This window comes from Podarcis muralis, chromosome 3, assembly GCF_964188315.1.
Source record: "Podarcis muralis chromosome 3, rPodMur119.hap1.1, whole genome shotgun sequence".
NCBI lineage: Eukaryota > Metazoa > Chordata > Lepidosauria > Squamata > Lacertidae > Podarcis > Podarcis muralis.
In genome coordinates, this window is record NC_135657.1 from 52789802 (window position 1) to 52859487 (window position 69686).

At 41.8% G+C, this 69686-nt stretch overlaps 6 protein-coding genes and 2 non-coding genes across 12 annotated transcripts in view; 5 read left to right on the top strand and 3 right to left on the bottom strand.

The window, feature by feature from the left end:
- PNLDC1 (PARN like ribonuclease domain containing exonuclease 1) overlaps positions 1-1207 on the bottom strand; it is a 47708-nt gene extending 46501 nt beyond the window's left edge. For both annotated transcript variants that reach the window (XR_003705941.2, XM_028723824.2), the window contains exon 1: positions 800-1207. Coding sequence is in view for 1 of the 2 variants with exons in the window: in XM_028723824.2 (XP_028579657.2) it covers positions 800-875 (76 nt within the window). In the remaining variant the exon portion in view is untranslated. The remainder of the gene's footprint in view (positions 1-799) is intronic.
- A 2617-nt stretch (positions 1208-3824) lies between these two features.
- MRPL18 (mitochondrial ribosomal protein L18) lies at positions 3825-6686 on the bottom strand. The gene is made up of 4 exons (XM_028708516.2): positions 6486-6686; positions 5752-5938; positions 5076-5310; positions 3825-4037 (listed from the first exon to the last, which is right to left on the bottom strand). The coding sequence occupies exons 1-4, from the start codon at positions 6553-6555 to the stop codon at positions 3966-3968; spliced, it is 564 nt and encodes a 187-aa protein (XP_028564349.2). The 5' UTR covers positions 6556-6686; the 3' UTR covers positions 3825-3965.
- Positions 6687-8071: 1385 nt separating this feature from the next.
- On the top strand, positions 8072-20156 carry TCP1 (t-complex 1). The gene is made up of 12 exons (XM_028723818.2): positions 8072-8228; positions 10082-10167; positions 11402-11530; positions 14341-14438; positions 15373-15483; positions 15771-15952; positions 16468-16594; positions 18019-18194; positions 18393-18516; positions 18842-19034; positions 19332-19495; positions 19820-20156. The coding sequence occupies exons 1-12, from the start codon at positions 8159-8161 to the stop codon at positions 20034-20036; spliced, it is 1677 nt and encodes a 558-aa protein (XP_028579651.1). The 5' UTR covers positions 8072-8158; the 3' UTR covers positions 20037-20156.
- On the top strand, positions 9491-9626 carry LOC114595095 (small nucleolar RNA SNORA29). The gene has a single exon (XR_003706161.2). It is a non-coding gene; the product is annotated as a small nucleolar RNA SNORA29 (small nucleolar RNA).
- On the top strand, positions 12817-12952 carry LOC114595096 (small nucleolar RNA SNORA29). Its single transcript, XR_003706162.2, has one exon. It is a non-coding gene; the product is annotated as a small nucleolar RNA SNORA29 (small nucleolar RNA).
- Positions 20157-20574: 418 nt separating the features above from the next.
- ACAT2 (acetyl-CoA acetyltransferase 2) lies at positions 20575-31936 on the bottom strand. Its single transcript, XM_028723819.2, has 9 exons — positions 31779-31936; positions 29140-29274; positions 27199-27380; positions 26350-26467; positions 25867-26010; positions 24752-24874; positions 22823-22977; positions 21626-21736; positions 20575-20806 (listed from the first exon to the last, which is right to left on the bottom strand). The coding sequence occupies exons 1-9, from the start codon at positions 31831-31833 to the stop codon at positions 20639-20641; spliced, it is 1191 nt and encodes a 396-aa protein (XP_028579652.2). The 5' UTR covers positions 31834-31936; the 3' UTR covers positions 20575-20638.
- Positions 31937-38767: 6831 nt separating this feature from the next.
- WTAP (WT1 associated protein) lies at positions 38768-58068 on the top strand. 4 transcript variants are annotated; one of them, XM_077925856.1, is made up of 9 exons: positions 38954-39094; positions 39278-39486; positions 43594-43631; positions 43716-43771; positions 44360-44418; positions 47098-47225; positions 49515-49693; positions 54885-55039; positions 56875-58068. In XM_077925856.1, the coding sequence occupies exons 3-9, from the start codon at positions 43602-43604 to the stop codon at positions 57462-57464; spliced, it is 1197 nt and encodes a 398-aa protein (XP_077781982.1). In that variant the 5' UTR covers positions 38954-39094; positions 39278-39486; positions 43594-43601; the 3' UTR covers positions 57465-58068. The 4 variants fall into 4 exon arrangements, with proteins under 4 accessions (XP_077781983.1, XP_077781980.1, XP_077781982.1 ...); XM_077925854.1 differs by lacking the exon at positions 39278-39486 and having other exon boundaries at positions 38803-39094; XM_077925855.1 differs by lacking the exon at positions 38954-39094 and having other exon boundaries at positions 39172-39486.
- A 4474-nt stretch (positions 58069-62542) lies between these two features.
- The window catches only part of SOD2 (superoxide dismutase 2), a 10582-nt gene continuing 3438 nt past the window's right edge, over positions 62543-69686 (top strand). Inside the window, exons 1-2 of the mRNA XM_028723816.2 lie at positions 62543-62709; positions 65169-65371. Coding sequence (XP_028579649.2) covers positions 62669-62709; positions 65169-65371 — 244 coding nt within the window. The 5' untranslated portion in view covers positions 62543-62668. The remainder of the gene's footprint in view (positions 62710-65168; positions 65372-69686) is intronic.

Here is a 69686-nt window from a genome sequence, read left to right on the forward strand (position 1 = left end):
GGGGCTTGGCTGCGCTCTCTCTCTCTCTCGCTCTCTCTCGGGCTCTCTCTCTCTCTCTCTCTCTCTCTCTCTCTCTGGCTCTCTCATAGGCGCCGACTCCATGGGGCTAGGCGCAGCACGCTCTCCCCTATTCGCTCACGAGGAGGCGGCGCCACTTTATTTGCATATTCATGAGCTTATTTATTATTCATGAGCTTTCCCGGGCCCCCCCAATATTTTTTATAAGTCCGCGTCCCTGATCAGAGCGGTCCACCTCCCTTGGGATCTAGGAGCGGGCTTGCTTATTTACAGTACAGTATTTGTTTTTAAAGCCACCTATCCTCTCAACTCTCCATCAGGAACAGTTGAGAGCTCAGCCCAGCCACTCCTGCTACTCTGAAGCAGCCGGCAGCGTTGAAGACATTTGCAAACACTGACCTTGGTTTCCCCTTCCCCAATGAATTCTGGGGACTTAACATGGCACAAGCCGTGAGCATTCTGCTGAGGGATCCACTGGCTCTCCCTCCAGAACTAAAATTCCCAGTATGCTTGCAACGATTGCCGTTATATTAGTTTTAAAATACTAATCTTGGAGAGGGTGAGCGGGTTCCCAATGAGTTCAGTGGGGTTTGCTTCCATGCAAGCACGTCGAGGCTTGGACTGAGGCAGATCTACCCAGGGGACCCTTCCCTTCTCCTCCTCGCCGTTACCGCAGCTCGATCAACTAAGCCCAAGGCCAGCCGAGGGCCATTGGGAGATGCCCCCCCCCCCCCCCGCCTTCGCAGGGATAGCTTCCCCCCACCCCCAGCATCTCCCTCACCGACAAAGTCGCAGCCGAGGATGAGCTCCTGCAGCTTCGGCAACTTCTCCTCAAACTCCCCGGCTCCCACATCCATCCCGCTTCCAGGCACACGTGCGAATCGAGGCTATTCCCGCCCCACAAGAAGAGCCGGGAGAAGCCACGCCTACCGCCTTGAAGCAAAATGGAGCGACGCGAATTGCCGAGGCTAATTGGATGCGAGTCTTGGCTTCTGCCTCCCTTGAGCTTTTAAAGGCGGTCGACTCATGGGCTGCCCCCTCCCCAGATCCACAGAAACTATGCCCCTAGCAGATCCCCACCCCCGAAGGGTGTTTTTACCCATGATTTCCCCCAAAAGGCTCAACTACTACTACTACTACTACTACTACTACTACTACTACTACTACTATTATTATTATTATTATTATTATTATTATTATTATTATTATTATTATTATTATTCCCAACCACTCTGGGCGGCTTACAGCACATATAAAAGCATAGTAAGACGTCAAACATTAAAAACCTCCCTAAACTGCTGCCTTCAGATATCTTCTAAAAGTTGAGTAGTTCTTTATCTCGTCAACACCTGATAATCTTAGGCTAAGATAATTATGCCTATTTCATTGTTTTCCAACATGTGGTATCAAATATTTCCATGCAGTAGGGCTATATAGGCAAAATGTGCTGGTGTTGTGACTATTTTCTGTTTTTTATAGTTGTCCATGCAACAATTTACTTCACAATAGCAGACGCCATCTGCAGTGAGAAAATTAGCTATGCTATATTTTAAACGGACACCCGCAGGAAATAATAATAGCCTTCCTCAGCCTGATGCCCGCCTGCTATTTTTTTTATAATAAGAATAATGATTAATAATAATAATAATAATTTATTTATACCCTGCCCATCTGGCAGGGTTTCCCCAGCCACTCTGGGCAGCTTCCAACAAAATATTAAAAATACAATAAAGCATCAGACATTAAAAACTTCCCTAAACAGGGCTGCCTTCAGATGTCTTCTAAAAGTCAGATCGTTGTTTATTTTCTTGACATTTGATAGGAGGGCGTTTCACAGGGAGAGTGCCACAACCGAGAAGACCCTGTAACTTCACTTCTTGTAGTGAGGGAACCACCAGAAGACCCTCAGAGGAGGACCTCTGTGTCCAGGCTGAACGATGGGGGTGGAGACGTTTCTTCAGAGTTAATAACGGATCTCCTTAAAAAAGCTGTCCATGGGGCACTTCACCCATCATTTCCCACAAAACCCCTTTCTCCTTGAACACCCACTTTCTTCCCAACTAGGGCTGCAGTGACTTTTAACACCGACATAGTCATCTGGAAAAACAAGCAACTGAAACTTTTCCTCATACCTCTTGATATAGGAAATGGCATCTGGCCTGTGTCACAAAGTGGCTAAATGTACAGGAGTCATCCTTCGAGGAAATGGACAGCAGTGATACTGTATTAAAAAGTGAAGGGTTTGGGGGGCCCTTTTAAAGTTTATTTAAATGTTTATAAATAAAATGTGAAAGTATTTAAGGCCTGATCCTAAATGTAATTAGGACTGTTTAAAAATTGGGCCTTACCCCTATGTAAACAGAATTGCCAATAAAACAGGATATCCTGTGTATGTGGTACTCAGAAATAAACCATAGCACATGTAAACTTTCAAATACTCACTTTTAAAGATTAAATTGCAATGTAACCATTAATCTCCAGACTCAAAACTTTGGTTTGGATAATACACCTCACCAATATACCGTGATAAAGGTTGCCTGATGTATTGGTTAACTGACACAGTTGTTCAGAATCTGGGATAACAGATAAACAGTGAGAACTTTAATTAAATACAACATTTCTGACTATGGGTTTGGTGACAGAATTAGATGTTAAATCAACCGTTCTAGTTTGATTTTCTGACCTTAACAAACTGAGGAGCAGAATAAATTAGGCTAATAGGTAATTCAAAGATCAAGGCTCATTAGTGCAAATGGCATGTTTAAATGCAAATGAGATCAACCATAAACCTATTGTTAGCCTAACATTTCAGCTGTAAGGGTGACCATGGGGCCTACTTGATTGTGGTATAGAAGCTATTGTCACAGTAGGGCAGGCATGTCCAAAGTCCGTTTGGGGGGCCTAATCTAGCCGCTGTGACAGTATATGTGCTGGGGTTAAATCCTAAAAAAAGCTCAACAACTTTGGACGGCCCTCATGCATGTTCACTTCATCAAACCCGGCCCTATTTGAAAAAAGTTTGACAGAAACCAGTACAAATGAATAGGGCAAATATGAACCGCTGCTGTCACAGGCCCTCATTGTATATTTAAACTGTAGTCGCAGAGACGAATTGTACCCATGAGATTTTCTTGACAAAGCGGGTATGAAGCTTATCACAGCAAACACATAACTAGTTTAGGTAAAGGACCCCTGAACGGTTGAGTCCAGTCAAACTAGACTATGAGGTGCAGAGCTTATCTTGCTTCAGGCCGAGAAAGCCGGCATTTGTCTACACACAACTTTTTGCATCATTTGGCCAGCATGATTAACCACTTCCGGCACAACAACACACTGTGACGAGTGCCAGAATGCACGGAAACACCGTTTACCTTCCCACCACAGTGGTACCTATTTATCTACTTGCACTACTTGAACACAACTACGTATTCCTGTGCTGAAACAGTCCAGATTGGCCAGGCTGTTCATCTTGCTGAATAGTTTTGTGGCAAGAATAGCTGCAGAATACTAAACTGTACATGCAGTAGTAGCAAACAATAACTTTTTTCACTGTTACCACAGGCTAATTAATTTCTGTTTTGTTTAATCTCTCTCTGATCCTTTTTATATGGGGGTAGTTTTGATAGAAAAGCAGCAAGAGTGCCCTAATCAAGCTTCAGTTTCATAGATCAGGACCAATGACCAAGAAGCTGTAAAAGGCAGCAGGAATACACTGCTCTGAAATTATTTCTAAGAGGTTTCAGCTGCAGCCCAATTTGTATAAAACTATTTTTTAAAAAAATAATCACCAACAATTGCCACCAACATCATTTTATTAGATCTTTATTTAACATAAAATGTTTTAATAGCATTCTAACATAGGAAGGAAATGTGTTTGTTTCCTTTAAAAATACAGAATTGCAGGTTTTTCTAAAGTATTTCTCAGCATCTTCTTATAAATTTTCAACTTATTCATAAATTCTTTGCAGTTCTTTCAGTACAACACCGCCCTCTGCCATAGCATTTTGGAATCTCTGGACCTTTTTTTAAAAAAAAGAGAAAACAATTAAATCACAACCTTTAGTATATAATTTGTGTTATTATATTCAACATACAGAATGTTGCAATTCTTAGATCCCACTGGATATATCAAAGTGACCAACCAGGTGCCTCTGAGGGTATCATGGCCAATACCTGTTGAAAGCATTGACTTCCCCATTCTGCTCTGAAAGCCACCCAAGCCAGTGGCTATTACTACATCCTGTGGTGGCAAATGCCATAGGTTCAGTATTCACTGTGTGAAGTACTTCCTCCTCACTGTCCTGAATCTCCCAACATTTATTGGATGGCCCCAAGTTCTAATACAATGAGAGATGGAAAAGACCCTGTCTTAACTGCTTTCTCCACCCCATGCAAAATCATGTATCCCCTTACTTTTCTTTAACCTCCCCCCTCCGCACAACCCCCCCCCCCACAAAGCTGTAACCTTTCATCATAGGGGAGCTGTCATTTTCCTATCCTTTGCCAGCTCTATAATATCCTTTTTTGAGGTGGAGCAACAAGAGCTTTACACAGTATTGTAACTGCCGTTGCACCACAGATCTGAAGAACAGAATTATGACTTTGCTGTTTTGTTTTCTTTCCTAAGGATCCCTGGTACGAATTTTTCATGCCTTTTTCACATCTGCCACATACCGAGTTGACATTTTCATTGAGCTATCGCCTATGACGCCAAGATCTGCTTCATGGTCAACCACCCCCAGTTCACACCCTATTAGCCTATACGTGAAATTAAGATCTTTCTGGCACACATTCTTCCTTCCCATTGATTACCCCAATCCTTCAAGAGATTCTCTCATGAACAATGCTAATTTCTCATTTTAGTGTTAGTGACATTTAGCAACACTATACAGACATGTTTCACATTGTGAAACAGTACACCAAGGGAGATTGCTTGTCATCAGTTGAACCACTTAGCACTCCATTGCTAGAAATTAATTGCTCTGTGAACAAGGCTTAAAACGTAAGAGGAGTTTCTAGGTTAACAGAAGCCTAAAACTCCAAAGTAATCTACTTACCGCCTCACCACTTCTTTCCCATGGAGTTGTAGCTCTAATGTCCACAAAGTTGATTCCTGCTTCAAGACAGCGTTGCGCTAGCACACGCCCCACATTCTCACAGGCTGTGACATCTGAAGTACTATAAAGGTGCTTCTTTATGGCCCACTCTCTAGTGGAGGCAGAGACCACAATGCGACCACTGCAGTGCACAACATAGGCCTCCACATGATGCTGTGTTCGCTCAAGTCGTAACCTGAATTGCAAGGCACAAAAAACAGCATTTCATTATTTTACTTCAACAAATATTCTGATATAGTATCAATGACAAGTTTCCCAAGAATTCTATTTATAGTAGAGAACCTTATGCTTTATACCTGGAACTCCCCCCTGCCAACTTCGACACAATACCACCTCTTCCTCTCTCCAAGTCTCAAATCAAAACTCAAAAACTGCAACAAAGCATATATGAAGCAAGGCTTAGATCCTCTGCTCACAGGGATGACTGTGAAGAGGGCTGAGATTCAGAACATTGAGCATGAGCCTGAAAACACGATAACACAATTGCTCTCGGCAGGTTAGAAGAAACGTATCAGGAGACAAAAGACAAGCTTTGAACAAGAAAATATTGTTTCTTAGCAAAATATTCTTCAGATGTTTGTAGAATTCTCCTATGCTTTACATTTTTATAACCTACCTATTCCAATACTCTTGTTTTGGCCAGGTGGTTTTCCAGCCTCGCTCTTTCCGTGCTAGAGATAACTGTTCCAAGTTACGTGGATTACGGTTAACAAAGTCAGGGGCAACAATCTCATTTTCTCTTGTATTCTCTTCATCTTTGGCAGAAGGTCTGGAACTGGGAATAGAAGAACTACATCTGATACCTGCAGATGAATAAAGAAAAACTAAAGTTTAACACAACCCAGTGCACAGAAATATTTCCAGCGTACAAGGTCAACAAAACCTTTGCATTATGTGACCTCAGCAAAGGTATTTGTAAAACCGGGCAGAAGCTTACTGCACAGTAGCTCCTACTTTGAAAGAAAAGGGGGAGAAGGAAAGCCATGCACTTTGTTAAGGAACAAGTACTACAACAAGTACATATTAAGTTTCTACTAACGGGAAGTTGGGCTTCGATCCTCAGAGTAAGATGTGCTTGAGTTTTCCCCGGAACACCCCAGGTGTTCTAAAAGTTAGCAGATTCTCAGTGAGATTTACTCCTGAGAATATATGCTTAGGATCGGATAATCGAACACAAACCTAGTAAGTACTGTATACGATTGAAAGAAATTTCAACCGAAGTCAGCAGAGTTAGCTTTCCAGAAAATATATGAAAGACCAGACTAGAAAAGGCTCCCGTTCACTTAAATGGGCTCCTTCCCCAGGATCCATCTGAATTCTATATTAACACTCAAATCCAAATCTCAGCACCTTGAGCAGCTGCCGGGAATGCCCTAGCCACGATCCTCAGCTGCAAAGGCCGCCACCTCCTCAGTGCCATCACGCCGGGAGAAGAACACGCTATAGGGCACAGGGCAGCACCATTTTTACAAAGGGAAGCTCGGAGCTTCAGCTCTACCCCTTATCTCTATATGCAAACCATAGGAGAGAAAATCCATTTCCGCCCCGGAGGTGGGGGCAAGGCACTGCCACAAGTTTGTAACCCTACTTCTGATTGGTCAATTCCAGGAAATCCACGCGCTTTCCTCCATAGAAAGGTCCTATAAACGAACGGCGCTTTGAGTTAATGGCTTGATGTTGGGTCCACAGACCCATAGCTTTCCGAGAGTGTAGATGGGACCGTAGTTTTCGAAATGAGAGACTTGATATATTCAGATACTTCCTTCTCCCGGATTGGAACTGAGATCCGCCAGCAAAAATAAAATATTCCCTATATCTATTGTTGGACATGCAACTGCGCAGCGCTTCCAGCATGTAAAAGGAATGCAAGGCATCTGCAATCAACTGACGCAGAATTTGGGTTGGAAGAGGAGTTTGCAGGGCAGTTTATGCAGTTTTACCACTGCTACACACCAGCGGCGTTTTGCACGGAGGATTTGGAAGGGAATCTAAATCAGTCTCGTAAACTCATCTCTAACCTGCGATATTTCAATCTTAGTTCCCACAAGCTACAAGAATGGACTATACTGGCATTGGACTTTGCATGCCTTAAATGCTTAGAAACGGAGCGAGGAATACACGAAATAAGATCTGTAAAAGAGTAGGAACGTCTTTTGGAGACTTGGGTTCCGTATAGGAGCCACAGAAAACCTCCCCTCCTCCCTTTCACAGCTAAAACCGGCTTTTCCACCGAAAACCCAGAATTCGCCTCTTCAATGGGATTTCCCTCTACATTTTCTTTTATCTTTTCCGTAGAGTCGATCGAGGCTCACAGAGAACAGTGCGCTCATATCCGGCGCAGCCTTTATTACGTAGGAGGAGCGGTCCGGCGCTTTTTCTTACGTCTTCGATTTTGACACCAACCCCCTGTAGCTTGATTTTGTCAATACAAAGTGCGCTTGCGCACTACGGCTCTGATTTTTCTGTCGTTTGTGAAAGGATGCCGCGGGGGGGGGGGGGGCGCTTGCCGGAATGAATTCATCAGATTAATTTCTGAACTGTACAATAATAAATATATAATAATAATTCATTGGAATATCACTAGCTTCCCCCAACATGACAAGCTGCGGGGAGTCTCAGGCAAAAGTAGCTTCAAAATGGTTGGGAAAGGAGCTGATGAGACTTTTCCAAAGGCGCTTAGTCAACCTGGGGAATTCTCCTAAAGCGAGCCTCCCCGGATCCCGACCACTTTCTAGAATCTTCTAGAACACATATAACCGCCTCACTTGTTGCTACGCAACAGGAAGGAAAGGCTCGTTTCCGGCGCAAGGTCCAATCACCATCCAAAACTCAAAAGACAGGACCCGAGCAAACTTGTGCCCCGCGTTTTGATTGGTTCATCTCTTACGCCCTTCCGGCGAAGATGACGCTAGGAGCCTCCCAACGGCCGCCGCCTTGAGGGGCGGGCTTACCCAGGAAGCCTTGCGCCGCGAGGTCTGCAGTGCTGCACGCGCGTTGCCGCCTCGCTCTCTTTGTTCGTCAAGATGGCGTTCGACGGGCCTTTGGCGGTTTTCGGAGAGCGGGGCACCGGCGAGCATGTCCGCACGCAGAACGGTAAAAAAGAAAAACGAAAGAAGGAATTGTCATTAATTTCCTCGGGGCCTTCCGAAACCCTCTCAGGAGGCTAACGGTGTCTTCGCCTCCGCTAGGGCTGCTGGGGCGGGCGCGCGTGTGAGGCGGAACCGGCTTCCCTGCGCTTAACGGGCGCGCAGAGAACGGGCGGCCTTTGGCCAAGGCGGCGAACATTGAGCTGCCCCACGGGCATCCCTTTCCTGAGCCTCTAGCGAGGGGGAGAGATCTGTCGGGAGGATCAAACTGAGAGCCACTTGGTCAAGTCCTTTTTCCTGTCGCCTCGGGTCTCGCGTTCGTGAAATCATTCGCTTTTTCCATGTGCGATGGAGCCGCTCCTTTTCCGTCAGCCTCCGCGAGAATTGGCGGCTCAGTGACAGGGGGGGGGGCGCAGTTTGCTTCCTTATATGGCAGGGCTCGCTTTCGAAGCTTGTCTCTTTGGTTAACCACATTGCTAAGCCCGATTTGGATGCATTGAGGATTTATGAGAAACCATGCCATGATATCGGCAGCCCACTCCTATTCTGGGTAGGAAATGTAACCGATTGAAAAAATAGATTTCAGGAATTTCAAAGCAGAACCACAAAAAGAATAATTATTGATGCTAATTTGTAATTGAAACATTAAATTGGGATGTAATTTTCAATTTCACATGGCTCCATGGGTTAAATGTTCTGTCAGAGTGTAATGCACACAAGAGAATCTTAACTTGTGATCAGTTGACCTAATTCCATTAGTTCAAATAATGTCATTTAAAATCCGTACTAGTCTTATCTTGCACAATAACATTGAAACCACATTTTCTTTTAAGAAGTGCTATAATCATAAACTGAATAGGTTATTATTTTAAAAATCACTGGTGACTATAGATTTAGGCTAGTGAATATAGATTTGTTTTAAGCTAAAAGTTACCTGTGTTTTTCTCATTTTACATGGAATCCCAAGTAATGGTAGATGATATAACAAGTAGAGGGGAACTTAAAAATCCTGATCAGCATTGTTTTTCCCCTTCCCCATTGAGATCTTGCATAGATATGTTTATGTTGGCATTTGGTTTATCTGTGGTGAGAGGTTGCATTTTAATTTTTCATACAAGTTCTATTGCTTTTAAAAACATGTTTGAGCCTTATTGTGCATATTTATAACATTATAAACTGCATTTAATCTATTGAATTAAAATATATAGCTATTCCCCCAAGCTCAGGTACAAGTTTATTTAGAATCTGTCCTCGGAAAGGAGTTGGACCCTTCCCATTCTACTGCCACTTATTTGCATTACCAAATAAGAGGTTATGCTTATGGGATAAAGAAAAGCCTGCCATAGTCTAAAGGAGAAGAATGAACACTGTCTTCCTCCTATATTAAATGGCAGAACATAATACAGTATTGCAAAGACAGTGAATGTACTTCATTGCTTTTGGACTGGTTCAGGTGTGCACATGAGGCTGAGAACATTTAGACACACTGTGCATGGAACTGTTATAATTGATCTGTGCTTACACTAGAAAATGCCTATTACAAACTCTGCTTGTGTGGTCCATTCCTTGTGAAAAACTGGATGGATTGTGTGAACAGAGCCTACTTGTGGAGGCTCTGATTCATCTTAGAGGTTCTCTGCAAAACACTTGTTCCCCCATTCAAACTATGTACAAATAACATTGAGATACAGTATTACTATAGTTAAATACTAAACAAAATGGTAAGTTTGGTTTTCTTAACCAGAATTAACTACTTTTCTAAAAGTGTATATATGGCTGCATCTGTAACACGTAACCTATTGTTTTAAGAAAAACACTTGGTGCTATTTGAGAGGAAAATGTATCTGTTTTTCTGAACAGTTATGGCTGCTGCTTCCATTGCCAATATTGTGAAGAGTTCTCTTGGCCCAGTTGGTTTGGATAAAATGTTGGTGGATGACATTGGTGTAAGTAGACACTATTTTCTATGAGTACATTTTAAGAGAAAAGTGCACTGTGCAACCAAGATATGTCTTTCAGTAAGTCTGTAAAATTATCCTGAATTAATGTGTTTCAGTGTTCAAAATTCGCCAGGCGCATTTTGTTCCTGGCTATTGGCTACTTAAGACCAAGTAAAGATGGTTGAGCACCAGGATAATATTAATAATAAATAATATTATTATTATCTGGAGGTGCATGTCTGGGGATCATTGCATCTGGACCGTTTTCACACATTTATTACCCTATTCTGTAGAATTCTATCAGTTATATTTTATCTGCACAATCAGAATTAATTTCAGGAACCAAAGTGCTTTTTCTGTGCAGCTTGAGCAGGAGCAGTGAACAACATCATGGTTAATTGTTGTAGCTTGTCTTCACTTCCCCCACCCCACTGCCCTGCTCTCAGTTGTGAAGAATATTCTTACGTTATGAATGGTCATTACTGTACTCAAATAATTTCCATAACTTGTTGGTCACAAGGGTTTGGCTTAAAACAGAATTGGGTAAATATACATGTTAATTCAGTTATCCATTCTCAGCAGCCTTGTAAAATATGGGCAAAATGTCCCTTTAATGGGCACTTAATTAAGACTTGTGGGACTTTGGCTCATCGTAGTAAGAGTAAAAAGCAACCAGTCTCCATCCTCACTTTGAAGCTGAAAGGGGTGGGTGGTGATTTTCCCAACAGCTTTATAGTTATCCCTGTCCTCTTCTCAGCTCCAACACTGAAAGGAAAGCTGGAGGTTATTTGGTAGCTGTATGACCAGAGTGTGCAGGACCAAACCAGTAAGCTCACCACCTGTTCCTTCTCTGAAGCAGAAAAATGAGGTGTGGTCTTGCTTGGTTGCTGCTTGGTAAAACCTGCAGCAAAAAACAGACTGCTTAGTGCTGATACTGTATGTTGAGGGTCAGCCAAAGGTGACGTGCTCCCAGCCCGTCCTTACCTCAGGAAAACCGGATTTGGGGGGGGGGGGGCTTCCTTGGCTGATGTTGGGCAGAGGAACTTGGCGGCCACATTTTCTGACAGCTAGAAATGTTAGTCCAAAACTAGGGACCCCTGAGCAAGTCCCTAGCGACCCTTAAGCAGTTCTTTATGATTATTTGCATGTTTCCTATTACTGTATATTTCATAATTATGTTTAATGTTAAGTAACAATCATTTATTTATTTATTTATTCATTTGTGTGTCTGGAATATTAGGATGTGACCATTACTAATGATGGTGCAACTATTCTGAAATTGCTGGAGGTAGAGCATCCTGCGGCAAAAGTTCTGTGTGAACTGGCAGAGCTACAAGACAAAGAAGTTGGAGATGGGACCACCTCTGTGGTATGTGTATGTTTGTAGATTCATGTGCACTGGAAAAAGGCTGGGAGCACAATACTGTTCTGTGCTGTCCCACTCAGGTCTGCTTTGAAATCTAAGCATATATATGATTTATTTTAGATACATAATAAATTAACCTGCTGTATTGATGTTTTAAAAATACTGCAACCGCTTACTGTTAGGCTTGCTATGTCTATTTATTCCTTAGCCTATTTTATAAAAGCCCGTTTCACATAAAGGATTATTCATTTATTGTTGAAACGAAGTATGCTCAATCAACCTGTCAAGCCGAAATACCATAATTAACACAGACTTGATAAACAGTTTAAAAATTACATACTTCAGCTTAATGTGTTTGAATTAGAACTATAATAATTTATTATTTATACCCTGCCCATCTGGCTGGGTTTCCCCAGCCACTCTAGGCGGCTCCCAACAGAAAATGAAAAACATGCTAAAACAGGAGTAGGCAACATAAGGCCTGGGGGCCGGATGCGGCCCAATCGCCTTCTCAATCCGGTCCACGGATGGTCCGGGAATCAGTGTGTTTTTACATGAGTATAATCTGTGCTTTTATTTAAAATGCATCTCTGGGTTATTTGTGGGGCATAGGAATTCGTTCATTTTTTATTTTTCAAAATATAGTCCAGCCCACCACATGGTCTGAGGGATGGTGAACCAGCCCGAGGCTGGAAAAGGTTACTGACCCCTGTGCTAAAACATCAAACATTAAAAACTTCCCTAAACAGGGTTGCCTTGAGATGTCTTCTAAAAGTCAGATAGTTGTTTATTGCCTTGACATCTGATGGGAGGGCGTTCCACAGGGCAGGTGCCACTACTGAGAAGGCCCTCTGCCTGCTTCCCTGTAATTTCACTTTTTGCAGGGAGGGAACTACCAGAAGGCCCTTGGAGCTGGACGTCAGTGTCCGGGCTGAACGATGGGGGTGGAGACGCTCCTATAAAAGATCTTGGGCTGTATCTAATGTTGCACTAGCAAGGTTCCACTGGTACAGCAGCACTTAGGTTTCCTTTCTTCCTCCCCTCTTGCGCCTCTGGAATCTACTCTGGAAGGTCCTCCAATCCTCTAGAGTTGATTTTGAGGACACACGGCAGGCTAAAGGGATACGAGAGGAAGAGGAAGACCAGTTGTGCACACAGACATCCCTAGTGCCAAAGGAGCTGCAGCATTAGATATGGCCCTTTCTCCCATAAATTATCTTTAAACAGGTTGTGCTCTTGAACCCACTTACAAGGCTACTTGTGTTTACTGTTACAACTGGAGGGAAAGTCTTCCCATTTGACTACCACTTATTTGCATTGCAAAATAAGTGGCTATGCTTATGGGATAAATAAATGACTGCCAAAGGTCTGAAGGAGAATATTGACAATGTATTCATCCTATATGAAATGGCAGTACATACTCTTAATTAATTATTTTGGGCATGCTTATAGTTTGGATTCAAATAAAATACACCTGTTACACTTTACTGTCAGAAGTATTATTCTTTCTTGCAAGTTCATGTAAGGGAGTGGTACAATTAAAAGATGGAGTAGCTTGAGGCAGAAGAATAAAGTTTTTGGGGCTGCATTGGCTATTCTGAATGACAGACTGGCATCAGTACAGCATAGGGATGAGCATACTCTCTTCTGTACTCTGAAAGATGTTTATTCGTTTTTTCTTCATCCTCGTGCACACAGTTATTTACACAAAGAACTCAGTAACTTCTCACATTGACATGAGAACAAACCTTAGTTTTTATCTGCCTGCTTTGGCAGTAGCCAGAAGTAACCACCTACGAGGAAAGAAAATGGGGCCATCATTTCCCCATCTCCCAGCAAGCAAAAGTAGCAACTTCCTTTTTGGAAGATTTGCCTGGAAAAGCACTGCAGTTGTTAAAGTCTGCCCCAGCAACAGAACCAACAAATACAATTCATAGAATCATAGAGTTGGAATAGACCACAAGGGCCATCGAGTCCAACCCCCTGCCAAGCAGGAAACAATTCTTAGACCATATTTGGATTCCATTTCTGTAGCCAGGCCAGTCTCTTTAAATGCCTTTGGGACAACCCATGTTCCACTTCTAACTTCATTATTACTGATAGGGTATTAGAACTGTGTCAGAATCAGAGAGGAAGCAAATGAATAATGATGCTGTTGTGCATTAAGAGCCTTTTGTTTCTTCACCCAGTTTCTGGTCCTGCTTGCCACAAGACAACAGGCATATACTGAGCTATGTTTATCCTTGCATCATAATCTACAGGCTTTTTCTTCTTCTTCTCTACCATGTCACTTCTACCTAGCCAGGGCTGGTTGGGGGTCAGGTTTTTGGACACATACATGTGGTTCTTAAGGAGCAGACATCTGTTAAGATATGTCTCCCTTACACAGACACTAGCTATTCTCAAGTGCTTATCTTTTGAAAAGGAAGAGGAAGACACTGCAGCCATGGACTTGGGGTGAGAACTCAGCTCCCAGGCTATGAGAGGAAGCGGGCCCCATACAGCAAAAGCTTATGCTGTTTGTAATGGTAGACAGGATAAGCTAGGGCAACTGTGCCAGGCCAGCGCCAAATCCTCTTAAGCTATGGAATCTTGGAAAAAGTAGAAAGGATGTGAAATTTAATTTAATGGTCCCTCCAGGGCCAGCAAGAAGTGTGACCTGCAAATGATACCTTCTATCTGCTATAAGAGAATGAACTTATCACATTAAGACCATCATTCTTTTTTCATTAAGCTTATGCTTTGACTATGCTGTAATTTTTTCACAGAATAGCTTGCATATTGTTAAATCATGTCTCTGTTATTTCTAACAGGTGATCATTGCTGCAGAACTTTTGAAAAATGCAGATGAGTTGGTTAAACAGAAAATTCATCCCACTTCTGTCATTAGCGGATATCGTCTCGCTTGCAAGTAAGAAAACTGTTCAGTGGTGAAATCTACTGCTGAGCAATTTCAACCTTCCCTGTTAAAGTTTTATTGAATCTTAAGATTTTTAGTTTAGGGCAGCGTGTTATTGTGCCTCAGTGACAGCACATTTAACGGTCCCAGCCATCACAAGAAAGGTGGATGGCAAGTAGGGAAAAGAGCACTGGTGTTATGCTACATGTGGAATGTCCTTCGTAGGGAGGCTCCGCTGGCTCTCACTTTGCTATCCTTTTGACGCCAGGCAAAGACTTATGTAGGGTTTTTAACATACTGACAGGCCATATATGCAATTTATGCTGAAGGTAAGGAGAGATACATTGGCAGAACAGCTGCCATAGGCTTTATGTGTCAGCATTTGCTAACCTGATGCTTTCCAGATGTATTGGACTAAGTCCCATCTGTGTGTGTGTGCGCGCCCGCGCATGTGCTGTCTAGGTGTACCCAGGGCTGATTCAAATGTCCTCTTCATTTCACAAGCCTGCAGGACCACATTTTTGTCTTTAACCACTGTCGGAGCAGCAAGTATGGTAGAGGTTGTTGCACCTGCAGAAGGAGATTTGAGATGATCAGCCTCCTCCTGCAGGTGTAGGAGATCCATTCTGTCCATGACCCTCGCACACCCTCTAAGCCACCATAGGATGGCAGTCTTAAGTTGCTGTGATTAAACTCATCGATCCAGGTTGTGTTTTATTCTTTGCTGGGGTCAGCTTGGTTGTTTTATATATTGCATAGTATTTTAAAACTTTCATAAGCTATCCTTGGAATGATGGCTGGCCATTGAAGGAAATAACTCATTTTCAGCCTTTATTCCATTTTCAAAGAGATGAAATTACTGTTAATTTCTGTAAGTAGTCAAAGCATTGAGAGCATTAAAATTAAATCATAACTACCTTGTAAAAGTTGTGCTTTTATTCAACAGGGAGGCAGTTCGATACATCAATGAGAACCTTGTTATTAACTCAGATGAGCTGGGCAGGGACTGCCTTATTAATGCAGCTAAAACATCAATGTCCTCCAAAATCATTGGAATGTATCCTTTCAGTTCGTGGAAGCAAAGTATTGAGTGCTACCTTGAAGAGAAAAATAGCAATTTTTCTTATATATGTAGTGGGGGGGGTATAAATGCATGGTCTAATCCTGATATCATTGGCATTCCTTTAAGAATGTCTTTCCAGAGAACTTGCATCTGTATAATGACATTAGTCTTAGCTACTATGAAACCCTCTTGGATATTTATAATGTCTTTTTAATGTGAGATGTGCAGTAAATTTAATAGATGCTCAACTGCTCCTATTCTCCTTAACAGTTCTCTTATAGTGACAGTGACTTCTTTGCCAACATGGTAGTGGATGCTGCACTTGCAGTAAAATACACAGATTCAAAAGGGCAAGCACACTATCCCATCAACTCCATTAACGTTTTGAAGGCACATGGTCGCAGTCAGAAAGAGAGCATTCTTGTAAATGGCTATGCGTTGAACTGTGTTGTGGGCTCCCAAAGTAAGGTCACATTCTTATCAACAAAGCAATAGAGTTTTGTGTTAGTAGCAAAGACACACATGCACTTTCTTTTTCTGAGGAATCCTAAAGTATTAGTAGATGGCATAAAATATAGTTAACACTTCTGTTTAACATGAAAGTATGATACTAAATAAACTGTAGGAGACATTTGGTCCTCTTCTGTCTCGGGCTGCAATTCTGCACCCTCATACCTGGTAGTAAGCCCTCTGAATTTAGTGGGACTTAATTTTTAGTAGATGTCTAAAGATTTGTGGTATAAAAGTGTATCAACCAATAATGCATGATTTGAATGGATGGACACTGATTTAGCCTAGAGGGTTTATGAACAGAGTGGGGTTCAGGAAAATGAGTCTTTGGTGAATAACTTTGCTGCAAGAATTACTAATAGCACATTTTAAAGAATATTCCTAACTTGATTTTTAAAAATAATTTTGAAATATTGTATTTTAATAAACAACGTAGGATGTGTGATATGTTTTTTCTCCTTTTTAAAGGTATGCCCAAGAGAATAGTAAATGCAAAGATTGCATGTCTTGACTTCAGCTTACAGAAGACTAAAATGAAGCTTGGTGTTCAGGTCGTAGTCACAGATCCTGAAAAACTGGACCAGATTAGGCAGAGGTATGCTGTGGGGCGATACTTGGAACTAAAATGATAGTGTTTATATATAGGTTTCAGGCTTGTCTTAGATAGTGAAACATGTTTAAAAAGAACCAGGGGCAAACATGGAATCTTAAGAATTTTGAAGCAGTGTGTTCCAAACTATCACTATTCTTGCAAAGAATCAGCTCAATTCAAGTTGATTATAAAAGCAGCAGCAGATTTCTCTTAATTAAGTGTTGGTGTGTGAATCTAAGCTCATGGCTAATTTGAAATCAATTAAATCAGTTTACCTTCCCACAAGTTTGCTTCCTTATCTACCTGAATAAGGAGCTCCATAATCTTTGTAATTGTGTGCCATAGCTGAAAACAGTAGAGCTGCCGTCTCCAACCTAGTGCCTTCAACTTTTATTATCTGACCAGTGCTCATGCACGGACATTTTAGTGCCCGTAATACCCTGGCGGGCACCTTACAAAGAAAGGCTGCAGTAGGGCTACATCTGATGTAGCTCCATCTTTTTGTGGGGTCTAGCAACCTTTGCATCATAGAATGGTAGAGTTGGAAAGGACTACAACGGTCATCTAGTCCAACCCCCTGCAATGTAGGAATATTTTTGTCCCATATGGGGCTTAAACCCATAACCCTGAGAGCATGGGACTCTTAGCTTTACTAACTCAGCTATCTCACAGGCTTATGTAAGACAGAGTTGTTCCGCCTGTCCTTTGGCTTGGAGCCAATTTGATTCCCTCCCTCCCTCTCTTTTTCTTTTCCTTCTCCTCCTGCAATGAGGCTACATTTTAATATTTTAATGTTCCATTATTTTAATGTTGTATTTCATTTTTGTTTTTAAGTTGTAATCATTCTTCTTGTTTTTATTATTGCTTGTAAGCCGCTCTGAGCCCGGCCTTGGCTGGGGAGGGCGGGGTATAAATAAAAAATTATTATTATTATTATTATTATTATTATTATTATTATTATTATTATTATTATTATTTCTATTGCTAGACAGCTGGGTTTGGATGGAAAAGTTGTATACTTTATTAATTTACCAGTCTCTGATAGTGCTGATGCATGCTCTGGTAACCTTCAAATGAGACAATTGTATAGTATGTAGAGCTGTCTTTGAAGATGGTTTGGAAACTACAGTTAATCTGAGATATATCTGCAAAGATTTTATATGGGACCGGGCATTATGATCACATGTCAATTGCACAGGCATCCAACTCATTTCAAAATGCTACTTTTGATCTTTAAAGATCTTTAGCAGAGGCCCTGTATGCGTGTCTGGAAAGCATTTTATATGAAATGGATATTAATATAATTGGGAAGATAGATCACACATTAAATCACAGCTAGTTTTATGGAGCATTTTATCTTTTCGACCACTAATTTCATATTTGAGTTTGTTTCTGTTTAACTAATGCATGCTTACTCTCTCATGCAGAGAGGCTGACATCACTAAAGAGAAAATTCATAAGATCTTGGCCACAGGCGCAAATGTCGTTTTGACTACTGGTGGAATTGATGATATGTGTCTGAAATACTTTGCGGATGCTGGTGCCATGGGAGTACGCAGAGTTCTAAAAAGAGATCTTAAACGCATTGCTAAGGCTTCTGGAGGTAACTACAGATATCTCAGCGTTAAATCTTAATACCACAGCTTGCTAGTCTTGTTAGTGAAGTTAAATATATAGAAACACGTTGCTTACTGTCGCTTGTTGGACCTTAAAAACCTAAATATGTGTGAGGTTGTTTGGCATAATGAAAGTGGCTTTTGTGAAGCATACTAAAGGCCTTGCTTGTGTTGTTTTTTATAAGCCACTCTGTGTTCAACCCTGGCAAATCTGGAAGGTGAAGAAACTTTTGAGCCATCAATGTTGGGACAAGCAGAAGAAGTGGTTCAAGAAAGAATTTGTGATGATGAATTAATCTTAATCAAGAAGTAAGAATTATTCTCTTGCATAAAATATTGGCACCAGCATATTTTGCTGCATCTTTTGAAATTTCCTGTTTGATAGTTGCCATGATGCCTTTTAAATTGTGTGAGCAGTTATATGTGTGGGATAGATTATTTTCAGTCCTCTGTAATTAGTCTGAGACCATGAAGTTTCTTGATAAACCTGGACACAATTCAGTTGTTGTTAACTACATAATGAAAAATGAGTAACTCAAAAATATAGCTAAATAGGGTTGGTTAGATTAGCTATTAATTTTTTTTGATAAGTAACTCAGGAATAAGGACCTTTCACTTTGTCTTTCTGAAACAGTACTAAGGCACGGACTACAGCCGCCATTATATTACGAGGGGCAAATGACTTCATGTGTGATGAAATGGAGCGATCCTTGCATGATGCTCTTTGTGTTGTCAAAAGAGTATTAGAGTCAAAGTCTGTGGTTCCAGGAGGTGGTGCAGTTGAAGCAGCACTTTCTATTTACCTAGAAAATTATGCAACCAGCATGGTAAGTTTCTAGTTAATAAATGTTTGGAAACACTTCTGCCTGTGAACTTTGTTTTATTGTAGCTTTGGAGTTCTTTTTTCAGTTGAGAGCAGCCATAATTCACTTAATAATTGTTGAAAGATGCATTGGGAATTTTTAAATGTAAGATTGATTTTAAAAATGGATAGGTTTATTCTGAATACCTATATGGGATCACTTCAACTAACTTTCAGCACAATAGACTATTTATTGCTAATAAGGCATTGTTCTTTTGCATTACAGTTCTGAAATGCTAATATATAATTCTTTTTTAATTAGGGATCACGTGAACAGCTTGCTATTGCAGAATTTGCAAGATCGCTTCTGGTTATTCCAAACACTTTAGCAGTCAATGCTGCTCAAGATGCTATAGATCTTGTTGCAAAACTCAGGGCATTTCACAATGAAGCTCAAGTGAATCCAGAACGCAAAAACTTGAAATGGTAAGTGTCAGTGCAATTGTTTGTCACAAGCCCAATGACATACAGCTACCATATATAGTTAATTCTAGTCTTAATATGCCAACACTCAATACAAATCTTTAAAAAATGACTTAAGCCCTGTGTAACGGCAGCTTTGCCAAGGTAGCTTTTTCTGGTGGTGTACTTCGTTCAGGTAGAAGGTTGACAAAAATGGGTAAAAGTTTGAGGAAGAGCACAGGAGCTAAATGTTGACTTGCCCTCGCTATATCAAAAATGTTACAAAATTGGGATTAAAAGTTAGCTCTTCATTTGGGAATATTAAACCAATTAACTTTGTTTTTAAAGGATTGGTCTTGATTTAATCAATGGAAAGCCACGTGACAACAAGCAGGCTGGTGTATTTGAGCCTACTGTGGTTAAAACAAAGAGTCTGAAGTTTGCAACAGAAGCTGCAATTACTATTCTTCGAATCGATGATGTTATTAAGCTGCACCCTGAAAGTAAAGGTGATAAAGGCGGATGCTATGAAGATGCAGTTCATTCTGGAGCAATTGAAGACTAAATGCATTTTTATTCCAACTGTTCCTGTAAAAGTCTTTGTAGTCTTGTATGTACAAGTGTGTTAATGAAGCTGTTGCACTTCTGCTTAATTACTTAAAATTAAAAAATGGCTGTGTCCTCATATTTGTTCTGATATTTAAGCACACAATAAAATGCAAGGTGGCTAAGAGCTTTTGAGGGCTTAAACTGAAGTCACTATACAATGCTTTTGGTTCTCTACACCAAGGAATGCTGTGCAGTCATGCCTAATGCTAAAGTAGCAGTACCCAAGGTTTTTGCTCTGTGCTGGGGTGGGGCAAGCAACAGCTTAACTTTTCCTGAAGTCAAGAGACTGATTGTGTCCACTAAGGTGCTCTCTGCGGCAGCCAGCAGAGGGATTGGCCATTTTAAGCCATATTTATCCTGTGACTATATGGATCTCAGTATATATGACTTGTTTATATACAACACAGTACTAGTAATTTAAAGTTGGTACAGCATTTGCAGTGATGGAACTGAGATAGTGACGTGGTCACAGTAATTGAAGGAAGAGGCGGCAGTTAAGACAGTTTCAGTTTTAATTGGAAGCCATGCAACAAATACAGAATTACCGAAACACTTCCCTTATCTTTCTACACACATGGCTATGCCCATCCCTCCTCCTATACACAAAGCAGCAACCCCTCGTTTTCCACCTGTTCGTTCCAGTGCATGCACAAGCGTAACAAGGATCCGACAACCAGATGCTCCAAGAGGATGGCCAAGGGCAACAGCCCCACCTTCAATGTTCACCTGCCACAAAAATTAAGTGTCCCTGTTAAATTCAAGTATACCATAGAACAAGGCAGACAAAGGGGCAAGAAGGGAGATGCCTCAATGACATTCTAATCAGCCTTCACTGGAGAGATTACTCTATTTTTTTAAAACAACCATTACAGATAAAGTCAGAAAGAGGACCAGTGAGGGTGAAGAAAGTCATTATGTGATAGTTCGGCAGCAATACTGTGTGAATTCTCTTTAAAAGCTGTGTTGATAAGCAACATTTATTCCAGAAAAAAATGGCTGTAACCCTGGGAGTTGAGGGAGGTAAACTGTCTATTTGCAGGGGGAGTGACCCCCAGTTTCTTCAAAGCAACAGCTATGGCTGGTAGCCAACCGATTTGGTGGAGCTACCAGGAGGGGGCACGGAGGTGTGACCAAGTTCTGATGCAAGGCAGGCAAAATCACTCTTCAGAGAGTGAGTGGTATGGCCTGGCAAGGTTAGTCTCAAGGACCAGATAAAGGCCTGGAGAGGGGCATCTGGGCCTGTGTTTCCCCATTCCTGCACTGGAGGAAGGAAACGGCTTCTGTAAATTCCTCCTTCCCTCTCCCGTCCCTCAACAGTTTAACACCCACCAAACCTGTGTACACTTTTCTTCCAGTAGGAGGCTCTCCACCCTCCAAATCATCCCCTTCTGCAAATGAAATGAGCCCTTCTATATTCACCAACCCCCAATATATGCAAATTTATTCTGAATGCCTTCCACCTTATCTGAGAGAGGCTGCACCTAATTATCTCTCCCTTTGTCAGATAAGGTTAGATGATTCCAGTATTGCGCTTTCAGGACGTACCTTTTCCGGGTTCAGTTTTAGCTCTTTTGTTACTGCACAACCTAGAGCAGCAAAGGCTTCATTGATTTCATACAAGTCCACTTGATCCACTGTCCAACCTGCTTTTTCCAGCTGCAGAAGGGCAAACAAGTAATTAACATCAAGGCTTCAAGCAATTAGCAGCAAAGCTGGTCTGTGTGCCTTCAGGTTTTAGAAGCGGAATATAACCAACTAGATTCCAGACATTAGGAAAATAGGGTAATGCTATGGGCAGTTGGTTATTGACTCTAAAAATACTGTTTGAAGCCTTCCCATTAACATGGAAGAAGTAAAATTTTACGCATAGGCTCATTAATTGCATGAGTCTCACAGAAACTGTGTGCCAATGTCTCAGATTTATTCATAGAAACTAAAAGAGTGCATTGCTTGGAAAACAGTAATTTAGCATCAACTGAAGATTTCCCAAAATCGAGGCTTTTTTTCCAGCCAGAAGAATGTTCCGGCACCTCTCAGGTGGGCACTACTGCCATTATAGGAGAACAAGGGAGGCGTTCATGGTGAGTTCCAGCACCTCTTTTTCTAGAAAAATGGCACTGCCCAAAACATTTTAAAAATTACCATATTTTTCTGTATATAAGACTAGGTTTTTCCCCCTAAAAAATAATGTCAAAAATTAAAGGGCGTTCTATGCAAAGATACATCTCCCCTCCCCCATTTTCTTAAATCTGAGTCCCCAAAAACAGCAGGCATCTTATAGACGGAAAAATACAGTATATCGTTTGGGAGGCAGCAGAGTGTATGTTTAATACAAGATTTGTTACTCGGGACTAACCAGCTATAGTGGTACCTCAGGTTACATACGCTTCAGGTTACAGACTCAGCTAACCCAGAAATAGTACCTCGGGTAAATAATAATAATAATAATAATAATAATAATAATATACAATTCTATTTATATCCCGGCCTCCCCAGCCGAAGCCGGGCACAGAGCGGCTAACAACAGTATAATGATAAAACATTCTAAAAATCATTTCATTAAGAACTTTGCTTCAGGATGAGAACAGAAATTGTGCTCCGGCGGTGCGGCGGCAGCGGGAGGCCCCATTAGCTAAAGTGGTGCTTCAGGTTAAGAACGGACCTCCGGAACGAATTAAGTACTTAACCCGAGGTACCACTGTATTCTGAAAATGTTCGCCCTGTTCCCAATATATTACTTACAGCTTTCTTTATGGCTGAGACAGGCGCAATCCCCATGACAGAAGGATCTACACCAGCTTGGGCCCAGGATACAATCCGTGCCAAAGGGGCAAGACCTCGTTTAAGGGCTTCAGCTTTCTTCATGAGAATTACAGCTGCAGCACCATCATTTAGACCTGGGGTGGAGTGGGGGGGGGGGAGAGGGGACACGGCTTGAGACTCAAAACATGCCATTGAAAGCGTTCTCCAGGTAGAGTAAAACCTGAAAGTAGATAGAACTAAACAGTAGAAATCTTTTGCCCTCTGCCCTTCAGCTGCCTATTAGCACAGGAGTGAATTAACTTTTTCTAGCCAGTGGGCCAAATCCTTATCCCCATGACCCTAGTGTGCCAAATTTAACAGGTAGATTTCCCCGCAAACATTACTAGAGCTCCCCCCCCCCAAATGTCACAACTGGAAAGCAATGGCAAATGAGACTTGTATACAAATATAACTTCAACTATAACTTCAAAGTGGTTGATAGGAACACTTATCTTCTTCAAAATTGTAGTTATCAGTAAGTTATCAGTATTAGGTAAAGGTAAAGGACCCCTGACAGTTAAGTCCAGTCGCGAACGACTCTGGGGTTATGGCGCTCATTTCGCTTTACAGGCCGAGGGAGCTGACGTTTGTCCGCAGACAGTTTTTCCGGGTCATGTGGTCAGCATGACTAAGACGCTTCTGGCGAAACCAGAGCAGCGCACGGAAATGCTGTTTACCTTCCCGCCGGAGCGGTACCTATTTATCTTGCACTTTGCACTTTGACGTGCTTTCAAACTGCTAGGTTGGCAGGAGCTGGGATTGAACAACGGGAGCTCACCCCATCGCAGGGATTCAAACCGCTGACCTTCCGATTGGCAAGCCCTAGGCGAACCAAATTGTTTAAGGATGGAATATTGAAAAGTGTAACCTGCCACAAAATGTTGCGGTATGGCTCAGTTCCCCTGTTCGGGATTCAAAACATTCCAGCTTATCCGTCCACCCCAGTTTTCCATTCTCACCTCCCACCAGCCCCAGTCCATCAGCATCCTGTGGCCACTGAGCACACTTATTCCTCAACTGGGAAGTTTTGAGAGTTCTCCCCTTGCAGATTTCCCCTAAAGATTTATACATTTCTTTGTACTTCCGCAAAGGTGGAGGTTCCCAGCTTGGTGCTGCTGCATTGGCTACATACACAACAGCACTTTGAGATCGGGTTAAATATATACAAGTAGGACCTGCAAGAAAATGTCACAGAATTCCAGACACTCCCATCTCATTCCTACAGGGCTTCCATTTCTCCTGTCATCAGCATTCCATGCCCACTGAGCGTGCTCAGTCCATACTGAGTTTTCCCCTTTGAGGGTTCATGAGGGACAGAAACACGCCTTTCAACTTTGAAGGACAACACAACACTTTAAAAGAGGCTTTTGGGATTCTGCATGGCAAACTGTATTTTACAAACAGTACTTTGTACTGGTCTTTAAGGCTGGATCTAGACACATCAAAGAAGCGTTCCAGTTTATAGCATTGTAAATTTAAACAGGGAAAACAGGTAGAGAAAAACGGGACTCCATGTCACCATCTGGTGGCACAATGTTCTCACATATACAATGCATATAAATTGTTTTTTCTTTACCAGTCTAGTCGAGTCCTAAGTCTCTACTGAGGAAAGGCCTAACCACCACCTCCCCCACCCCACTGCAATGCCCCAAGCTGTGGTTGGAGAAAATACATGCCCTTCCCCAAGTATTCCCAATTGTATCTGTCTGAAGTTAAAGAAAACTTGCTTGAAGCAGATGCATTTTAAGCATTATATTTAAGTGGTATCCATTATGATCCTTAATTACCCACCCTTCACCCTCGGGTCCTGGGATGGGTTACAAAATTAAAACGCACTATTAAAAATGGTTTATAACATCTTAAACAAACCTGAGGCATTTGCTGCGGTCACGGTTCCTGTTCCATCAGTTATAAAAAAAGGCTTGAGCTTTGCCATCGTTTCCAACTTGGTACCAGGGCGAGGATGCTCATCTGCTTTCACTTCAACCGGACCTGCAAGGCAGCAAGTATTTCAGAAAGAACTGTCTACGTAGAATTTAAAATGGAACCTAAGATCTCTGTACCCTATCCAAATGGAAATTCATCTCCCTGCCCCCAACCCATCCCCGATCCTGTCCTCTCCCATTCACTTCTATGGAAGCAGTCGCTCTGTGCTTGCAGAGCCAGCCCTCCACTGCAGTACAATGGGGAGACACACTCACACAACAACTCATAGCAACTCTGTGTTCCCACAGAAGAAGGCCTAGGGCTCCGGTCTACTTCCAATACGTACAAAGGTACGCAACGCAACAACAGTACTGCTTAGAGTTAACCCATGGAACATTCGGCTTCTGAGGTTCCACCTCTCTTTTTAATAATAATAATAATAATAATAATAATAATAATAATTTTTTATTTATACCCCGCCCTCCCCAGCCAGAGCTAGGCTCAGGGCAGCTAACACCAGTAAAATTACAGTAAAACATAATGGGGGGGGGGGACCCAATTTAAAATACAGGTTAAAATGCAACTTAAAATGCAGCCTCATTTTAAAAGTAGCCCATAAATCAAAACCATAAGGGGAGGGAAACATAAGGGTCAGACTGAGTCCAAACCAAAGGCCTGGTGGAACAACTCTGTCTTGGAGACCCTGCGGAAAGATGTCAAGTCTCTCACTCTTTACTTACTGTTAAATGAATTAGACTTTAAGACAAAGGTTCAGAAGGTCAGGAAACGTTGGCTCAGAACCGTTTCAAACAGGAGACCTCTGAAAAATTGCTTTGCAGCCTGACAGCAGTGAAATGGTTACCATCCATCATTTCAGCTTTACTTCTCACAGTGACAATGTAAATTACTAATCTTATGGGCCAGACTCCACCCACCTCTGAGTTAGATCATTATCCCTGATAACAGAGAAGAACTGAAGCACAGAAACAGATCCAGATCGTGATAACCAGTCATACGCCCTGTACCCAGAACAGGTGTTGCTATGAATGCATACTCACCTTTCCTAGAAGGCACAGGAACAGGAACAATCTCTTTATCAAAATAGCCAGCCTTCTGGGCATTTTCAGCCTTGTTCTGTGACTGTACAGCCAGTTGATCTTGCTCCTCTCGACTAACCTGCCACTGCTTGGCAACATTTTCAGCTGAAACCAGGAGTTGGGGAGTATATACTCATTATCAAGACGCAGCAAGAGTCACATTGCCATATGCACAGCACAGCTTTAATTGCATCAAAAGTTCAGTAATGAACTATGGGAACCTGCTGCCTCCAACGTTCAATGCTTACTCATGACACGATCAAATCTATTTTGTTGGAAAGGTATGCCTGTTGCTTAAATAAATGTTTAAAGCTATTGCTGAAGGAAATGCGAAAGCTGAAATGGTCCATCTAATAGTTAATAAATAAAAATAATATCCAATATTGAACTAGACTCTTCCCCCACCCACTTGACAATGCCATTTGGAAGAATCATACGGCTTACCAGTTATACCCATGTGGTAGTGGTAGAAGGCATCTGTCAAACCATCCAAGATCAGAGTGTCCTGCAAGGAGGCTTCCCCCATCTTCAACCCATTGCGCATATGAATGACATGAGGCGCCTGCAAGCAAATCATTTTGACACATTTAGAATTCTAAGAATGACGTTGTTTGGAGGTGGGTGGAAATCAAGTCTCTTCTGGCCAGTCCCTCGCCATGTCACAGCTATTCCGATTTCTGTAAACAAATGAGGTCTACAGAAGGGGCCGCAGTACAAGGTTTGCTTATGGAAGATGCAACCCCAGTTGAAAGAATTGCGTAGGAGGTAACAGGGTATACCTCTTCCAGAGCCCTTGGAGGACTGATGATGATCTGAGTAGGCCATACATGGGCAAATGGTCAATCCAGAGACATCCAAGGTATGCTCAGTTGGCGAAGTAGTTGACTAGAAAAGGATCCTACCTGTTCTGGATGGGGTTGGACCACTGGTGATGTCAGGACTTTAGGGCAAAGAGAGAGGAATGAGCAGGAAGGCTCCTAACACAGCAGGACTGTGATTTGAAGTGAAACGCTTGCCATCTAAAGAGGGGAGCCCCCATTAAGTCAATTAAGTCCAGAGTCTAACTTTACTTAACTGAACCATTGAATTACACACATACTCTCTGCCGCCCCATGTCTACAGCTTGGGGATGTTGTTAGACCCAGCCTTGTTTCAGTCATAATGATTCCACTATGCAAATAATGGCTATTCTGAACTAGTCCAAATCTTTCTGCCCTGAGAATTGTTCCAAACCACTAATCTGCAAAAACCAACTAAGTCTGAGGGCCCTTTTATGAACAGCAAAAGCCTCACCTTGCTCATGCTTTCCATGCCTCCAGCCACTACAATACTGGAATCTCCTATCATGATGGACTGAGCGCCTAAGCACACGGCTTTCAGGCCTGAACCACATATCATCTGGCAGCTCCAAGCAGGTATCTCATATGGAATCCCAGCAGCGACACTGGCTTGTCGGGCAGGATTCTGACCAGCACCTGCAGAAATAGAAATAATTCATCAGCATGCAGAGACAACCAGGCTCAACTGCTCTCATTCCTTCCCCCTGACCAACTTTCGGCCCTCCCCATTCCTTTCCATATGAAAAGGCAAAAAGGACACAGAAACACCATTTGGCTACAATATTCTCAAGCATCCTGTTTTGTTCTTAAGTGGATAGCTGGCTCCTGCTTGCAGAATCAGATACTGCTTTCCAAAACCTACACTTAACTCTGCATTTCAACACCTGCCTTTGGGTTGATCAAGTCACCTCTGCTCTGGATATTCTGGTGTCAAGAGTGTTTTCTGCTCTTCCCTGACACCTGATTTGGGGCTTCTGTGCCTTCAGGATAAATTACAACATTCCTATGAGCTGTGCTTCATTTAGTTTTGAACTCCCACGTTCTACTGACACAACTTCTGTGCCTTCCCTCCGTCTTCCATGTTCTTTTTCTGGGCACCTTCCAGGAGTCAAAATAAAACCTCCTTGCTTCCTGACCACTTTTCAACCCTGCACAACAGTTCTGCCAATTAGAACTCTTATGAGGGCACCCTATGTCACCTCAGCCCTCCCCCAACTGTCTACTAGAAGACGCTTAACCATGGAAGACCATCTCAGGTTAGCTTGGATGGGAGAAGACTGTAAGGGGCTCAGTAAGCGAGGGATTAGGAAGAAAGTATGTTAGGGACTGACAAGGTATCAGGGGGAGTGAATAGGATTATTGTGGACTGGAAACTCAGGAGTGGGCAAGGAACATTTTTATAAGATTCATTCGCAGAATGAGGGAGGGTAGGGAACTTCAGGCCAAAGGGCAAAATACAACCTTTCAGAGCTCTTTATCTGGCTCATGGGGTGGAGGATAGAGAGGGATGTGCGAGTGTGGAGAAAGTAGCCTACTGTACAAATTCACCTCAACTGCTCCATCAACTTTTCCCTCTGCTCTTTCCCCCTCTCCACTGACATGCGTCCCCTGGAAGGTTGCCCAGAAGGGACTGCTGCCCTCAGTCTGAAGAAAGCTCCCCACCCCTTGGTTAGCATGTAGGGATGTGCTGTGACAGGCTTTTAAACTCCAGATACTGACCTTTCAAGGTAAGGGAAACTCTTCCTACTAAGCAATTATTCCTTAGAAGACAACTGCTGCCTTATAAACCAACTTCCCATGAGTTATGATGCAACCTGAGGTAAGGTTATTTTGGAATTCCCTTCTGAGATTTAAATTAAATGAATTAGAGTAAATGATTATGTTTGCTACCATTTGCTCACAAATAAAATCCAAGTGTTTGCTCTCACTTTGCTATACCAGCTTTGAGATGAATAAAAACGGTAAGTTGGGTTGCTATACAGCAAACTGTTGTAGCTTGAATACCCTCGATGCGGCCGAAGGTGAGAGAGCTGTGGCTTATCATTGAAGCCTCTTCTCTGGCCCTGTGGCCCACCACATGTTCTGAATGATGTGGCACATGGGGAGTCCTATATGTTGTGACAGAGAGGGCAGATGACAGGACCAGAGAAAGAACAGTCACAGTTGCTTCATCTCTGGCTGCCAGGGGCAATGAAAGGTTACAAGACAATTTGCTGTAAGCTGGCAACCCTACTTACACAGGGGAAGAGAAGGTGAGCTGTACAGTAGAGGAAGATTAAAAATATGACTCATAGTATAAATGCATATCTTGTCTAAGTATTACAAAAGCCCTAGCGAAGAGGGCAAAACAGATTCCAGACCAGCACCTGAGAAAACTGGTTCACTTAAGACATACCTGCAGCCAAGACTTGTCCAAATATAACCTCAGATACTTCTTTAGGTCCAATTTTTGCCCTCTTCAAGGTTTCCTTTATGGCTACAGAAGCCAGCTCATGGGCGTGCAAAGTAGACAAGGCACCATTGAAGGATCCTAGATAAAAAGCAAGTTAAGTTGTTTTACTACAGACAGGCCTTTTTCAACCACAAAATAAGTACTTTAGGAAAAGGTTTGTGAATCCAGGTCCAGTAAGGCATATGTAAATGGAAGTAATATGGGGTGGGGTGTTGCATAACTGGAATTGTACATATGACTCAAATTATGTTTCCTAGCAAATCTTGGTGCATAAGTGAAACATACCGTAATCTTGTCCATGCTGACTTTAAAATTGGTCTCACTAATTTAAATGAGACTTACTCCCAATAAGGAAGGATTTATGTTGGTGGGAACAGACTTATTGTTGGGGGGCAGAACGTCAGTTAATTAAGTATTTTTATTGTTTTAGTTGATCAGGGGGGCAGCAGCTGGCCTCCCAACCCCCCCCCCTTGGTTACACCCATGATTGAGTATTATGCAAATAAAGGCTCCCTTTGGTTTGGTTTCTATTTTGCTGTCTTTCAGTTTCAGTCATTCATGCTCAAAATCATCTAAATTCGGGGTGGGAAAGCACTCTCTCCTCAATGCAACATACCCCATAACACACACACACTGCCTGTGCCGCTCTTCACACTTGCTTTGTGCAAAATGGGTTTAAAAACGGTATTCATTATCAAACTGGAAACTCTGGCATGAAGCCAAATAAAAAAAGAGAAGCAGATGTATTAAAGCTAAGTTGTGCAATAACCAGTGTGAATATTAAGAGTTAGTATGGAGAATAAAAAATAGACTATCAAGAGTGGGGAAAGATGATTTTTAAATAGAAGACAAAAGAGTAAACTTGTTGAAGCAGATAAGAGGCTGCATTAAAGTAGAGGCAATAATCTATTTTGTCCTGCGGTAACACACAGAGGAAACACACCCCTCATAAAGGCATGCCACATGTAATCAATGTTGAAAACAACTCTGCACATGTTCAGAGGTACTTGAGCTGCATTTTTGAGACCAGGAGTTGGCATTGAAGCTTTCTCCCAAAGCGAGTTGCCGACCCTGGATCTCCCCTCCAAGGACATTGTCACATGACCCAAGAGCCACATCCTTTTACCCAGGGCCGGGTTTAGGTTTGATGACACCCTAAGCTACTGAAGGTAATGGGGCCCTTTATATGTCCAGCTGTCCTTTGTCAACAACAAATTGTGGCGGTTTTTTGTGTTGAACATATGCGATATAGTAATTTATGGATCTAATAGGTATCTAAAGCCATTTGCACATAACAAAATATGTCTTTTATCAAAGTAACTTACATCATAGGCACCCTATGTATAGAAATGAGCAAACCAGTGATATTTTAGGGAGCAGGCTAGCAGGCGGGGGCCATTACTTACATTATAGGAGCCTATACAACACAAAACACTGTTGCTGTATGTAGGCTTTATTTTATTTGTTTTTTATCCTATATTTTGGAAATGTACATCCAGGTGTTTTTTTTCTTTAAATTGTTTAGGGCCCCCCAAGAGAGTGGGGCCCTAAGCTACAGCTTGTTTAGTTTATCCGTAAATCCGGCACTGCTTCTACCTTGCAGCCATCTCTTTGCAGAGGACTGGCTAAAGAGCAGCATTAGGTTCTGTTAATCTAATGAGAGAACAGAAGCGAGCCGAGCTTTCATGGTTCTACCCGGGCCAGGCCAATCGGAGGAAGAGCGCGATTCGTCAGCGTCTCTCACGAAGCAATCACAGGGCTGCTCCGCCCGGTGGCTCTACAGTTCCTACCCAATCACTTGGGAGAGGCAGAGCCTGAAGTGGCCACGTTCATATTTACCACCGGCTCTACGCCACAAGTACTCCACGAAAATTAAGAAACTCCGAAATGAAGATGAGGTTGCTTGTTCTATTGAACTCAGCGCGGCTGGCTGGCTTCCGAGTTGACATGTTTGCACGGTTAGGTTTGGGCGATCTGGGGGAAATTACTCTAAAAGCTTGCAGTCCTCATGAAAACAGAGAAGAGTTTAGTCAAAATTTACAAGACGCCCACCTTTCATGTAGTTGCAATCACAAAAATGTTATTTAATTTTGGATTAGGGCCAACAAGCACGTTGATTTGGGATGACGTCTAATGGATCAAAAGGACAGCTCATCTTCAGATTCTCGCACTCTTCGTCCTCTCTTAAAAAACACACGAAGGGCTGGCCAATCTAAACTGCCCCCATCCTTCCTTCGAGTCTGCAGTTCCCCTTCCACGAGAAATGGGCTACAGCTCAACTGGAGGGGCACTAAAATGATACTGGAGAGGCACTGCGAAGTAGCAACGCCCGAGCGATTGCTTCGCTTTCCAGCCGCGATCAGAAAGATCAGATCAGAAGAATCTTTATTTGCATCAGCCATAACAATAAAATAAAATAAAATGGGCTGAAGATAGAGGTAAAAACTTAACTAGGCAAAATACATTTTGGAGGTTTACATCAATGATCAAGATCAGAAAGGAAGCGGAGCTTCTCCAATAGGTAAAATATTCCTTCCAGGCCCAAAGCCGCCGCAGCCGGCCTTGCGCGCCCTCCCACTCACCGACCGGGGTCCTGACAGCAGCCACGAGCACAACACTTTCCCCGCTTGCATCCATGCCTCCTCCAGGTCCTGCTTCGGCGGCTGGTCCTGCTGCACCTTACGCCTGGCCCTTAAGCCTCCTCGCGCCGCCCAAAAATCCCACGCGCGTTCTCATTGGCTGCGCGGGGCTACTCCCACCCCCTCAAGCGCCTCCGTCACGGAGGGCTCGGCTGAGAGTGCCGTCACGTGACAGGCGGGAGGAGGGAGGTTGCGTTTTCGCTTCCAGAGAGGCTTTGAAGGTGACGCCGTCTCCGTGCTGAAAAGATGGAGGATGCAAGTGTGCGGGAAGCTTCACTGAGGACTTGCAAAATTGTCCAGTAGCACCTTGGAGACCAACAAAGTTTGTTCTGGGTGTAAGCTTTCGTGTGCATGCACACTTCTTCAGATGCACACGAAAGCTTATAACCAGAACAAACTTTGTTGGTCTTTAAGGTGCTACTGGACATTTTTTAATTTTTTATATATATTTTGACTGCGTCAGACCAACACGGCTACCTACCTGAATCTGAGGACTTGCAGTTGTCACTCCCTCAGCCTTCCTCCCAGGAGCCCAGGGAGGTTAACTCGGGGTTTCCCCGCTGAAGCGATTCGAAATGATCGATTTACCCTCGTTTCTATTCCCTGCCCCCTCCCTGAAGGAGATCAGAGATTAGACGAACAACATTTTGTCCTCACAATAGGGTCCCCAGCTTCTGCGTGCTGTTAATCTGAAGAATATTTGTTGTAATTCTTTATTGTTACTTGTTTACAACATAACAACTATAACAATGTTGTCAGCACAAGTCAAACAGCCAGCTGCTTCTTTTTCCAGGGAGCATCCTTAAGCTCTAGACACTTTAACTTTAAATCAGACATGAACTCTAGAAAGTAAAGTCACAACCAAGGCCTGGAAGAGCGATGCCCACTCTTAACTTTTCCTTTCATATAGCTTGTTAATACCTAAATCATCAGTCAATCTGCTTTAAAATGCAGACTCATTCTTAACCTTATTATTAAATTTATTACCCAACCTTTACCCTAAGGTCCTATGAGAGGTTACAACAATTAAAAATACAGTTTACAACACTTAGAAAGCTTACACTTAAAAAAAAAAAGCAGCAAAAAAATAGTGTTGGTCCTGAAAATATATATTTAATGGGTCCTAAAGACCTGCATCTTCAGGATTCACCAAAAACACTGTACACTGAAGATTTGTTTTTCCGCTTTTCTGAAAGTCATTGTGCAAGATAATGATCTTCCCATTAATTTCTTCCTTGTTGGTCTGATTTGCCAATAGAAGTTCCCATATGAGCATGCAAACTAGTGTGCCTTAAACTCAGCACATAGACGGAGTTTGGCTCTGGAACCTGTTTTCAGTGCCAGGATTCAACCCTGGAACATATGATGCAATACTAAAGAGTATCCAACCAGATAAATATCATGAATTACTTCATAGTATGCAATAAAACTATATTAAATTCTGTCCTATAAAAGATCTGATCAATCACATGCACGACAAATCGCGTTGAGCTCCATTGTGAACTGCTAGCCCAGGGGTCTGCAACCTTTAAGACAAAAAGAGCCACTTGGACCCATTTCCGAAGAAAAAACAACAACTGGGAGCCGCAAAACCATTGCGACATTTAAAACAAATATATCTCTGGAGCCGCGATCTGACAGCGGGCGGGAAGGTGACGTCGGGACGGTGCGTGACTAACGCACGCACCGCCCCCATGTGACGTCACAGCCAGTACAGCGCCCACCACAGTGGGGAGTGTTGGGGCGCACAATGCGCCTACTCCCCTCGCTAGTATCCGCCCCGGAGCCGCGGCAAAGTTGTAAAAGAGCCACATGTGGCTCCAGAGCCGCGGGTTGCAGACCCCTGTGCTAGCCCATTTGCGGTAGTAAACCTCTAAGCTACAGTGAAGAACCCTGCCTTTTCCCTTTTTCCTCTGTTACCAGATGGGTAAATACTGCATCCCAACTTTCCTCTTATCTCCCAAAATTTTCTGTTTCATGACATGGAACCTTTTCTGGTTTTTCCATTTCTGCAAAGCTGGGCCTTTTAAGATTCTGCCTCGTAATTCCTATTTGATAACTCTCTGCTTATTCACCCCAATCTCTGCAATGGTAATTAAGTATATTGTCCAGGCACTGTATATTGTCCAGGCCTTGCTTGTGTACAGCATTATTCTATAGTGGTGTTTCAAGCTTCAAAACTGTATTATTACTTGCGAATCATTTTATATTGGCATGAAGCCAGCTCTAAACTTTTAGTCATTTTAAAAGAAATATTACAATTATAACAAGAAGCAGCAAGCATACTAATATTGGTCTGTGTTAAATTCCCAAATGATGTAAGGTTATCAAAGCCAATACTAGTGCATATGTGGACATAATAATCTCCAGTAAAGAATCCATGAATACTACTTTTTTATTCTGCTAAATTAGCCCTTCAGTGAACATGTGTGCAAGAGATGTTTGTGTAAATGTGTGTGCTAACGCACTAGCAGATCTGGTGGTACTACCATTTTGCCTGTTGCTGTAAGTAGATGGGGGGATCTAGAAGCAGGAAAGGCCTGCTACCCAAGGTGAAAGTGAGTAAGTAGGCGAAAGGCAAACTTCTGTTTCTCCACCTGAGTCCCCTATGTGCAATATGGGAATAATAATAATTGATCCTACAGCGATAGTGTAAAATTACTGATATTCTATGTGAAGTAGTCTGAATATTCTAAAGTACTGTACAAAACAAAGAGATATAATATGGGTTGTTTGCAATGAAGTTGTTCTCTTCCCCTCCCTCTCACCTCCTTGTGCACTCCCTCAAATCTGCTCTGCAGGGTTAGGGAAACCCCTAAAACAGATTGGGGGCTGGATGGTAGGAGGAGAGGGAGGTACAAGGGCACAAGTGGAAGTCCTTACATGACTGGAACAAGTTTGCTGGATACCATCCTATGTCATCACTGCAAATGATGGTCAAATGTCACATTAAGGTGAACTGCTAGTGTAATTAAATAATAGAGTTTAGAAAAGTTGGTAAATCAGCAACTATGAAAGTCAAGAGGTCCTTCTGAAGGTGAATGCCAGCAAAAATTTTAAGCCAAGAATCTACCACTCTTGGTACACTAAATAAACATTAACAAATAGTTGTAGGGATGTATGTGTGGATATCAGTAGTTCATTTCGTAATGACTTTTTGACAAAACGATACTGTGTTATTTCAATAAAAACTGCTGACGTCTGAGGGGATACTCAAAAGTGTATTCAGGATAGTAGTCACGATGAGTTTTTATTTTGCTCCTCCAACTTTTTAAAAACACCCCACTACCACCAATATATACATTACTAGCACCTTGAACCCAGTGTTGCTTGGGAATACTAATGCACTAAAAATCGGTGCAGTTTTGGAAGTTTCAGTCCATCATATTGATTCAAAATGGCATGCATACATAGACACAAACCTGCTTATTGATCTCAGGAACTGTCATGCAAAATTTGGCTACGATATCTTACGAGGTTTCCAAATGCAGAACAACCAAACAATATAGTTACATAATGTGTGGCTGCATTTTCCACATCACATGCCTTTTTAAGAACTTGAAGATTTATTGTTCAGAAGTATTAATGGTTCTTATGTACCACAAACAATTCTGCAACAGTTTAGAAAACTGAAATACATCAACTTATTAGAACAGTTCTGACTACAAATTCTGCATCAACTTAAAACAATTAGTGAATAAAATATGGTTCTAGATTGGGGTATTTCCCCATTTGATTTCACTATTAAACAGTATGTATGGTATTTATATTTGGTGGGACTACTACTACTGTAGCTTTCCAGTGTAGTAGTTGTGGTCCCACCACCAATGATAAAGCTGAATTTCACAGACCACCTGACTGGAGCTCATAAGACTACCAGAGGCTCACAGAACACCATCTGAGAACCTCTGACACAAAGATTATCCAAGATGATTGGATTGAATTATAATCGCCTTCACAGCAGTTACTCCTGTAACTATGTATTTACACTGGGGCATTGTTTCTTGTGAGTTCCCAGCCACTATGTCAAGACTACTCCAGTCTCTAGTGTGTTAAGAGCTATGAATACCAGCTGTGGCATCTGCTTCACTTTTCTTGTGTCCTGATCTTATGAGTTATGACCACCTGTTATCTAATATCATTTGATACCTATCCTCCAGGATTAATATTCCTTGTTTTGAGGCTGCCTTCATGAACAGTCGCCCACTGCCTGGACCTCCTATGAGTCTCTCCCTTTGCAATTGTTGACCACTTTTGACCTCTTTAGGCAACTCTGCTTGTCAGTAAATTTCTGAACAAGCTCATCTTATTGGCCCTGGTTCTGTTAAAGGTTGTTCATACCATGACTCACCTTGATACTGTTTTCAATCTTCACTTTTCTTCAACTGCCACATATAGCCTTCCTTCTGATTATTATTTTTTTAAAGAGAATAGCGAAGTAATAGTTTCTGTGAGTACGCCTACAGCTTAAAGTGTAAATTTAACTATTCTCTCCTCCTTCATCCCTGTAATAAAACCTGGGAGTTGTAATGCCAGAGTAGTGCCAGGACCCCCGAGACACAATTCCCTCATATTTCTGTAGAGCTAGAATCTCCAGAGGACCTTAGCATCATCCATAACAGTTTAAGGCGGCAATGCTAAGTACCTTACCTGGGAGTAAATCTCATTGAATGTATTGATTTAGGGTCACTTCTGAGTAAATAAGGATGATATGTTTACACTTTGTCGTTTAACTAAATAATAGCACCACAGACACATGTGAAGATGCTCTTCCTGTTGCATCACCATCCTTAGCAGATACAAGTATGGAAACCCCATGATGAAATTTTAAAAACTGTAGGAATGATGCATAGGTATATTCCAGATACTTTGAAATACTATTAGTGTTAGATGGGGGCTTCCATGTCAACGTACTAATATTTACACATGGAAAACAAGACATTTCCACAGAATTACAACATAGATTGCTACTGTTAAGTAAACCCTGGTAATTCTACCAGCCCTATAGGGAACAGGCACACTTTTCCCCTTAAAAAAATGTGTTTGTGGAGTTAGTTAATTCCAGAGTTCTTTTTCTGTTCATAATATAGCAGATCTGCCCTCTAGTGATGAGTGTACTTTATTTATTTATTTTACTCCTGCCAACGTGCTGGAGGCAACACTGCTAAGAAAACACAGAAAGGGTTGTTGTTGTTTTACAAAGGTTGAAACTACAATAAAACACTTTAATAAATTCCTTCTCACATTTCTTTGCATAATGCCCATTGCCATTGTTCACAAGTTACATTTGCCCCACTTTAAATGTCACCAGAATAATACAATTTATTTCTCAAAAATTTGAGGCTAAGGTTCTTTAAAAAAGAGATAGATAAGAGAGAACAGAAAGGTTGAGAGGGAACTGAATTATATGCAATACTTACTTTTCCTTCCAACCCTAACTCAAGGCTAGACCAAGACATTTTGCTACCTGAAACAAAAGTACACGATGACATCCCTTACAGCAGCTGCTATAATCATAGATTTATAAGGGACCCTAAGTCCCTAGTCTAACTCCCTGCAATATAAGAATGTGTATAATCTTGGCATTATGCCTCTTCTTCAATTTCTAAATCCCAATTTGATCCCCACCAAATGTTTTTACAGAGATATCTTTGATCACAAGGCAGACAATACCCATGACCCCAGGACTGGCTCTGCTTAACCTGTACAGGACATACCACGAATTAGAAACAAAGAACTTAGAACCAATTTGTTAACCGCGGCAAGGACGGCCATTGCCAGGACCGGTGGTATAGGGTGATCTGGCAGGTAGCATTATTGGGAAAATTGACATGAAAATTGAAGATAGCAAGAGGCATGGGGAAATATAGTAATTTTTATGCAGTCTGGGGTGACTTTGCAGATTATACAAAGAATGAGGCATATAGCCTATGGCCTACAGCAGAGTTTGGCTTGCATGAAGCACATATTTTAATTATTTTTTCTCCTCCCCTCCTGCTTTTGTATAAACCCTGCAGACCACTGATGCTGATACAATAACTTTTTAGCTGTGGACAACCATTCAAGTGATGGTGGCTAATAGGTATTAATTTGTGTTTGTTATACTCTTTGACAAAGTGCTGTAGTATTCATAGATGATTCTCTATATGTAGTTGGTTTATCTTTGTTTAAAATGTTTTTTTTTAGAAAAAGTGACAACTTTCACCTGTTGTTTTTGTTTCAACCCTCAAGTTTTGCCTCTGACCACAAAGACTGTCATAGCTGTCAACCTTCCTTTTTTTGCGAGAAATTCCCTTATTCCAGTGCCATTTCCCGCTGCTATCCCGGATTGTTCGATATCCCGTAGACTGCCCCTGGGACAGGTGAGGCTGCTGGTCCCTTATTTTCGAGGCTGCTGATCAATTATTTTCAAATCTGAAAGTTGACAGCTATGGACTGTTTAGCTATGGTGGCTAACTTGAGAAGAATCCCTTTAAAAGATATTCTATATCCTGTGCCCGTGAATTCCATAAATTAATCGCAAAACCTCTGAATAAATTTGTCAGCCCTAAAGTTAATGCCAATCAACTTTACTGGTTCCCTTCCAGTTAACTTCATGGGTACAGCTAAAAAGATACAACTTGTCAAGATCCTGGATGCAAACATAATTCTGCAATTCCACTTATTTCAGTGGGAGTTACGCGCACTTCGTAACTCTAACCCAATATTACAGCCCGATCGCGTGCACGGTTAGACGACCCTTCGATGCCACCGATTTCCAAATTCTGCATAGGAACGGACTCGACGGCTCCATTTTCACTCCTTCCGAAAATAAGCCTGTGGACTCAAAAGAAATCCCTGCGTAGGAATTTCACCGCGTCCGCCGCAACTATCTTCATCCAGCACCATCAAGTCTCCTTCCGCCTCGCTCGGCCTCACTCCTGCAGGTGGTTACGATACGATTCCGAATCCTTCCGCCGACGCTACTACCACCCTGCTTCCTCCCATCATGCTTTGCAACTGCGTAGAGACGCGGGACTGGAGCGGGGCATTCAGTCGTCGTCCCCCGCTAACTTTGGCCGAATACGTACGTCTCACCCCACCCCCCCTTCTCCGCGCAAACAGCGGCTTCTTTCCGCAGAGAGAACAGAAAAGCAGACCGAACCAAGGAAGGAGGCGGGGGGGGGCAGTAGCGCCGTGCGAGGGAAGTAGTCCCGGCGCCAGGCAAAGCGCTGCTGCAGGGGCAGTTGCTCGCTCGCTCTCGCTCTCTCGCTGGGCCGGTAAGTGTGAATAAGGCGGCGCGAGGGAGCGCGCGGCCGAGGGAGGGGGAGGAGCCGTGGGTGAGTGGCAGCGGTTGGCTCGGCGCTGCGGGCTGCTCTGCCTTCTCGCTAGGACGAGGCGGGAGGCAAGGAAGGGGCGAGGCGGCGGCTCCTCTCATTTCCCTGTCCGGCGCCATTTTGTAGCGCAGCGAAGCAGCAAATAAAGAGCGGGGCGGGAAGCGAGCGTGGTGGTGTTGGCGCGGCGGCGACGGCGGTGTTGGCGGCGGCCTTCTCCAAGCAGAGGTGCTGCTGGGCCCGCTTGATTGATGCGACACGAGCCCCGGCGTGGAGGCACCCGCTGCAACCGGGAGACGACGACGACGACGACGCCTCGGGGCCGCCACGGGCGGGAGGTGAGTGGCGGCCTCTCTCCGCTTCCTCGCGCGCGGGCCGCATCCGCCCGCCGCAGTCCCCGCTACTACGGCTCCTGGAGAGACCCGAGGCTCGCCGGCCCTAAGCGGGAAGGGACATCCATCCTACGGGCGGGGCGGGGAGCGCCTTCCCGGACTAACGTAACTCGAAGCGGGGGGGGGGGCTTAAGCTCGGCGCCTTTTCCTGCGTTACGGGCACCCGTTACGGGCATTTCCTCATAGCTGTCGTCACCCCCTCAAAAAAAAACCTCCACACACTCCCCCCCCCCCCCAAGATAGCTTGTTTGGGACGGGCATCCTCCGCTCGCCTGTCTTTCTTGTTTACTATGGACCGGCCTTCCTAAAGGCATCGTCCTTCGTAGTCAGGAGCGTGGATCCCCTGGGATTCTAAAATACTCCTTAGATGATTTCTTAATTACGAGGAGGCCTTTTATCCGTAAGACCTGAAAGGACTTGGCGACACGTTTTTTATTTCTACGCCATTTGGATAGAGGGGGAATCGGAAGCCAGGCGTAGATGTAGATGCACACAGAGAGACATTCCCCACGCAGACTATGAAAGGTTATAAAGCTTTAGACTGCACTCCTCCTCTGCATTGGAGTCCGCGCCACTGTAATAAACGGGGCTTCGAAGTAAATAAGGATGGGATTGGACTGCAAGTCACATGGATGGGTTATTTAGGCTCTATTTGGCTCGCTAGAAAGTAATGGGTTCCTCAGATTGCAGGCATCACTACTTGGTGCAAGAGAGAAAGCAGGTTTGAACTGCCGCTGCTTAAAACAGCGATTTTATAAATAATTTAAAGTCAATAATTAGATTTTTAAAAAACAAAACAAACCCCTGTTTGTTAACTTTTCCAAGCAAATGTAGGTTACACTTGCTTTCTAATCAAAAGTCTGTTTGAAAATATGAGTTTGGCAGTATACTTTGCCAAATTGTAAGACTAAGGTGCAAACTTGCTCAGTGATATCAATTTATTGAGAGTTCGGTTGCTCTTTGGGGAACAAAACAAGTACAGTATATGCTGTAACATCTCAAATGCATTTCCAATGTAGACTTCGTAGGCTGACTACTGGAAATATTTCTGTTCAAGCCAATTTATAACCTTTGAGAACAAGAGACTTTTACACAATGTGTCAGATTCTAAGGAGTCTACTGGGTGCCCCCTTCCCAAGGTAATTTTCAGGTGCAGCTTACAATGTCTGGATTGATTGTCATAACCAAAAATTTGATATCTGTCACAACTCACCAAGAGTGAGGTTTTCATTTGAGGGCCAATAAATAATGTGTTGCCCATGGGTAAAGAGTTTCCTTATGCAACTGTTTTTTGACGTTCACTCATGTAAAAACCACCATGCAAAGTGATCTGTTCACATTTAGAGGTACCATACTAATGACAGGCTATAGTTGCTCAGGCTACAGTTCACTGGTATACGAAGTTAAAACGTGAATGAGTTGACTCTGGAAGTAAATGCATTCATTTATACATAATAGGATGTGCATGGAACACTTACCCAGACAAGCACTTTCCTCATAAGTGCCACCATATTTGTTTCAGCCTGGATTGCTCTGTTGCTTGGAGATGGATGCTTAGCTTAGATCAGAAGTGGGTCAGGGATGAGAGAGTTTCTTCATAGGGATGAGAGAGTTTCTTCATAATACACTGAAAATAAAATCTAGTTACATGACAGCACAGTTGTCTATTTTCTTAAATACTATGAAAACTGACAAAAGATTTTACATGTGTGGCTTGACAGAATCATAAAAGTTAAGATGACATACTTACATGTTTCAATTAAATACCTTTATATTTAACTTACATTTTGATGTTGAAACAGTTTAATTTGGTTATTTAACCAAATATAGTTAATAAAATGTATGCAAAGCAGGGGAAATAATAATACTCGCATGTCCTTGCATTCATGAGTTTGTTTGGGTATGAATATGGGGTTTGTTACTTTTGGAAGGGTATGTAGTACAGATCTGATCATGTTCCGAATGTGGAGTATGTGCACTGAACACTGCAGCTACAATGACTTAAGAGGGATTGATGCTTACTTGCAATAGAAAAAAATGGAACTTATCGAGGATCACAGGGTGGTGTACAACTTCACTAAAGCCATTGGCTAATATGAGTTATAGGTATGACTTCTTTCTATAGCCATCTTGAACACAGATGTGATAATACAAAGTCTGAGTTCACAAATCCTGAAAGAACAATTTGTTCTTAAATTGATCAGTTTTACACAATAATATGAAGCCATGAATAAAGACTGGTTTTGTGAGTTACCTATGTAGAAGGGATAGAGACACTCGTGTGTGTGTGTGTGTGTGTGTGTGTGTGTGTAGATGAATGTGGCTCTCTAGGCCTCTATTTGGCCATCAGAGCTCTCCCTAGGCCACATCCTTCTTTGCACCCTCCTCAAGTGTTTTTGCCTGTAATGAATGTATTCTTGAAGTCTGATAATGCCTGTTGCTTACCTGAATAAAGAACAAGAGGTATGTGAGTATGTGCAGATGCTAGCCCAGTGTACAAAGGCAAAAGGTATATTTATTCCTTCTCTCACTTTTGCTTCAGGCCCTGACCACCACTGGCATGTAGCCCTCAGAAGGTTGCCCAGAGATATGGCCCCTTAAGACTTTAAAATAAATACTGTGATGACTCTAGCTGAGGGAGACTTGGGGATTTAAAAACATATTGATTGCTTTTAGAAGTACCTGCTCTTTGCTAATAATTTAAGGAAAATATTTTATCCTATATGGATTTATCAACATTTTAATCTGGGTGTTGCAAGACTCATTCATGATTGAATAGTTCCCAAATAAAGTTGCAAAAGATTTATTGATTGATTATATTTTTATGCTGCTTTTCATTCAAATGAATCCCAGCAGCATACAAACAATACATAAAAATAACATCATAGAACATTACAAATACAGAATAAATCTTATAGAATACTTAACAAATCAATGAAACAGTTAGAAATCATCAGTAAAACAATTACCATCTATGAAACACTATTAACAAAACAACTAAAAAAATAAGTTAAGCATCAAGTAAGATAAGTTCAGATTTTAAATTCAGCACAACATAGTGTTTCCCTGACTGTCTCCGAGGTAGGCGTAGTGCCAGTTAATTGCAGGAATACATTCAAAAGTGATGAACCAATATTTAGCTAAAGCTTTTGTACCTACATATATCTGAATTCCCATACCTTTGCATGCCTTTTCCTGGAAAGTTCTTGCCAGAAAAACTTTGGAACAAGAACACAGTATAGCTGGAAACAGGGTGTCAGTGAAGATATGAGACAATAACTAATGACTAGATAATTGGTATCAATATTATTTACAAAGATTTTTGACAATAGAGACATAACAACATGCATTAGATATGGAAAGCTTATAAATGTCAGAAAAAGTATTTGAATACAAAATAATAGTTGTGTTAATTGGACAAAACTCAGAAACCCAGCAGGGTCATAAGGTAGAGTACACGTTTTAAAAAATTAAAAAGTAATGGATTTCAGTAGGATTTAATTCAGATCATTTTCTCAGACTTTGCAGCAGATATGTATAAGCAGATACCTAGTACTGCTGTAAAAATGTTTAAACCAGTAACTTACATGTAAACCCTTTCTGTGCTGTGAAATGAGCTTTCTGTTAGCTGTAGTTACAGTTACACTCAATACAGGAGGTTGGATCCATATTTTTGCTTTCATGGACAGAAAGAACCCAAGATCCAGCAGAGGCTCTTGCTGGAAAAAGCAGGAGGAGACAATTTCAGCAGAGGAATTCCTGTAGCTGCCATCACCATCTCCCAAGGACCCTCTGACCCAGTTTTTCAGGAGGGATTGGAGAAGTTGGCTCCCCACCTCCTCCAATGGGAGAATCTCTTGGGTGGTGGTATGCCCAGGGGTAGTCTGGATCTAATACTTAGAGTCCAATTCTTCATAATTCTGGAAAGTACATAATGTTGTGTTCAGTGGACTCACTTTAGTTGGAGTGCATCATTATTTTCAGGTGGCATAAAAATGCTGGCTATGGTAGTAAGAGGACCAAATAATGATAGTGCTTGTTTCTTTTATGCAGAATTCACAATGACTAATGAAGAACCACTTCCGAAGAAGGTAAGCTTGAAAGCTGTAGCATTTGTATTTATTTTTCAATATTGCATGAAGAAATAGTTGAACTTGATTATTTTTGTTCTGTAGGTTCGCCTCAGTGATACAGACTTCAAGGTTCTACCTAGAGAGGAGTTGATCTTAAGGTAAAGTGATAGGCTACCTTCTACTTAAAAACCATGCATCTCTTAACTGTTTCATTTTGAATAACTTCCATTTTCATGGTAACAAGGAACTAAAAAGCAGTTTTAAGTTTAATGAGGTAGAAAGATTAACACTAAACTTTTTCCTACTGGCTGTGGAGAAAAAGTACATTATTTATCCAAAGGCAAGTAGCTGGAAATTCTGCACTTAGAATGCAGAAAGGAAAAAAAGTCATTTGATATACTTTCAGACTGTATAGAGAATTCCAGAGGAAAGAATGTAAGAGTATGGCCAAGAGTCTGCACCTTGGCATTCTTGGGTTTGTAACAGAAATAAACTCTCCATGTCTTTCATATATGAGGCTAGAAACTTGTTTTAAAACTGCAGAAATGAAGGATGGAAAGGTGCTTAGGGTGGTGCTAGATGCGAGGTTGTCTATAGCTCATTGGTTTTGGTTGGAAAGAGCTTAAAATATTTAATGAATACCCTATTGTGTGTTTAAGTGTGATCTTGTCTGTACTCCCACTTTGCACCAAGCATGCCATAATTTAATCATTTAAGATTCAAAAACCATTTTCCTTCCTCATTAGGTGGAAGCAGTATGAAGCATATGTGCAAGCTCTGGAGGGCAAATATACAGACCTTAACTGTAAGTGGAAACTCAATTGCAAAATAGAAGTGATAATAAAGAAAATAGTTGTTTTAAGAGGCAGCAGTTGGGTTTTCTGTACAGCTCAGAAAAAGGATCTGAACAGCCCTTTAAGTAAGCTTGGTCAGGCTGATCCACAAACCATTTAGAACTGTAGTTCCCTTCAAAGGTTCACTTTTATCTATCTACTTAGAGTTCAGACATATTAATGGCATTACCAGTTCAGTCACTCAGGCTTAAGTAACCTATCTCTGATGTACATTGTTCAAATTGGTGTGTCACAGGCCACATTTTAAGTCATTGGTAAACAGTGTTTACTAAGCTTAAATGTGGTTTATGTTTTTAAAAAAACCCCAACAAAGAAACAAAACCCAGACGTAAATAAAATATACACATAACTAGCAGCAGCTGGTGTAAGCTTCCTAATCTATCCTCCTATCCTGCCATCCCTTTTGTACAAAAGTATTCCAGGTAACCCATAGGAGGAGGTGAGAAAGTGGCTGGCTCAAATTAATGTTAAAGGTTTTTGGTGGCCTTTTCAGAAGTTGTTGGTGTGTTAGAAGTGCCTCTACTAAAGTTAAATGAATTCAGCAGATCTATGAGTGGGACTGGTGTTGGGTTTCCCATTGGGTATCTTCGTTAAGCCGGCACTTATTGTCTGCAGTAGTTTGGTTAACTGCAGTAAATGGAAACCCTTGCTTAAACTGATACTGTTGTAAGTGCTGTGGGTGCATCTGATAATTAAATACTTTTGTTTCAGGAGGCTTAAGCAGGATTTCTGAAATGCTATCATAAAATCACAGTGCTGTGACCTTGCCTGTAGCCATCATGTATGTTTTGTGGTCTCCTCTGCAGTCACAGCTAAAGACCAGTTTGAGAACTATGGTTTTAGACCAGCCTTCCCCAGCTGGTGCTGTCCATATATTTTTGGCTTCCAATCCTATCATTCCTGGTTATTGACTGCTGGTTGCGGTGGAGTAGTTTAAAACATGGAGGGCACCAGGTTGGGGTATGCTGTTCTTGAAAAACATTAATATAGAATGAGTGATACAGTGTATCATATTTTGTGTATATGCACCTTCTGATTATTTGTGGAATTCTTTAAGCCAATACAATGGGTTCTTGCTGTAAAGTCAGGTATGGGAAACCTGTGGCACTCCAGATATGGTCGTATGCTTCCCATCATAGGGTTGTTGGTTCTGTTGCCTGAGGCTGAGGAGAACTGGGGTCCAACAAAATCTTGGCGAGCCACAGTTTCTCTGTCAGTACCTGCTTAAGCCCATTATACAGATACAGATAAAATTACTTGAGGTTTTTTTTTAATCTTTCCTTTGCAATCAGATTTGTTTGATTTGTTAACATAAACCCATTCAGTCAGAAAACATCAGTGTAAAGTGGTATTAAAGAAGTGTTGTTGAACTCCTCTGTATCCTTGGGATTTGAGTTCAGGTTATTTTAAGCTATTTGAATCTCAAAATTGTCCCTCTGGAAAGAGAAGCTTGCCTTTACATGTCCACCTTGGGATTAATACTGGGAACAACAATTAGGCACCAAAGAATAGTTGTACAGGTTACCATGCGATACCTCTAGAGTGACAAGCAAGCTTTTTTCTAAACACACCCAAGAGAGCGCTATCTCAAGTATGAGTTTAATTATTGTTGACTGATCTCAAACAAAATGCAGTTTGTAGAAAAGTTAAGTTCTTTTCTCCCAGTTGGGGTCTTGGGAAACTGCAAGCCGTTATTATTGGTGTGTTTGTACTGGCAGCAGAACGTTTTTACCAGTTTTAGGACAAAGCTAAATACCAGACTATAGTTCTGTTACCCTCAATGTGCTGTCTCTGTCATCTGTAGATGTTAATAGATCCACAGCATGAATTTTGTTTGTGGGACACTGCAATCACAGTAATGGTCTAATCCCCTTTAAGTGCCTCTAAGTCCTTTAAACATGGCAACTGCTTTTCAGCTTTCTAGTTGTTATGGAGGTTATGTAATCTTCTATGAACTTAATATCCTTGGTTAATAGTTAAAACATGCTATGTTGGTGTCTCATGAATTTAACTCTACAAAAGCTTTTGCCTATATATAGAGAGAGAGTGTGTGTTATTTTTTAAGATGCCACAATGTTTTGTTGCAGGAGTAGGCTAACTTGGGCACCTAATAAATAAATAAATAATTGCTTCTCACAAGTAGTCCCTAGAAATAGAAATGAAGGGTGGCATTCCGTGAAGTAGTTTCATTAGTGAAGGGACTTCTGGCTGTGCTTTGGAACTTACCCTCCCATTTCTCTCCTCATACACTCACAAAATCTGTTCAGGGAGTTCCAGCAACCCTCTGAAGCAAATTTGAGGAGGAATTAGGGGAAGAGGAGAGGGAGGGGGAGTTCCCTTATTATAGACTACTGGTCCTACCTGTTGTTGACAGCTGACAGGAAAAAGGAAGGTAGAAAAAGGGTAGGAATCTCCTAATTGATCTTTGCTGTGTTTGTGCAGCTTTGCTTGCTGTAGAGGAGCTATTCCTTTCCCCGTTAAATTCTTGTATGTGGGTTTAGTTGATTCAATGGGGGAGCAGAAGCAAACAAATTTGATGGTCAAGTTGTTTTGCTTAGACAAAAATTTGGTTTAAGGTCTTTATAGGCTCCCACTAAAACTTTGCTGTTTGCTTTGCCATTCAACAATAGCTAATGATGTAACTGGATTGAGAGAGTCAGAAGAAAAGCTAAAGCAGCAACAGCAAGAATCTGCTCGAAGAGAAAATATCCTAGTGATGCGGCTGGCAACTAAGGAACAAGAGATGCAAGAGTGTACTGTAAGTGAAGCTTTTCAACTTGTTGCAGATGAAGGTGTCTGTGTTGATAAATTTATTTTTAGCTTAACATCCTGTATGTGGAATACTATTAACATCCTGTGGTGTTTGCTTCAACTATCCTGTTGCATGAGTGTTTTTTTCAGAGTCTTTTTGGTCAAAAGGCCACATGCCTGGCAGAATGAAAACTTTAATGAATCATGATGCCTTCATCTTTTTAAGTGACTGAGAACTACCCTTGATTAGTAGCAGACCTAAGCAAAACATAGCTAATTTTAAAATAACAACAATAAAATGCTGGGCACATTTAATTCTGCTGTGATGCATAGGTAGCTGAAACAACTTCAGTGTAGCCAAATTGTGGTGGTGTATGGCGAAGATGACCCAGCTGTTCTGATCTATATATGTCTTCTCTACTTCCAAAATGAGTTAATGGCGTCCCAAAGATATTTCAGGAAGCAGGCTCAGTAATCACTATTGTCTTCTGTACCTACAGTAAGAGGAACAGCACTTTTCCTTGTGAATGACTTCCTTCAAGTCATTTGTCGTTTTACTTACAGTATTTTTCGCCCCATAGGACGCACCGGCCCATAGGACGCACCAAGTTTTTTTGGGGGGAAATAAAGAAAAATAATTTTATTCCCCCCCCCCCAGGCGCTTGTGGGGCCGGCAGCGGGGAGAAGCGCTCTTCTCCCCACAGCCCGCCTTCAGACCAGGTCCAGGGACAGCGGGAAGACGCGCTGCGCCTCCCAGCTGTCCCCGGAGCTTTTGAAGGCAGGCAGCGGGGAGAAGCGCTCTTCTCCCCGCCGCCCGCCTTCAGACCAGGCGCGCTGCGCCTCCCCACTGTCTCCGGAGCTTGCGGGGGTCTCCCCGCTGTCAGCCTCCAAACCACTTCGGGAGACAGCGGGATGGCGGCGTTCCGCCTCCCTCTGTCCCCCAACCTTGTGGGGCTGGCGCTGGGGCTCTCCTGAAGCCTGGAGAGTGAGAGGGGTCGGTGCGCACCGACCCCTCTCGCTCTCCAGGCTTCAGCGAAAGCCTGCATTCGCCCCATAGGATGCACACACATTTCCCCTTCATTTTTGGAGGGGGAAAAGTGTGTCCTATAGGGCGAAAAATACGGTAATTCACTTAATTTAGGTGTACCTGTATAAATGTAGAAGCAGAGCTTGGCTTCCCAGTTTGTGAATAGTTCTAGCAGACAAGACTAGGATATTGGTTGGCTTAGGGAAATATCACTGTGGTTAGGGAGGTATTTCTAGCTATATGCCTATTTATGCTGCAGAATCTCAAACTTATCAGTCCATAGCTTGGGAGTTGATACATTTATGTTCATTACTTTTTGTGCAGTTTACTGCATAAATATTTTCAGATCAGAGATTGGCTAGCAGTTGCTTTGGCCACCTTTTCTGCAAGCTGTATTTCATACTTTTTGCCAAGCTATGTGGTTCTTAGCACTGATGTAGCTCCTTTAAAGCACTTTGAGATGGGGATTCTAGAAGACAAAAGTTACTCTGATTTAGAACTTCCCAACTGATACCACAGTAGCAGTGTTCATCGAGTAATAAATATTGGCAGAAGGAAATGTGTTAAGTAGAATTTTCTCTAATGTAGTATTCATTCAAATAACAATGAATTTTGAAGAGATCTGTCCTGTAAGTTCATATTTCCTCTAAGATAGGTAAAAAAAAAGGTTTTAAAAATTCTACCCTCCAAAAAAGGATCAAAGCCACATATTTATTGGCCAGTCAAATGTCTCTTTGATGTTACCTGCCTTTTTACAGAAGTGCATGCAAAGATGAAAACTACTGCCAATGTTAAAGAGAGAACTTGATGTAAGCCTACTAGTTACTACTAGTACAACTTAAAATTGAGTTGAGAACAACTTATAGCTCTGGCTTTTGAGGAGCTTAAAGTGTAAAATTACAAGTAAAAGGCATATGTAGATTCATTTATTTTATAAAATGTGTATACCGCTTGATTGCGGTGGATGATCTGAAGGTGCTATGGGTTAAATTTTGGGAGTAGTTCCTGGAGGTTGATACAGTGGTGGTAAAAAAAAAATCCTAGGAACCCAGTATGCTGGTGGAACAAACATAAAATTGCCCTGTTCTTTGGATCGATTCTAAGAATCCAAATTCTGTGCATTCCTGTCCGTTTCGGTGTTCAGTTGTATTCAAGAAAATGTTAAATTATGAGATCCTTATTGTATGGGGGTATCAGACTGAAATGGGTTAAGTAAGCTCATGAAAGCTTATAAATGCCAATGTAATCATTTTGCCTCCTTTTATGCAGACTCAGATCCAGTACCTCAAGCAAGTCCAGCAGCCAAGTGTTGCTCAACTGAGATCAACAATGGTGGACCCAGCCATCAACTTGTTTTTCCTAAAAATGAAAGCTGAACTGGAACAGACTAAAGACAAACTGGAACAAGCCCAAAATGAACTGAGTGCCTGGAAATTTACACCTGATAGGTAAACAAAACATACTCCCCAGTCAAGACTTCCCTGACAGAGAATGCTTTGGTGGGACAACCACGTACTCGTTTCCACACCAAGACTCAGACGTTTTGAGCCAAAAGCCACATTCTTATACTGTCCAGCTTGTAATGCTTAATGTAAAACTTATCAGATGAACCTTGTGTTTCAGCTTTTCCCCCCCTTTGCTTCAGAGGCCTGACAGCGTCGGACTATTCTGAAGAAGTGGCCACCTCAGAAAAAGTGCCCTTTCTAGAACATGTAGACATTTGCGAAGTGGTTCTGTTTGAAGAAAATAGAGGGAGAAGCAGAAGTCTAAAGTCTGTGGCACACTATGTCTACAGACAGTTTGGAGGAGAACCTAGAGATTTTAAATCATGAATTGATCATGTCAAATTCGAGTAAAACATTAAAATGGAACATGCTTCGCTCTTAACCCTAAACCTAGTGACTTAGAGACTGATTAAGTCAGTTTTGCCAATAAGACTGTGGACTTCCTCCTTGTTCACTGAACTGCTGGGTCAAAACTCAATGAGGTGAATTCTGTTTAAATCACATTTGGTAATCGGCTTTGAATAGCTGTGAGAACATGCACACAGTCAGTGTTGATTTTTCCTAGCATTTGGGTTCCATAGGACTTCAGTGAACCTTTTCATGGCTTTGAATAACAAATTGTTCTGTGGATGGCTGGCAATATGTGAACTCCTAAATCTAGTACTGTACGTATAGTTGCAATTTAATTACATCTTCCTAACCTTGTTGAAGCAGTTGTGTACGTCCTGGATCTCAACTAGTATATCTAACCCCAAACTAGTTGTGATTCTTTTACTGCCCTTATCCATGCAGAAGTGCCATTCATAATTTTTATCCTGAGACACTATGTGCAGGCTATACAAGGTGCTGCAGTAGTAGTTACTGTCAGAGTTTGTTTGGGGCATTTGCATTCCACTGTATAACTAGTTTTTGTACTGCAGCCTTCTATAAAATGTGCCTTGAAATAGTTGTACTGCATAGTTCAGGGGACACTGCTGTTCGTACTACTGTATGGGAAGCTTTCATGTAGTATGAATATAAATATGTAGAACAGGCTGCTACTTGATTTTGTCCTGTTCTCTGGAAGAGAGATGATGTTGAAGCAAATTGCATGCATCCCACTGGTTGGCATCAGTTCAGAAGAGTTGATACTTTTTGATGCCTCGTCATGTCCCAAGTGATTTCCAGGAATGGTAGTCTGGGACAGTTTAGTGGGCATTCTTGAGGTCACAGTGGAAAGACTGCCGAATATATTTGAACCATAATAGTCAATATATAATAACAGAAAGAAAATTAAGGACTGTTTCATAGTAGGTAAAATATAAGAAAAAATATTTTAATGTTCCACTTCCAGCATTCCCAATGCAGTATTGGTTGAGTTAAATGAAAGATACTTCAAAGAAGTACTTTTTAGCTCTGCTTTAGATAATTATTGCAGCATATGAAATGTGGTAGTATGAACCTTTGTCCATTATTGAGTCTACATCGAAGAAAACCTTGAAGCAAAAACAAATTGCATCTTTCAAACATATTGGGGTGATGCTATGGAAAATCTTTTAAAGGTCTAGCATCAAAACAGAGGTAAGACCAACAGAGAAAACAGCAAAAACTGTCTTAATATGTTGCAACTGACTTTGTAAAATTTGTTAAATGTATAATCAAAAATCATTTCTCATAGGTATGTTTTAATTGTGGGATGCCATACAGATTATTTGTGAACTTCAGCTTAATCAATTCATGTTTGGATAGAGGATGGTGACTTCAAATGTTTTTGGGTTCTTAAGGTGACATGAACCTAAGTATGAACTTACTTCGTTTTCACTTCAAATAGACATCTGGAAAAACTAATTTTTGCTTGATTTTTAGAAAAATGAGTATCTTAGTCTTGAACAGGTCTTTGATATATACATATTTCCACTTCCTGTGAAATCGCGTCCCTTTAAACATTTAAGTTTTATTTGATATGCCTTACAATTGACTTTGCTACACATTTTAAAGGTCTAAGGGGTGGGATCTTAATTTATCCCTTTCAAGAAATATTTTCATCATTTGTCTTCCATATGTTTTGCCAAAATTTCTTTTTGACTTGATACTTGAAAGTACTAGTTCACTCTTCTACATATTAATGTGGTTCTGAAGGGTCAAAGGAACAGTTCTTGTATTTGCACATCACTTTTTGTGGATCATTGTCTGTGCTCAAGAGCTGACTGTTTCAACAGTGTTTTAAGTATTGTATTGCATTGTCCTTGTTCATAGGATTCCAGATACAGTAGGGGAAATCACTGAATACTATATTTTAACTGTCACTGATATCACACATAGTATCCAATAGTGATGCTAATTATGGGGGTGGCATCATTGAGGCTTCCTAGTTAACAGGAAAATGCTTAAAAATTATAACTTTACCAGAATATTTGATTTGTTAAATAGGTGGTAGTTTTCACTGCAGCAGCATCCTGCAATTCTGTTAGCTTGTTACTGTTGTTGCCATTCTCACCCATTTATAATCTCTTTCTTGACAGAAATAGTTTCTTGATTTTTTTATATGAGACAGTAGTTTGGTGTACATGAAAACATAAGCAACAACTTAAATTCCTATGTAGGTTCTTAAAGAGATTATGTTGTGCTGGAGGTGGACATGAAGAATGCATCATGGATATTCTGAAATGGCTGAAATTCTTGAAGGCACAGGCCAAGATCCAAAGAACCATCCTTCAAAGAGTTTGAGGGTTTTGACTTTTTTTTCTTGAACTAAAGCCTCATATAATGCAAGGGATGATTTTGAAACTGAGAAGAGTTTCAGAAATTAATGAGGGCTGTTATTAAAGAAAATTTTAAAAAATCAGGACCTGTTCAATCCCCTCTTGTATACTTAAAGCAGCTCTTTAGATCCTGGCCATCAGCTTTGTGTGATAACCAAGGGTCACTTCATGCAAATTGTTTTCTGTATTGATCATTGTTTCCATGTAGAAAAAATAGGTATATGCCATAACATGTGATGCATACTGATATGCACTTCAGCACATGCACACTTAGCGTGCGTGATTAGCAGTGGGTTCCATGTATTCAGAACACATGCACATGTCACATTATGGTGTAAGGTTAGTTTTCCTATGTGGAACAGGTTTATGTAGGAAAATGCCTTGTGTGAAGTACCCTTCTATGTCTTGAATTATAGCAGAGAACACTTGCAAACGTTGAACTTTTATTTAGCCACGATTGCAGTATGAACAGGCAAAAAAGCTGAGAATTGGGTGGTGAAACAGTTATATATCTGCTTAAAGTTTTTGGGTAGGTGCATACAGATTTGCAAGGAATACATATTAAGGAAAATGAAATGTTAACATAAACTTGCTGGGATTATAGTAGATCCATATAGGTAAGCTTCAAGAATATGTGTCCCAGCCAGGGAAAAATAGGTAATGTAAGTGACAGGAACCTTTATAGAGAACAACATATTTTAAAAGTATAATAAATTGTGCAGACACAGTCAGGTTCTAAATTTTGTTCTAATACTGTTCTTGCATCATATGTCACATTTTCATAGCTTACCTTGTTCATGAAACTATTAACTGCAATTTTTAAGCCCCCATGATTTTATTTCATACAAACTTTGAAGCTGTATTTGTTTCCTTTAGTTTTGGAATCTTCCTTACATTACTAAGGTCTATAATATCTTGGGTAGAAGTCCCCCCCCCCAGCCCTTCTATCAGAAGGGGCTCTTCTGCATGCAAAGCTTCTTCATATCACTGAGCAGTGTATCCTTTTGCTATATGCTATCACATGATGTCTGAAACTGCAGTGTTTCATGTAAAATAGAGCTGCATGTTTTAGTTCGACAAAACATGGAAATGCCTTTTAGTATATGTTGAGTGGTTTTCCTGAACTGAAACAAGATTGCATAAATCCTGGACATGTAAACAAAAGTGTATATATAGCATATTATTTGTGCATTTTTGTGTGAAGTACACATAAAGAAAGCAACTAGCTGTCACAGTTCTATAAATTAGATCATGCACATTAATCAGTTATATGCTAAAATATGTAAGACAGTGGCATGATCTAGCTGCTTCTGTTTGTGGAAAGTATATTGTAACTTATTTTGCTAAACACCCTGCAGTGTGCTGCTTAACTCCTGCAGATCACTTACACATAGTGGCCACAGCTCTGTGGACTCGTGGCTATGGTGCTGCTCTGGCAGAGTAGCCTACACACTACGATGACTTACCAGAAATGGTAAGACTGCATTGCAATGTGTTGCATTGCTCATCACAGGAGCAGCATACCTAGCACAACACTGAAAGAGGATTAACAAAAATTTCTTGATGAGCCCCTTCTGAATCATATCTCAGTCCTTTGGGTTGGATCCAAGCCCATTTAAATGGGACAGGTTGGGTATTATTAAGTCCCATTGATTTTACTCGATCTCTAAGCATGACTAAAACCTCCCCCCCCCCCCTTTATTGGTACTCTGCGGTTGTGTCATTTTTTCCTAAGGTTTTGGATTCTTTTCTGCTCATTTGCATTCTTGGTATGGCAAGTTTGCCTTTTGTAAAGCATTATGCAACATAATGTTAGAGTCATGCAATTTTGCATATAGTCATGACTAGAGCCTCCAGCATATTGATAAAATGAGATTGTTCATTGCTTGCAAGCCAGATCATTGACTATACCGGGTTCTAGCCAGTGCTAGTCCTGCTCAAAGTAGACTCATTGAAATTAATGGCCATGATTAACTTAAACCCTTTAATTTCAGTGGGTCTACTCTGATTAGGACTTAGTTGGATGCAACCCATTATGTCCAACACTGCTTTACTTCTCCCACCTCCCCTTCCTTAGAGGCACAACTAAGTTCATTTTCTTTTGAAAATTGCTTCATGCTGTAGTTGGAGTATAAGAACAACAAAAGTCATTTGATCATTTAAAATGTTCAACTGTAGAACTTGCCTTTCAGTTTCTCGGAACAGGGCCAGAAGATCAGCAGACGATGATGGATCAGCCTCTGGTATCTATAGGGAGACTTTGTACAATGACAACTGGCAGTAAGATACTGTAGCGTGACACATACAGGAATACCACTTCAGTAACTACTTTTAAAAAGGGAGATGAGATAATATTGTCTTCATTTTGTGATAGATGGCTCTTTCCTTTACAGCCAAACAGGCAAAAAGTTAATGGCGAAGTGTCGAATGCTTATCCAGGAGAATCAAGAGCTTGGAAGGCAGCTGTCCCAAGGACGTATTGCACAACTTGAGGCAGAGTTGGCTTTACAGAAGAAATATAGTGAGGAGCTTAAAAGCAGTCAGGATGGTAAGGGTTTTTTTTATAAAGAAAATAGAAAAAATGCCTTTTATCTGTAGGCTTCACCAGTTAATGTTATGATGTGGGTATTATGTTTCCACTGTGGAGCATGTTTAAACATTATGAATAAAGGGATAATTTCAAGCTCATTTAATCAAATTCCATGGAAGCACAAAAAAATTAAACATCAAGCTAGTTTTTCATGAAGGTAAATGTAGTGTGACATGTGAAATAACAGATTGACTAGAATATGAAGGAATTCCACTAGGAAATAGTCATGTGTGACTACTTGCATATGTGTGTGTTTGATACTTTGCCCTCCAAGGGTGCTGTGGACTATATTCTAAAACAGAAGCCTTCTTTGCTGCACAGCAGAAGACTAATTTGAAATTGAGGAAAGTACAACAGCATTATGTGATAAAACATGGTGGTCTGCTTTTCATAGTAAAGCACCCCAAGCCCCTTTGGGTGGCAGACAGGCACATGGGTACCTAAAGTAGTTATCAGGATCACAGAGTTTGCTTTGTAAATTTTGCTTTGGCCCAGTTCTGACCAGCACATTTCCAGAAGAAGTTCATACAAAGTTAAAATTAGTATCTCATTTATTGTTATGAATTTTACCTTCAGTTGTAGATAGATATATTGAGTTAGAGACATGGGGGTGCTTTGGTATAATGCTAGCACTTTGTATCACAACTAGCAGAAACTTTTGCTGTAGGGATTACATGGATTTAACCCTTCATTGGAAATAGTTTTGGGGCCAAGTTGTAGGATTGTAGGCACTAGAGAAATTAAATTTCACTTGACTGGGTATTGAAATTTTCTAATAGTAGAAAATACCGAAAAAAATCACGATTGTATGTTTGTGGAATGAAGTTGTTATTGCTAATGTTTGCCTGTGTTGGCATACTTGTTAGTATCATTCTATCAGGCTGGTGATGAACTGCAAACTTCCAAAGAGAATGTTGATATTACATTTATTCATATTGCCAAATATGTATGAACCATAGCTGTCAACTTTTCCCTTTTCTTGCGAGGAATCCTATTCGGAATAAGGGAATTGCCTTTTAAAAAAGGGAAAAGTTGACAGCTATGGTATGAACACTGTGAGTGAAGCTTTTTAAATGTACAGTTTGTGATTATATACTACATAGGTTTTTATATGAGGGATCATGGTACAGAAACATTACTAGTGCAAAAACAGAACATTCTTTGCCAAGGAACACCAGTTTTCCCCACTTCCAAAGATGGGATAGAAGATCATGCAAATTAATATGTATAAATGCGGTAATGTATGCTAAGAGTAAATGTTTTAAGGCAAAATGCCCAGAAGTTATAAGGAAGACGCATGTAACCATGCAGGTTGGGACTGCCATCCCTTAACCTTGGAGCTTTTGCAGATATCTTAACAAATCAATAGCTGTAACAGTTTTCCCCCCCTTGAAGAATCTTTGCCTGATAATGCATTTGGGCCCTGGTGCAAAATTCTTTGTATTTGGATTTGCAGGAACTTGCTGCTTCGTTTATAATCATTTTGGTAGGCATATTGAGATTAAAACAAACATTCTATGAAATGTCTTCTGCTCTGTATTTTTCTCTAGTTCTTTTTCTTTGTATATGCCCATGAGTGTGTGCTACCCATTGGGTTGTACTGTCCTAGCATGGGATGTGGAAGTTATTTTTTTGGAGCTCTGTATTGGCTATGTAGATTAGGAAAAATGTGTGCACAAAGCCATCAACATATGAATATGTTATTAACTAAGTTGAGGTGGCTTGAGACAGTTTTAGGATACATAAATGAGCTATTTTAAGTGTATGCTCCAAATGTGTTTTTCTTCATGTAGAACTGAATGATTTCATCATCCAACTTGATGAGGAAGTAGAAGGTATGCAGAGTACCATTCTAGTCCTACAGCAACAATTGAAGGAGACTCGCCAGCAGTTGGTTCAGTATCAGCAGCAGCAGCAGCAGTCACAAACCTCAGCCCCAGGTAGCAGCCGGACTCCAACTTCAGAAACTGCAGACCAGGGAGAAGCCATGAGCAAAGACTGCAGTCGTATGGCAAATGGACCAAGCAATGGCAGCTCGTCTCATCAGAGGACAGCTGGGCCTGGTTTTTATAGAGAGGGCAGTGGAACAGAGGATGACTTTCCACCCTCACCAAGCAATGGTAATAAGCTTTCCAACCACTCTGAAGATAGAACTGGCAGAGGATCTGGTAGCTATATAAATCAACTCAGTACTGGGTACGAAAGTGTAGACTCTCCCACTGGTAGTGAGAATTCTCTAACTCACCATTCAAATGACACAGACTCCAATCACGATTCTCAAGAGGAGAAAACAGTCAGTGTGAAAGGTAACAGAACTGCGGGGTCTCGTCATGTTCAGAATGGTTTGGACTCAAATGTCAATGTACAGGGTTCAGTTTTGTAACCTTTTTTCTGCAACATTTTTATATAGTGTCGTTTAAATTGGGAGAAGAAACTGTCCAGAACTGTTCAGATTAGTGCATATATGTCACAATTCTGCCTTTGTGGGTTTTTTGCTTCGATACCTCTGCCACTTCTGAAATTTTAACAATTACATTGAATGTTGCTAAAAGGATGTTTGTGTAGGCTCAAGATATTTTTGAGTTAATGTGAAGTTGAAACGAATTTTATTTCCAGGTATAACACAATGATGTCTGTACAAATCTGTGTATATCTAGAACTTGTGCTGCGTAAGGGCATTCTTTACTCATACTGTTATAACACTCAGATTGTAATAATAGTTGTGAGGTAATGACTGCCAAGTTTGCCCAGTACAGTAGTTTTATAACTAAAATGAACTTGGTGAAGGAGTCCTGTAGTAGTCTGTGTTCCAGTTTTGCCACCATGCATCTGTGCGTTCTCTTTAGGTGACCGAATGTTTAAGAATTTTGTGTGCATAGTTACTCGGTTTAAGAACTGTTGTATCCTGTTAATGCATATTGCTCTGTGACTCCAATATTATCTTAACTGTACTGACCAAACCTAAATAAAGATTTTTAATAATGTAATTTATTTAGTCCTTCTGTGTTTGTCTTGTGCAGGCTTGTTGGGCTTTTCTTTACTTCAGTTTATATAGAACCCTTCATTATAATATGCAGTCTTCATTGTAATAGGTAAAAGCATGTACTTGAAAGTCATTTAAGCTTTATGGTGCTCTTATCAGTATACAGTAGGTGGCCCATTTCTCATAGTGAATGTACAGCTCTTGCCACTGAAACTTTTTTTAAAAAATGCAACTGGTACATTTTGCTGTGGTCATGAAGTATTGACAAAAAATATAGTTGCCTCAGGAATGTGCTTAAATGAAGTGACTGAAAATTTTCCATAGTGGAAATCCATAGGTGTGCTTATCATGGGATACGGAGGACATCTAAGCACACATTTTCTGTGGGAGAATTGGAATTCTGAATTGCTGGTTTAAACATCAACCATCCTCTTTAAGTGCATTTAACTAGAATGGATATGTCAAACACTGTCATAGTACAATTTTTGCTATGCTTTGTGAAAATGATTGGAAGAGGTAGGATTTTGTTTCCAAGGTGCCTCACATCTACATGTCAAACTCCTTTATGCTTCAATCTGACACAGTACCAAAGCAAAAACTCTGAAACCCTAGTGCAATCTTCCATACATTGGCATGCAATTACATATGGCTTTTCCAGACCTCGTTCATGATTTGTGTGTTGCAGAAGCATTTAACTTAAACCCTTTCAAAATCCACCTTCAGTGGATGACACTGGATTCTGATATTATGAAAAAGAAAACACCCTATCCACTTAGTCCACACCATTTATTATCTCTATACATGTTAATTCCACCCACCCCGTGGCCTTTTTGCTAAGCTAAAAAGCTCCAAATGAAACTTTCCTTCCTATGTTGCTTCAATCCTCTTATTTCATTTGCCGATTAATGCATATTTTACAACCCTACCGTAAGCTTTTTGAAATGGAGTGATGAAAAGTACACAGTATTCAAAGTGTGGTTGCACAATAGGTTTGTATAGAGTCACTGATACTTGGCAATGGTTATTTCAGTCAATTTGGTAACTACCAACAGTAACCCCTAGAGTGCCTCACATTCAGAACCTTTGAGGAAGCAGTATCTTGAATTTCGTCTCAAGTTTAAATCTTTTGTATTATTTTAGTAGTAGGCTAACTCCTCTAAACAAAAAAAAATGTCCAGTAGCACCTTGTTGTTGTTTAGTCGTTTAGTCATGTCTGACTCTTCGTGACCCCATGGACCAGACCACGCCAGGCACTTTTGTCTTCCAGTAGCACCTTAGAGACCAACTAAGTTTGTTCTTGGTACAGTCATATCTTGGGTTGAAGTTGCTTCAGGTTGAGCGTTTTCGGGTTGCGCTCGAGGTGACCTGGAAGTAACGGAACGCATTACTTCCAGGTTTTGCCGCTCGCGCATGCGCAGACAGTCAAAATGACATCATGCACAGACGCGGGTTGCGTTCGGCTCCGGAATGGATCCCGTTCGTATCCAGAGGTACCACTGTATAAGCTTTCGTGTGCATGCACACTTCTTTCATCTGCATGCAGACGAAAGCTTATACCAAGAACAAACTTAGTTGGTCTTAAGGTGCTACTGGACATTTTATATATATATTTCCTCTAAACTAGCTAGTTCTTTTGTAATAGAAGTCCAGAATCATTAAGGTGGAACCAGCCTCTTCAGTATGAATCTGACTGACTACTTCTGATCACTTGCGTGATCAGAAATGGATATTCTTTCTCCAGTTGCTCACATATATTCTAAGGAAGGGGGTTGGCTTTTCCTGGCTATAAATTTGTCTCCGTGGAGCCATCCAACCAGATACAATGTAAAGCTTTGCCCTTTCTCAAAGTCTCTTCCCTGCAAGGCACTCTGCACGTGCTCTTGAAATCAAAGCCTCCTCAAGCAAGTACAACCTAACTAGCTAATGTAGTTTTGACTGTTTGAAAGTGTGATTTGTTGCCCAATCTTTTACTTACCCTACCCCGTTCTAAATACATTGACAACTTCATTAGTATAAAAAGGTATCTAGACAGCCTAGTTTCTCTCCCCCCCCCCCCCCAGGTAGGATTGGCCTGTTGGCCTATCCAGATTCCTTTCTGAGAAACTATTAAAGGGGGTCTGCCAGTAGGGAAACCGCCCCCCCCCCCGCCCCCAGTCCTGATAAGTCACAGTTCCATTGCCTGCCTAGCTTCTGGTATATTTTAAAATGTGCTTATTGTTGGACTTAAGTCTTTAAAGGGAGGTGTCGCTCATATCTCTCTTCTGCATCCCCCATTGTCTGCTTCCATTTCTTTATCAAAGCTCTGTGTTCTCAGTTGGGCAACACTTTTATTTTCTGAAGGAAGCCGCCTTCTAAAAGCTTCTTGACTTGGTTAACCATGCTGGCATCCTCTTGGCCTTGGTGGTGCCTTTCCTGATGTGTGCTATACCAGCTAGGCTTAGTGTGCTTGTGAACAGCTCCCAAGCTGCCTGGAGAGATTTGACCTTCTTGTGACTTTCAACTTCCTTTTTACCAATCCTTGTGGAAAGTTTCCTCTTGAAATCAAATGGGATTGCATTGGACTTGCTTGGCAGTTGTCCATTTTTATACGTAGAAATTGAGAGCACTGGTCAGTTTCCAAATGATTTAAGAACATACCTTGCACCAGGTCTTGGGTGACACTTTAAGTCCAGAGTCACTTCACCTGTTTGGTTCCATGACCAACTGTTCTAGGTCACAGTCCTTAGGGTATCTAGAATCTACCTCGTGACCAGAACATACTAGATTTATGTGAGAGTTGTTGCCCATTAGCACACTACCAACGTTGGGTGCCTGCTTGATTTTACACTCTCTCCACCATAATCACCCAAGACAATTTGGTCAGGATGGCAATATTACTTGATATTCTCACCTAAAGTGATTTTGTGAGGGGAGTCTGCCTTGTCTGAGATTTATAATTTGTTGTGACCCTATGGCCACCTTGACATACAGTGACACCATTCAGTATGCTCTTCCTTGCTAAATTTGTATTCAGATAATCGTATCCCACTGGTTCGTCTCCTTCCTGTTTCTGTTACGCACATTGCACACTATGTTCTAATTTACCATTCTATACTCTCAACTCTGCCACCTTGGCTTCTCATATTGGCATACCTGTAGAAGGCATCTGTCTGGCACATGCATTTTCCCCTATGGCTCTTCAGCTATTATGTTCTACAATCTGCCTTGTTTTGCCCTGTCAGTGGATGGGCTATCAAGTATATTTTAAAACTCATTAATTCCAAAGTGGATGGTCTCTTGCTGTCTTTCTCCCCAGAGGTCAGTGTAAAAGCTCTACAGCATCAGGGTGAAATTGGGTTCCTCCAAGTTATTTTTCTGGAGGTTATTCTCTTTTCCTTGGATAGTATTTCCCAAAGAACTCTAGAATGACTCACTAGGATTTCCTCCCTAAAATCTTGAGGTTGTAAGTTCTATATGGATGCATGGATGTAGCCAGGATTTTTGTTAGGGGGGGGGGGCAGAGCCTCAGCTATATATTGTATTGATTTTTATTGATGGGGCAGCTGCCCCTCCCTGCTGCCCTTGGCTAGGTCCATGTATGGATGTTCCCACCAGTCCTTTTTCTGGAGGATAAGGGACCCTCTCTCAGACTATCTTGTGGTTGGACACCTGCCTACTATTTAAAATAGATCAGTAATCCTGTTTGTCATTCTCCATTAGTACATTTAGTTCAAATTCTGCATTTAAAAAACCAGCCATTAATAAGTTACAAAAGGTAAACCATTGTATTTTCTGCCAGCCAGCGATGAAGAATTGACTGCGACAAGTATTAGAGGTGTTTTTCATGGCGCGTCCTTATGTAGTTTGTATTCTTATAAGCGATATTATTAGCCGCTGGGTGCTGTGCAAGGAGTAGGAGCCCCTAAAGGGGGGGAGGAGGTGTCCTTAGGGAGAAGCAGCCCTGGAGGCCACTATGGGACAGGCAAGAGTTCCAGTACAGAGGCGAATTGGGGATAGAAATACTACCACCACCTTGGTTTCTGACACTAACCGAGTCAGCTCTTGTCAGCTATTTGACAAGAGACTGTGGAGACATGTCAATCGTGAGCAGACCACCTCTCTACGGCCCAAGTACTGGTTTTAAATGTGCAGTAAGAGAATCCAATTTTTGCATGGAGATGCATTCTGCTTTGGTTTCGCAACATCCAAAGGCACTTTTATGGAAATTCCCGCGCTGCTCCTAATGGAAGAGGCCCGCCGCAGCGCCGTCGCTCGCAAGCCTGTCCGAAGGAGGCAGGCTCTCCCGGCGGCCCCCTTAGGAGCAAAGGCCAGAGCTGCGCAGCAGACGCAGCCTTGTCGCGAAGGCCGCTTTATTTCATAGCGCGCCGAGGCCAAGTTGCCCTTGCCTCGCCCGCGTCAACGCCTCGGCCCGCCGCTTCTTCATTATTGGCGGGCGGAGAGGCGTCTCCCCGCCCCAGGCAGCGGCAGCCGGGAGAGGAGGAGCCGCGCAGGCGTTTCGCGGAACGAGGCCACCAGACGGCGAGGTGAGCGCGGCTACTGGGGCGCAGAGCGCGGCCGTGTCCTTTGGCGCTTCTCCTGCTGCTCCTGCTCCAAGCGGCGCCTCCATGATGCTGCTCTGCCGGCTGGTTTCCCCGGGCGGCTGCAGGTGAGAGTCCGGCGGCGGGGTCGCTCGGAAGCCCTTGAGCTGCCTCTGGCCAAGGGCACGGCGTGGTGGGCCCTCTCGGGGCAAAGGAGAGGCGGAGCAGCGGGCGGGACAGAAGAGGGAGGTGAACAAGGGAAGGGCGAGACTTGGCGCCCTGGAGTCAGGGGAACGAGGGGGAAGCGGGCCCCATTTCGAGCCAGGAATCTCATGCAGGAGTTCGCCCGCCAAATGCATAAAAGTGGGAGCCCCATAATATGCGCTTAATGTGGTGCTTGGTTGGCCTATTATTGCACGAGGACTCGGGCAAAGCTCCCTTTCCAGCCGTGGAGGCCACAGGGCTGCTTGCTTTGGGCAAGTTGCGCACACTCGGCCTACCTCAGGGGGTTGTTGTGAAGCTAACATTGAGTGGGGAACTGCAGAATGCTCATAAACTTCTTGGGGGAGTGAAGTCATTTATAGCTGGGATTAGGAAAAAGGGTTTTCCGGTAAATTTGAACTCGTACACCTTTCGCATTAAGGGCTAAGCGTTTAAGCCCGTTCTGTTTGTCAGCGGCAGCTTGTAATTTAGCTTTGTTAAAGAATATTAAAACGTTTCCCCCATCTGTTGGGGATGTGACTGCTCTAGGAGTGACTGTGTGACCAAGAAGCTGATTCCCTGTTATTCAGGGTTTTGTACAGCTTGCAGGGTGAGTTTACATACTCTTAAAAATTTTGTTGTTGTTGTTTAGTTGTTTAGTCGTGTCTGACTCTTCGTGACCCCATGGACCAGAGCACGCCAGGCACCTCTGTCCTCCACTACCTCCCACAGTTTGGTCAAACTCATGCTGGTAACCTCGAAAACACTATCCAACCATCTCGTCCTCTGTCGCCCCCTTCTCCTTGTGCCCTCCATCTTTCCCAGCATCAGTGTCTTCTCCAGGGAGTCTTCTCTTCTCATGAGGTGGCCAAAGTACTGGAGCCTCAGCTTCACGATCTGTCCTTCCAGTGAGCACTCAGGGCTGATTTCCTTAAGAATGGATGCGTTTGATCTTCTTGCAGTCCATGGGACTCTCAAGAGTCTTCTCCAGCGCCATAATTCAAAAGCATCAATTCTTTGGCGATCAGCCTTCTTTATGGTCCAGCTCTCACTTCCATACATCACTACTGGGGAAACCATGGCTTTAACTATATGTTTTATTAGTTTTTATTATATCAAACATCTTACAACAGCAATCATTAAGAAAAAATAATAATTAAAATCAACTGTATCATTTTACATACTGTTTATAGAATCAATACAATAGTGAAATATGGGATTTCTACAATCCCTTGACTTCCCTCTCCCCTCTCCATAGTTCCATTATTTCATTGTTAATTCATGCATGTCCTAGTCATATTTCCCTCCATTTGTATCTTTTTTTATCTATTATTATAATATTGCAGATGTTTTTTAGAATCCTGCTGATGTATCAACGTGTATACAGTGCTTTGACATATATACAATATAAATTTCCCATTCATTTTTAAATTTGTTACTGTCCTCATTTCTGAGTCTGCCTGTTAATTTGGCCATCTCTGCATATTCCATTAACTTAATTTCCCAATCTTTTTTTGTGGGGAGTTTACATACTCTTGTTCTTCTGTAATTAATTTATGTATAAATGCAGCCTTATCTGGTGAAAGGGCAATGCAGTTAGTATCTCCAGTTAGAGATACTGTACTGAAGAGGTTAAAAAGAGTTGCGCCACAAGACAAACAAGTGAAGTGAGTTTTAAATACAGTATGATCCCAGTGATACTTTATGCTGAAGGGGTAAGCTGTTAAGTAGAAATTCTTGTGTTCTCTCTAGAAGAACTATGTGACCTACTTAGCCAGATTCTCTTGTCAACACAGCGGTGTTACTGATGAAATGTTTCTGCAAGTGTTGCTCCTACTTGGCTGTTCACTGCCCACCTGGTGTGTGTGTGTGTGTGTGTGTGTGTGTGTGTGTGTGTCACCCCCCCCCCCCTTTAAAGATTTCAGTTCAGGCATTTACATGCATTTAACTTGTGCACATTCAGCCTTTATGCACTTGGCAAAAACAGTAAAAATAAAAAGGGGGTGGGTGCCTGGGGGGGGGAGGGTTGGCAATCCATTGCACCATTGCTTGCTCATTTTCTCTCTGTTTCAGTCTCCACCCCAAATGTATTTCAGCAATTTGCCATTGATGCTTCTATTTGGTGTTCCTCAATGTTAGAATAACAGAAGTTGTAATTAACAGCCAGTGCGTTCAAGGATATTGGGATTGTGATGTCTGCGTGTGGGTTACTTAAGTTCAAGGCCCTTTCAGCCTCGGTTTAGTTAAGTGGGGCTAGTGGTAATGAAGATAGCTGTGAGGATAAGTTAACATTTTAAAAGAAGAAATTATGAAGCATTTGGCTGGTCAAATAATACAGCAAAATAAGAATCCTACAATATTTTTTTTTTGTTTCCTTCTCTTCCAGAAATAGCAGTAAACTGATTGCACCTCTTGGGTGTCTGGCATCTAGACAAAAGCATACTCTTCCTGACCTCCCTTATGATTATGGGGCCCTGCAACCTCACATAAGTGCAGAAATTATGCAACTTCACCACAGTAAACACCATGCTGCGTATGTAAATAATCTGAATGTTGCTGAAGAAAAATACAAAGAGGCCTTGGCAAAAGGTATGGGTAACTGTATATCTGTGTTACATGTCTGTCAGTGTGTGCCCACATGTTGGCTCTTGTGCTAAAGTTAGTACGGTGGTACCTCGGCTTTAGGTTACAGACTCCACTAACCCAGAATTAGTACCTCGGTTTAAGAACTTTATCTCAGGATGAGAACAGAAATCGTGCTCCGGTGGCAGCAGCGGGAGGCCCCATTAGCTAAAGTGGTACCTCAGGTTAAGAACAGTTTCAGGTTAAGAATGGACTTCCAGAACGAATTAAGTTCTTAAGCCGAGGTACCACTGTACTTATTTGAGACACAGGCCAAGTTTTCATAAAGTGGCCAGCAGCAGTGCAGGGGGGCTATAGTTTACACCTTAAGCTCCAGAAAACATTTCAGACGCCTGCCGTAGGATCTCAGAATTAATAGTTATGAGATTTGAAGCTTTGTAACTAGAAAGATGTCTGTACTAAAACTTATTAGTCATATTTATTGGACGCGGGTGGCGCTGTGGGTAAAAGCCTCAGCGCCTAGGGCTTGCCGATCGAAAGGTCAGCAGTTCGAATCCCCGCGGCGGGGTGCGCTCCCGTTGCTCGGTCCCAGCGCCTGCCAACCTAGCAGTTCGAAAGCACCCCCAGATGCAAGTAGATAAATAGGGACCGCTTTCTAGCGGGAAGGTAAACAGCGTTTCCTTGTGCTGCGCTGGTGCTGGCTCGCCAGAGCAGCGATGTCACGCTGGCCACGTGACCTGGAAGTGTCTCCGGACAGCGCTGGCCCCTGGCCTCTTAAGTGAGATGGGCGCACAACCCCAGAGTCTGTCAAGACTGGCCCGTACGGGCAGGGGTACCTTTACCTTTACTATCTATTTTCTGTTGAATTTTAGAGTTAAGGCTGAATTGCATTGTTCTTTGTGGCTGAAACTATGGTGTATCTAAAGCAACGTTTATACCTTGCAGTTACATTTAAAATGTAATTTCTTATCAAAGGTTGAGATTTTAATGAAATCTCCAGAGTTTTCCATTAATACTAATGTGATTAAATGGGAAGTCCATGGAACTTTGTGATACTAATTTTAAACTCAAGAGCTATAGGCTGTTTTAAAATGTGGTGCATTTCTGCTGAGTCCAGTTAGTATTTCAGAGCCTTATAAGGAGGCTTAAGGCTGGGAAATGATAAAGAAATATATAAGGTTAGAAATAATGGTTTTTCTTCCAAACTGCTGTAGTGTCACATTCTCACACTAAAACACCTATGATACAAGGGGAAGCTGCTGAGAGGCAAACGCTGAAGAATTGCAACACATGTTGACTTGCTGTATATGTGGCTGTCTGAATGAGTTCAGCAATGTAATAGGTTGCTTTGAAAGGCAGTAGAATGGAGCTGTACATTTGAGATTATTTGTTGTGTTCAGATTTGAATACAGTGGTACCTCCGGTTGCTCACGGGATCCGTTCTGGAGCAACTGGAGGTGCCTGTTCTGCGCATGCGTGTGGCGCAGTAGAGCACTTCTGCGTGTGCGCACGAGGAAAAACCTGGAAAAATACCTCCGGGTTTGCCGCGTGCGTAACCCGAAGGATACGCAACCAGAGGTGTACGTATCCAGAGTTACCACTGTATCTTGTCCCTCTGCAATGCCCATGCGGTTTCAATAGAGCTGTAAACTGTTGGATGTCAAGTTACATTGGTTGCAATCCTGTACCTATTTACTTGAGAGTAAAGCTGATTGAAATCACTGGGATTTACTTCTGTGGAATTATATATAGGATTGCACTGTTCAATACATTTTCAAAACAACATTGTGGAGTATTCAAGAAGGCAATTCAAGTTTTTATTTTTTTCTACAGTGTATATATACGACTAAAGGGCTCTACACAGTTTTTCTCTGTAATTTTCCTCGCAAGCTTTACAGAGAAAGAACGGAGGAAAATAACTGTTGCTATGAGAGTTAATGATTGAGCAGAGACAGGAATGCCTTTTGGCTGGTGGCTTCAAGATAAGCAAATGGGCCGTTCACTCCCTTTCTTTTTAGGCTGTATCCAAGAGCACTTTCTGAGTGCTGTCAATAGATACCTAGTCCAACATACAAGAATATTCTACTCAAACTACATGAAGCAGAAAATCTACACTCAGTGGGTGCAAAGCAAATGTTGTTTAAAGTTACACTGAATCTCAGTTTGTGTTGAGTTGCACAACAGCTCTCCTATCAGAGGAGCATTCTGTTGCAATGTAATGCAGGAAGGCTCTTTTGAAAAATCAAATGAAACAGTTGTCAGTTTCCAGAATCTTAAACTCTGAATTTTAAAAAAGAGGAAACCTAAACTTGATAAAGTACACACACATTTTTGTTGTGTAAATATTAGTTCAAAAATATGTCCAATATACTTCAGTGCAAAAAGCAGTATTAAAACCATCTCTGAAGTGCCCCCATCTTCCAATATAAGACAGGTGACAACAAGGAATAGGACCTTACTCAGGGTGCCTTGCCTTTGGGGTGTGTATTTTTTAAAGAAGCTGAAAACTTTTTTTCTGGCTGCTGTTAACATGATTTGATTGGGATTTCTTGCTAATTTAAAAGTGTTTTAAAGTTTATTACTTTAGATTTTAAATTAGCTGCTAGGATGGAGTATAAGTATTTTAAACAAGTATTTGTAACTTTAGCGGTTCAGATTTACTTGTGGATTATATATTAATCAGACACATGCCTGTATGTTAGCTGCCCTAGCTCTAGTGAGCCTAAATGTGGCCTGGCTAATTGTAGTGAGCCTGTCTGTAGGCTTTTTATCTATGCTTCTCAGTGCAGTAAAGCCAGCACAACTTCTGCCCCTGAAGATCCAGTCTTCTTCAGTGAGCTTTTTGCCCTCCGTCACTATTCTCTGCATGCACACTTTACTTAATCTAACATTCAAGAAAAGGACTGGGAATGTCAAGCACTAGTTTAGCTGCATCCTTGCTTGTTTCCCTGGCTTGGGAAATTTCTGAGGCTTATTTCCCCCCCCCCCCCCCTTGTTCAACACTCCTGCATGCTGCTGCTGACTTCTCCTCTATCCTGGCTTCATGGCACAGAAGGAACTATACCAGCAGCAGTTGCCAGGAATTATGGAATTGTAGAGTTATTTGTTAGGACTGTGCTTGAGGGGTAGGCAGATGAAAGAGGGTGTCCCTTGTGTCTGCTTTCATACTGCCTAGAAGTACTCTCATTCTTATTTTAAACTCTTCTGCCCCTTTCTCACAGCTGGGACAGGGAAGCGGTAGCTGTAGTCCCTTGGAGCTAGTCTGATGTCCCTGGCTCAGCAGCACTGGAGGGATCCAAGCAAGACTTGGGGACAGGAGTTGTAGCTTTTGCAGAAGCTCCAGAGCACAGAAAGTACAAATTTCTCAACTCGTTTGGAAGGGAGCATAATGATGCAGCATAGTTGGACTTGAGGATCGCCTGCAGCATATACATTCTGTTGGGAAGCACATGTCACAGTTTGCCTGAATTAAGGAGTATTTTTAAGTATTGTTCCCCAGCCTATGGGAGTAGGTGTAGAAATTTGGACTCAGCAGTTTTATGTAAGGAATTCAAGGGTCAGTGCTGCCATTCCTCACATCTTTATTGTAATATGAACTCATTTAAGGGGACATGCTAAAGAAGGAAATAAATTGGGCTGGAGGAAGAAGCATTTTTAGTATTGCCATATCCTCCTTTAAAAAGGGAGAAACTGCCTGAGAGTCCCCAGGCAAATGAATGGAGATGGACCTGCTCTCTTGATTTGTCTGTCAGGGATCAGCAAACTTTTTCAGCAGGGGGCTGGTCCACTGTCCCTCAGCCCTTGGGGGGGGGGGCTATATTTTTTTGGGGGGGATGAAATAATTCCTATGCCCCGCAAATAACCCAGAGATGCATTTTAAATAAAAGGACACATTCTACTCATGTAAAAACATGCTGATTCCCGGACCATCTGCGGGCCAGATTTAGAAGGCGATTGGGCCAGATCTGGGCCCTGGGCCTTAGTTTGCCGACCCATGGTCTATGTGTTCCAAGAGACTTTGAGGAATGGCTGGTGGCAACTGAATAGTGGCAGACTATGCAGCCAAGCCAAAATTTTGGGACCCTTGCTTAAGGTGTGTGTGTGTGTGTGTATATATATACACACACACATTCACACTCACAAAATATGTATAAAGGTTGTGGATTTATATAGACTAGTGTATATGTTAAGGCACAACTCTTAAAATATCCAGAGTTATGGTAGGCAGAATTCTGTTCATGTCAGAGGAAGTAGAGGAGGAAGTTCGGTCAATTCCTCTTTCTCCCTGTGACCCCCTGAACAACTGCTCAGGAGAAGTGGA

What these genes read in the sequence shown, in the direction of transcription:
- WTAP (XM_077925854.1), top strand. Translation starts at nt 38,824, where the DNA reads ATGCTTTGCAACTGCGTAGAGACGCGGGACTGGAGCGGGGCATTCAGT. An exon ending in CTCGCTCTCTCGCTGGGCCG is followed by an intron (nt 39,095 to 43,593) that starts GTAAGTGTGAAT and finishes TCTTTTATGCAG; the next exon opens with AATTCACAATGACTAATGAA. An exon ending in CAAATATACAGACCTTAACT is followed by an intron (nt 44,419 to 47,097) that starts GTAAGTGGAAAC and finishes ATTCAACAATAG; the next exon opens with CTAATGATGTAACTGGATTG.
- MRPL18 (XM_028708516.2), bottom strand. Translation starts at nt 6,555, where the DNA reads ATGGCACTGAGGAGGTGGCGGCCTTTGCAGCTGAGGATCGTGGCTAGG. An exon ending in ATTCCCGGCAGCTGCTCAAG is followed by an intron (nt 5,939 to 6,485) that starts GTGCTGAGATTT and finishes ATTCATCTGCAG; the next exon opens with GTATCAGATGTAGTTCTTCT. An exon ending in AAACAAGAGTATTGGAATAG is followed by an intron (nt 5,311 to 5,751) that starts GTAGGTTATAAA and finishes CTTGCAATTCAG; the next exon opens with GTTACGACTTGAGCGAACAC.
- TCP1 (XM_028723818.2), top strand. Translation starts at nt 8,159, where the DNA reads ATGGCGTTCGACGGGCCTTTGGCGGTTTTCGGAGAGCGGGGCACCGGC. An exon ending in CATTGCTAAGGCTTCTGGAG is followed by an intron (nt 18,195 to 18,392) that starts GTAACTACAGAT and finishes GTTTTTTATAAG; the next exon opens with CCACTCTGTGTTCAACCCTG. An exon ending in GAATTAATCTTAATCAAGAA is followed by an intron (nt 18,517 to 18,841) that starts GTAAGAATTATT and finishes TTTCTGAAACAG; the next exon opens with TACTAAGGCACGGACTACAG.
- ACAT2 (XM_028723819.2), bottom strand. Translation starts at nt 31,833, where the DNA reads ATGGATGCAAGCGGGGAAAGTGTTGTGCTCGTGGCTGCTGTCAGGACC. An exon ending in TGGACAAGTCTTGGCTGCAG is followed by an intron (nt 27,381 to 29,139) that starts GTATGTCTTAAG and finishes CTATTTCTGCAG; the next exon opens with GTGCTGGTCAGAATCCTGCC. An exon ending in TCTCAGCCATAAAGAAAGCT is followed by an intron (nt 21,737 to 22,822) that starts GTAAGTAATATA and finishes GCCCTTCTGCAG; the next exon opens with CTGGAAAAAGCAGGTTGGAC.